Below are 72,089 nucleotides of genomic sequence, written 5' to 3' on the forward strand. Positions count from 1 at the left end.
TTTTGAATTTTTTTTTGTAAAACTTCAAATGGTATGCAAGATTGAACTTGCCTGGCAAATAGGGTGTTACCATAGTTCGGAGATTCTAACTGGCCAAGGATCTCAGGCTCTGAAAAAGCATCATTGTCCAACAAGGACAATGTTTAAGATCCAAATGATGCTATTGTATGAGATACCCTAATTTTAGTGTGTTGAACCCTTCCCCTTTAGTAATTTTTTTTTAAGGTTTAAGTTTTAATATTTTTGAATGCTTGTTTTTTGACTAAGTGGTATTTTCTTTTTCGATAGAAGGCTTCTCCTTTTATTGTTAATAATTATGGAGTGGTGAAATTATTTTCTTGGAATGATAACATTCAAATTCTTAAGCTTTTAAGATATATTAAATCATATTAGGATTATTTATTGGGATTTTGCATTCAAGATTTCTTTAATTTGACTTTAGTATTTTCATATATCTATAATTGTTTATTTAGTGTTGTTTGAATAACACTCAAGTTTGCTTTTGGATTTTTACTTGAATTTGAGCTTGGATTTGAAATATGGACATCATTTATTTAGGTATTTAAATACCCTAAAAATTCTTCAAATAAAATTATTTCAAATGGTCAAACAAATTTCATATTTGGATTATTCACATTTTTATCTTTCTTGTATTATTTTTATTTTATTTTTTTGACTAGTTTGGTTTCCCTTTTATTTTTAGGGTTTTTAAAAGAATTAAGAAAAAGACTAAAATGCCCATGACAAAATAGAAGATTGAACTAGTTCGGTTTGACAAGGCTGACCACATCGTCACTCTCATCACCCTCTCCCCTCGCTCGCTAGTGGTCCTCTCTCTTGCGACAGTGGTCACTTAATTACGGCATCGCCGTCTTGCCACGATCGTTTATGGACACCGCTGCCGCAGCGCGTGCGTTGAAATACTCTCCACACTCCTCTCTCCCACCTAGTCCAATTCGATTCGCCTCGCGCTCTCGTAATCGATCACTCGCAACTGATGCATGTAAAATGAATACTTTGTAGTTTATTGTTATATATTCCAACATATTTCCATGTTATAAGATGTTACACATTGATTTATGGGTATTTTCCACTTATCCCCTTTCATTGGTTTATAACTCCGCAAAACAAGAAACCGTTGTTTTGTGTATTTTGAAGTTTTAGAGATCTTACGGAAATCTAACGGAGGGAGGGTTTTTCTGGAGTCAATATTTTCCCAGAGACACAATATGAGAAGAAGAATACATGCCGGAGGCAGCCCACGAGGCCTAAACGAGCACAGGTGGCACGTGGCCCACCCTAGGTCGCGCCACCATATCTCATTCCCTCCCCTCCTAGAGCCTTCGCAGTCGCCCGTTTTGATCTCAAACTGAAGGGCCTAACCTAAAAACCACTATATATAGACCCCCCCCCCCGAGGCGTTCTCGGAGGAGGCGGTGCGAAAACCCAAATACCACGAAACTAAAGCTGAACCTGAGAGTATGAGGGGGAAACCCTGTCGGAGCCATCCCCGGTTCCATCTCCACCATCTCCAACATCATCAACACCGCCACCATGATGGAGAGGGAGTAGTCCACCTCTGGACTATGGGTTTGTGTCAGTAGCTTGATCTCTATCTCATGTACTATGTTGTTTAGATGCCATATGAGCTGCCTATCATGATTATGGCCATATTTGTAATTCCTGGGTGGTGGATCTTATTTTATTAGATGATCTATGAGATCTGAATCTTTATTGTGTTCTTGATGTATTAATAGATGCATGTTGTTACCCCATTCTTTATTACTTTTTCTGCTCAAACTTATATGTAAGAGTGGGGGATGGTGTGTATTAGATGGAGTAACATGGTGGTAGTAATGAGTTGTGACAGCAAGCCTCATATCTACTATGGTCTTTACCAATTCTTTTGTTACCTCACTAGATAAAATGAATGCATGTGCTATATAATTCTTAGTAACAACTAAGAAGCCTTGTTTAATCTATGGATCATGTGCTTGATCTATTGTGATATGTTTAATTCAAGGTAGGATATTTGATGTTCAAACATCATATCAAAATATCTAAAGTTATGCTCTGTTTAATTCTTAAATCTAGATTGCTTGGAGTGTATCCCTTTCTAGTGGAGTATAAGTAAGATGTGTAGTATCATCTTTATGTTAGGATGTGATGCCCACATAAATGCTAATCAAGGCACATAATAAATCTAATCAATATTTAGTTATCTATCGTGTTCTTAATGCCACCACACCTTTATGAGTAGACAAGTGAACCCATGAACCTCAATCCACATTTTATCATCAGAAACAAATTTTACTTGCTTTTACATTTTTAGCATTATTTAGTTTCGAAATACAAAAATATCTTCAATTCTTGAAACAAAACCGCCCAAACATCTTTATTTACTTGTTTTAGTTTTGCATTTTAGTTTTAATTATCTCTAGTATTTTATTTATTGTTATTTTACTTTACTAATATCGAATCCTTGTGCTTGACAACCACAACGTGGACTTGGGGGCACAGGACAAAGACTTTCCTTTGCAGGTTGCTAGACGAAGTTGGAAGAAGCTTCGCCTTTGTTCCCCGAGAGTTCGATATAAACCCCGAGTTACCCTTGTGGGAAAATTTCTCTTGCTACATCACTATCCACCTGGAGTCCCAATGAATTGACACACTTGTTGTAGTGTCATCAGCAACCCTACACGATTCTAGGGTTAGGTCACAATTGATGTGTTGTCAAGCTTGGTGGCCTCCTTGGGCTTCCTATCAGCATCATACATCTTCATAGTGCTCCTTGTGCCGCCCCAGCTTCGTCTTCTCCGTGTATAATGGTCGTGGTCTGGGATCTATCTCCCCAACAGCGTGCTAGGCTACAGTGAGTTTTTTCTAAACATCCTCTCTCTATATATTGCTCTCTCTCTATCGATACTTTCCTACCCTACTGTGCTGGCTATACTATCGATCATGTCCTAGTTGGATTCTAGGGTTTTAAGTTGTTCTTGTGCATGTTCTAGTGTTCTTATACGTTTATCGTAGTTAACTAATTGCCTAAACTAGTTCTACAAATCAATTGATTACTATTTACAACTGCCGACTGAATTTTCTTTAGTTTTGCATGTCAAACACTAATAAAAATTCTTTAATTTACTATTGAATTGTTTTAGATGTTTCCTTAGGTGTTCTAATTATTCATTTGCTTTTAGTTATGTTTAGAATTCAGTCGGTTTGTTTTCTTCCTAGTTTGTTTGCTTGTTAATTATAATTTAATTTTGATAGTTAACATTGTCTTTTCAGGTTCTTATATGTTGTTAATGGTTTAGCAGTATCGTAGTAGCTTAGGGTGAGCTAGTAGTGCATGATTTGCTTGTTCATTTAGTTTTTGTAGTCACTTAGTGAATGAATCTGGAATTAGGGTTCCTCAGTTCCTGTAGTTTCTTAATTGTGCATGATAGTGTTCCATTCTTCTCTCTAGGTTATAGCAATGCTTAGCTACATTTAGGTAGCTTCTAATCCAGCATTAGCTACTAATTTTGGCTGGTTGTGCCTATTGCCCGACCTCACTAGAGTATTATTCCTAGGTGCCTCTTAAGTCTTAGGTGAGAGTGTCATGATCACTCTAATGAGTTCCCAGAGGTGTTGGTGCTTGCAGTGCAGCAAGAACAACATGTGTGCAAGTCCTACTGATGCATCTACAACACATTTATCCGATCAAATCCTATCCCACTCTATTGCCTCGGGTTTATTTTTATGGCCCTAGAGTTGAACCTTTGCAAACTATGCACTGCTTATTCCTAGCTGTTGATGAACATCTTGCTTATCTCCTTGTCCTTGCCCTTCTCCTCCAGCTTCTTCCTTGCCTCCCTCTCATGTCTCTCTCTAAATGTGAGTGTGTGTGTTTCTAGTCTAGGACTAGGATAGTTGTGAGCCTGATGGGTATGAGATGCTGGATATTTATAGGCTAGCCTAAGTCTTGTGGTGCTGACACATGTTCCATGCATTTAGGTGACTAAGGTTCTTCTACTGTTCTCTGCCGCCTCTCTATGCTATTTCTATGTGCTAAAGGGAATTTATTCGGTGGTTGATTGAATCAAAGATTTGGTTCTATGTGACTTGCCAATTTAGGAATGTAATTTTACTAACTTGTTTCTTGTCATGATGCTCAATTTGGATAGTGATAAGTGGCATTTTCATTTATACTTGTTCCTGTCAATTTCTAGAACTAATTATTCTTTGGTTTATTACTTTATTTGTTTGATGTTCTTGTGTTATAGAGACATGTTCTATCTAAAGTTTGATTAGATAGCTTAATGAATCAATAATTATTCATTGGATTTATATTTGATTTGGTTTTTCCATGGATCCAAACTAGTGGGTACTAGACTTTAGTGTTATAATGGCTTTGCTTGGATAACTTGGTGACTAAAAAAATATCTAGTTACTTTTCTCCTATGGATGTTTGCTCCGGGGTTTACTGTTGCCGGTTGCTACTATACTACCTCTTGTCTACCATGGCTACTTCCTAGCATTGGCTTCTGTCATGGTTACTAGCACTTGCTATTGGCTGTCGTTCTAGTTGGTCTGTTGCTAATGGTCAATGGCTTAATATTCCATTCCACTCAATTTCTAGATTGTATTTATTTGCTTAATACCATCGCTAATGTTTCGGGAATTCTTTCTTACGACACTCACTTGGATCCTAGATCAAATGGATTCACCCTATGGTGAATCCAACATTTTAATCATCATAGATGTTTTCTTAAGTTTGCGAAGGTCAAGGGAAGGATTAAACTGTTGATCAAGAGCATGAAATGATGATGATGATGTTGATCAAAAGAATGTGGTGTTCAACAAGACAATAACGTGGATATAATGTAGATAGTAGTGTACATAGGTTAGCCTAGTTAGGTTTTAGCTTGGGGCTTTCATTTATTTTTCTTACTATCTATTTAGGGTTTTCTCTGGAGTTCCATTTATGGATGATTCAAGTTTGTAATTGACTTTGTAACGATTGTAGATTGATAGAGATTAAATTCTTAAGATTTTTATCTTATGTTTGAATTTTCTTGATTTTTATTTAGTTAGTTATGAATATTTGAATCTGGTTCTTATTATTTAAATTCAAATATGGAATTTTTAATATATGTTATTATTTTATATGCTGATATGAGATGAATTTGAGATTGGAAATGTATATATTGTTAAATATATATGTTTTAGGAATATTTTAATCAAATAGTTAGTTTTTTTATTCAAATTATTTGAGTTCAAGTTTGACTTGGTCAAACCTCAATTTTAAATTCAAATCTTTTGGAAGTGTGTTCAATTGGTTTCAAGTTATAATCACACAATGCTATTTACTAACTACAAACACGTTTAGGTGCTTAAGTTTTAGTTTACTCCACATTTTAGAATGTTCAAAGGTCATCCCGAAAGTTGAATTACAAATCCCAGTGTTTGTCTTAGGTCAACTTGACACTAGAGTTCAAATTTGATCACTTTGGTTCTTCAAGATAAATTTTCAAAATTCTCCCGTATTTTAGAGATGCATGCTATGCAAATGCACATATTCGATATCTACCCTTTCGAGGTCATATTCTTCGGGGTACTAGAAAAATACTTTGATGGTGGATCTTTTGTTATGAGATGAATAATGAGGTGCAATTGATATATGTTCTTGATATATTGATATATGCATATGTTACCCTATTCATGTATGTTTTGTTCTGATCAAAGTAGTATGCAAGACCCCGTGAGGGGGATGTGTGTGTTAGGTGGATTAGCTTGGTAGTATGCATGCGGAAGTGACACAAATTCATGTGCTACCATGTTTTTTTTACTTTTCCATTGGCTACCTCACTAGGGAAATGATTACATATGCTACTCCGTATTATTCATCTAGTGACATTCTGCTCAAGATGATAGTTTTGTTAATCAACTTCATGTCATAGTTCTTCGGGCGATATTCTGTTTATTGTTAATCTTGGTTTGAGAAGTCTTTCCCCGTCATGGAAGTATTAATGAGATTTATTGCATCATCACTATCATGTGAATTGATGCCCATATGGATTCTTGTTGCTTGTTATTTAGTGCTTTATCCATGCCACCATGTTTATGCGAGGGAGATCAAATGAAACCATGAACCCCGGTCCATTTTATATACTATAATAAAGACATTGTAATTTACTTTGCTTGCATTTTATTTTCAGGACTTCATAATTTCGCAATAAAAAAATACTTTGCATACTTTACATGCTTTATTTACTTTCTTATGAAATGCTTGGTTGAGTTGGGGACAAAAAACTATGTTCTTTAAGTTTCCAAGTTGTTTGAAGATGATAGAAGATAAAATAGCTTTTTCCCCGAGAGTTCGATACAAACCCCCGATTCATCCTTGTGGGAAAAAACAAACACTTGTTGCATGACTATGCACTTGGAGTCCAAACAAATTGGTAAACACGTGTAGTTTTGTTGCCATCACCATCCCTTTCTTTTTTTAGAAAGCCATCACCATCTCTAAGGACCCATTTGGAACACAAGAACTCAAAACATCGGAACAAGAAAATACATTAATTGAGTATTGTGGATTCCTACATAAACCAAAACCAGAGGAAAACTTCAAAATATTGTTTGGATGTCATGTTGGAAAAGCAGTGAAATTAGAGACACAAGAAGATCAAAACATGAGGTGAGACTTCATGCTAGGTTTCCTCCAAAATTCTTATGGAATTTCCCACCCCATATGAATTTAAAAGGAATCCTTGGATCCTATTCCTTCATTCCAAGTTACGACATAGGAATTTTTATATAGGAAATCAATCTTTCAAATTTCCTATGGTTTGCCTATGTTTCAAACGGGACCTAAGAAGGTAGCATGTCTTCCGTATTTAACATAGATAACCAAATACCAATGCTAAGGGAATCTCTAGCGGTCCGACCCATTTCAGACACCAAATGTGTTCGTTTTAGTTTTTTGGGCTGGCATGCGAGCAGGTCCGCTGCATCAGTCCTCCCGTGGTCCGTTTGGGACGGGGGAAAATCTAGCGGCTAGAACCATTTGGTCAAGGATGGCCATGTTGCCTTTTCCATTTCACCCAGTTGGCACATATGAAAGTAAAACAATAGTACTGTTTACAACCAAATTGATTTAAATAGTTGACAACCAAAAAAGTATCATAGTTCAGTTCACAAGCAAATTAAAACAAATAAATGATAGGAGATGACTATTGGTTTCCTACGTGACCCCACATATGCACAATCAACTGCGCTTGAAGTTGATTGCGAGTGTCTCGATCTGGATGTCATGATGCATAAGGAGGAACTCTGCAAACGCTGCTAGTCCATGCTCCAGGTCAACCAATTCCCCTAAAAGTGCCACCCTTGGGAGAAGAGGATATTATCAAGCTCATCGTCAACAGTCATGATGTGCATGATCACACAAGAAGTCATCACCTCCCACATGGTCTCAACACTCCATGTTTAAGCAGGGTGCCACACAATAGCCCGCAGAGATTGGTGAACACCAAATGCCCGCATTGGTCTTGCACTCGTCAGTGGCCCCTCACGTCATCGAGAATTTGCATGAACAACTTTCCTGATATCCGGAAACGGTGCCAGAATATGTGCTTCGGGAAGAATGGATTGGTACAGTAGAAGTAGTTTTTGAAGAGACGGTTATGGCTAGCTTTTGCGTTTGATATTGCCCATTGGTGGCCTCATCGAGCCACTAAACTACGACATCTGCCTCTCGTTGTGCTCATGGATGAGGGATGCCACATGCACCATCAGTTCGGTATCACCGTCAGAGTCATCACCGGACGAGGTATCGATGACATTATTGTAGAAAAACTCGATAGAGCTACTGTCCATCTACGTACAACATAAAACTATGGCCATATAATTGTCACTATGTCAATGTCTATGCCGACGAAATGGGTGATAGACCGAATTGGTACCTCAAATTCGCACGCGCAAGTGGATGAACATGTCTTAGGTGACGCGGTTGCTAGGCGGCTCCGAGCGGACGAACGACGAACTAGATGTGTCGTGGATGAGGCAACCGCGCACATCAACGCCGGGAACAGGCCTAGCCACCTGCGAGCAGCAACACAAGCGTGCGGCACTGGCGAAGGCAACAAACAAGCATGCAGCGGTGCGGTGGTGTTGCGACACACATGAAGTGGACGATTTGGGTGGACTAAAGAGACACGTGTGCACGCACGCTATGCACACGTGTCGCCATTTCCACCCCAAATTTAGACCGAGAATGAGTTGCCGCAGACATGTCTAGAATTGAGCGGGACTGATTCACCATCTGCGTAGCATCAAATAGGATCACGTCATTCACATACGCACGAGGCTGGTCGCGTGGCCATCTAATCCAACCTTGAACCACCAATCAGCGCGTACCATGAAAAGGAGAGCAGCCACAAATCCCTACGCATGTCATTGGAGGAATGTGAACTTTAAAATCGGAACACAGAGGCGCACACTCCTCAGCAGGACTGGACCATCAGCTTCTCCTGCGTACTTTGTGAAATTTGGTTCCCGCCTAGAGAGTTCAGAGGCGAGGAAGAAGAAGAAGAAGAAGGAGGATCCCTACATAAATCAGCATAACTTTGTGGACCTGGGAGCGAGATGGCAGCCGACAGGGGATCATCGGATACCGTCTTTGGGAATCGCCCGAGACGAATAGAAAAACCCGCGGTTTCCACGCCTGGGATTCCCACCCACCGTGCGCCGCCGCGAATTTCCGGATAGCCGCTGCTGCTGCGCGCGGCTCCCTGCCTCCTGCCCCTCCTGCGTGTCCTGTACTACCTTGACGAGCCGCTCCAGCATCGGATGCCGCCGCCCGTGCGCCATAGATTTATTCGGCGCTCGTCATGTCGTGATCGATCCCGCGGCGCCGACGTGTCCCGTGCAGGTGAAGCGCCTACCGGCAGCGGCTGCAGAAGGCACATCGCCGAGAGAATCCGACTCTGCCCTACTTCCAGCAAAAGGATTTGTTTTAAAAATGTGCTGCTGGCTGACAATCACTGGTCTTCCTGGTCCGCAGTACCTGCGCGGGTAAAAGAAAGACAGAACCTGGCAGTAATAAAATTTGGAAATAGCGATCCTGATAGAACCTGCGCGGGTACCATTGCTCCTGCTGTTTTAAAAAAATCGAAAATCATAAATATTTGTTTCAAAAAAATCTGAAAATAAATCTGGACATAATAAATAACCTAACCTACAAGCATGTAAAATTTTAATATGAAATTCTTTATATTGTAGACTACACAAAAAAGACAAAATCTGTTGAAAATTGGAGATTTGAAATATGTATACCTAGATCCACACGTTTGTTATTTTGTGTAACCCAGAATTTTTTGTATTTTAAATTGAAATTTTGCACGTTTATGAAAGAATTCATTGGCTACACCATGATTTTTTTCTAGTTTTTCTGAAATACATAAATATGATTTTTATTTATTTTTAAATAGCAGGAGCACATGAGCACCAAATCTCTGTCCAACACACATGGGCTACCAAAATTAGTAGCGATTGGTGATCTCTCTAAAACAGAACATGGAGATAGAGTTCGAATCTGGTCAAGTTTAAAGAACTCTCAGTTTGCTCGACTTGCTGAAACTAGACTCATTTTTCTTAACGAATTGAGCTGAGCAACAATTTTTTGCTTGAGTTGGGCCACAATTTTTGATCATTAACCTTAACGAGCTAAAAATTGAGACGACTTTGTTGGTGAGATACTCGTTAAGATTGGTAATAATGTGCTAGCCGAGTATATTGTTGTGTTCCGATGCTATACTCATGACCTATTTAAGGTGAAGACCATCAAAAGAGACCAAAGGACTAAAGAAGTGGCCGAAGTCAAGTCACCGAACGATATTAGTTAATGAATATGTATGTACTGAATACTTTGCAAGTATGTATTGCCTATTTGCATGCATTTATTTATTACGCTACTTCTTAGGCTTAGCCAACGTTTTCTTAACGAGCAGGGCACGAGCACTCACAATTAGTTAACAAAACAAGCCAAACAATTATTTCAGCTCATTATTCTTAACGAGCTTAATTATTTGAGTCTTAATGATCACGAGCTTTAACAATCTGAGCGGCTCGTTAGTCCACCCCTACTCTAGAACAGAAGATTGGGACAGTATAAATCCCTTCTGTGGCAACGTCCGTACTCGAATATCATGCCCATGAACTGTGATTCACCGAAAGAAAGTTCACTTTGAATCTTGGGTGCATATGCTCCTACCATGAGAAAATTATATATTTAAATGTTAGAAGGATTTAAAAATTGTGTGCACATCTCGATGTTTTGAGTGCGCACGAGCTAAAGTTTCACGGAAATCCGATTTTTTTGTTTTTTATATAAAAATAAAAGATATATCGTGAAAAGCTTCTTGTTGGCACTAAATTTTGTTTTTTTATGCATGACATAAATAATATTTCATGAATCTGTGAGCAAATAGAAGGTCGAAATATACATGTAAATTTTTTAATCAGATTTTTTGACAATTTTAAACATATGTAAAAATCAGGAGCATGTGCTGCTTGGTTCTTTGCTTCTTTCTCTTTTCTTTTCGCTTATATTGACAAGTTTGTCGTGTGGCCGTACGAGTCGCGAGGGAACCACAGTGATTGGCCACACGTGAACCGGGCCCGCCGGCCGGGTGCTTATCGCTAGGGATTAACACTAGCTAGCAGTGCTTTCGTTCCTTTTAATCTCTAGGGGAGTACTACCCCCGTTTTATCCCCAGGCTCTGCGGATATTCTAGCTCTGGGGTACTCCAAGCTAGTTCGACAACATTTCTGCGAGGTAGTGATTTGAACTTGAGAGTGTGAAATGGGGGATCTAGGGCAAACCAAATGCGGTTTTCGCACCGGCAGTTAATGCTCACAGCTTAAGTAAGCTGGCCGCGTTTGAAAACGAAGAAGATGAGCGCACGTGGACGCGGTTAATTCATTTGCGTTACGCCGCATAGGTTTCAGCGCCGGCCAATCAATCTCTCGCCAGGCACGACTGACCCATGCACGAGCGCACGCCTCGCGTCTGATCTCCGTCGGACCGTCCGTGTGTGGACCACGACGGCGCCACGCCACGCGACCAGCGCCGGCGGCGGCCTCGTCGGCCGCGCGTCAGGTTTCTCTCCACCGGTCCCGGCCAGGCTCCAGAGCTCGATCGATCCCTGTCCCTGCTTTTCCGAGGAGCATTTTTTTGAGGAAGTGTCGACGGATCACACGGCTTTCGCCGTAGCTCTGACATTTTGCTCTCGGGATGAGTAGGGCGTCTCCAACGCGGCAATGGGACGCTGTGGACAGAAACCGTGGCACAACGCGGCCATCTAAATTTTGGTCTGTCAATTCTTTTTTTTTTGTCTGTTTCGATCTAAAGCCAGTTTATAAAATAAATAAATGACAAGTAATTAACCATTTATTCTGCATATCATCGAGATGCTGCTTGGATACACTTATCTGCCTTTCCATTAATATGTTCCGGCTGCAGTATTAAACATAAACTTATACATAGCATTAAGATCATTATACAATAAATAGAGAAGTAAGCATTCTTCCATCCTATGGTTGGGGCAGGTCATTATGGATTCCATCGTCCTTTCCCATGCAACATTAGATATTAGTAGATCGAAATTGCATAGTCTTAGTTAGAGGGAAAATTTTAGTCATAAAAATATTAGTGCATTCCTCCCATGAAATAATAGTGCTGCTAGTCATAACTAGCAACCAATCTTTTGTCTTTCCTCTATGCAACTTGATCGTATTGGGTCAACATGTTTCATGCAGATCATATCGCATATCTCAGTAAATATGTTTAAGTGCAAATATGAATCCTCAGCAATTGAGCCTCTAAATTAGCTTTGTTGATATAAATCCGGAAAGTTAGTATTAATTTCATAATTCTTTGTTGTAACATCGGGCCAAGTGATAGGTTCACGCATAAAATCATCATTGGGGGCAGCATTATCCACAATCTTATTTTGTGCCATAGTGCTAATTTTTATGTGCTTTGGTATAACCTAAATGGAAAAAACAAGTAACTAATTTTTTATGTGTTTTCAATAGATAAAAAATCAAACTAACAACAATAAATAAACTAAAACAAAATTGAAATAAATAACAAGGTCTCTAGTAACTTTACCAGGATAGTGAAATTGCTTCTCCACCAACGGCGTCAGAAAAAGTGTTGATACCTTCGATCCGGATTACTGATGCAGTATAATAGTTTTTTTCCCTAAAAGCCCTAGGTTTACCGAACCTTGGAAAACACTTGTAGATGGTTAAGGAACCTCCACAAGACTTGCTAATTGATTTTATCTTATGTTTACCAGACCTTGCTAGTGTACTTTGTATCTAGAGTTATGACGATGGATGGAGATAGGCTAGGGTTAAAGTTTCACTGGCAGCTATGCATACCTATGAGATAAATATTAAGTTAAGCACATTCATGAATATTATAGCTCATGCGAGCCACAAGCATAGCATATAGTCTCTTGGTCCAACCGTTATACCACGAAGCATCGGGCTATCATGATTATTAAGTAAAATACATGGCAACGTGTTAGGATTAGTGATGTTGATGTTACTCCCAAATGGATTAATAAACATTATTTACTCCCCTTGGTGTCACTGGATTTCGCACGTAGACATTGTTTACCATACATCTCACTTCGAACCTTAATCAATCCTTGGGGACTTGGATACCTGACAAGTCCTCGAATTGAGGTAAGAGACAATGAAAAAATACAAATCTTATACTAAAATCACCACACAATAATCACATGTATTATATGCACATAATCATTGCAAGACTAATCCTCAACCCGCAACCTGTGAGGACTATACTCATAATAATAAGATCAATGAAAGAAAACATTGTAGAATTACTTAGATTGATACCAAATATTTTTACAAGGTCACCAATCGCGAGGAGATCCCAATGAGAAGCTATGGTTATGGCGATGAGATGGAGATGGAGATGGGGATGATGAACAATGGTGGAGGTGAATCGGTGGATCGTCCTCAGTGTGTTTCTGATGCAAACTGAGAATGGTGGATCTGTGCGGAGGCTGGAGCCTCAAAATATATAGGTACCTTCACGAAAGTTGCTTGGTTTGACTTGAGTCCATCTGCAGCAAGGTTCCTGTTTTCTTCCCCCCTGGCCGGCCGTGGTGGCGAGGAGGTGCCGGAGGAGAGGGAGCCGATTTTGGATCTCGGAGTGGAGGCCAGCCTCTCTTGCTGTTGCTGCTCCAATTCGAGTGGCCCCTGCTTGCCGTCTGTCTTGAGCTGCCATGGTGGTGGTGAGGACGTCGATGGTTCAGCGGTTGCTCAGTTGGATCTGCCGCAGCTCTTGCCTGCAGGGTGCTATGGATCGTGGATCCTTCGAGCGGAACACATAGCGTCCAGGTTTGACGCTGTGATCTTTGGCCGATGCGGTGGCCCAATCTCAACCTCCAACATGGAGGCCTCTCTCTCTTCTGCGGCGGAGGCTCGACGGTGTCTGGCGACCAAGTGGTTTCGTCCCCGGTGGCTTGACGACGGCCGTTGGCAGAAGATCTGCGCCGGAAGGGAGCTTTCGAGCTTCTTGCTCCAGTTCTTCGGCGGTGACGCCCGGAGAACGCCGGCGGTTGGTGGCGGAGGCACCCTGGTCCCTGATTGCTTTCTTGTTCATCTTTGCAGGGTGTTTTTTGTAAAGTGCGAGCCCCTTTTTTCAATTTCTAGGTTCTTTGGGCGAGTGATGTATAAGGGGCTTTCTGTAAAATCCTGTACCTGCCACATTTAATGGATGTTTCTCTAAAAAAAAAAAAAAAAAAAAAAAAAACCTAGCGAAGTCGGTACCGGGTGGTACGGGCTGGAGGTATAGACGCACCCGCCCGTACCAGTGCTTGTTAATACCACTTGAATAAGCTCTTTGACCCAAGTTGACTTGTGAGTATTGGCAACTTGTGATCATTTCCCTTTTGATCCAGATTTGGTCATAAAAACATGATTTCCTCTATCACACAAGAATTTGCACATCTTTAAAAAATTAGTCATTAATAGAAAGGCTAGAGAGACTTTCCATCAATTGCTTGACTTAATATACGATTTAATCATTGATGAAGATGGTTGTTTTCACAACCATCAGTACATTTTTAGGTTCTGCCTATATTAAAATACATTTAAATTTTGCTGTAATCCATATGGTTTGGTTTAAACGGCTTATTAGGTGTACCAACGGGATGATTGGGAGATGGGGGTGTGGGGGTGGGGGTGGGGGATGGGGTGGGGGGGGGGTGGTATGAGGCACATGCAGCAACCAAATTTGTTGGCATGACATATGCAGTGGCCTAACTAATGTGACCGATTAATCAGGTGAATGTTTTCAAATTGGGTGTTCTTAAAAGTTACCCTTTTAACCAGAATCGAAGGGAGTACTAAGTATTGTGTTAGAGTTGTATATAACATTAATGTCACACTATTTTGATTTTTTACATTACCTTTTGAGAATTTTCCCTACCTCGGGTTCATTATGTTCTTCGTCACTCGACAAGGCTGATTTCACCCCATTGCATATGTCCTTGACGGATGTGAATTTGTATTTTTAAGAAGGTAAGATGGATATTAAGCAAACCCAGTCGCTACCCCTTATTAAAGAGATTATATCACAAAATTTTAAATCCTATTTTGATCCGTTAGAGGGAATGATGAATTTTCATGTGTATAACGGCAACCATGGTCCTAGGTATGTAAAACTTTTAGTCCATGAGGGCAGCTCTGGCGGCCCGACCCATTTCGACACCAATTATGTATGTTCTGGTTCGTTTGGGTTGGGCGCCAAACACAAAAGCAACCCTGATCTTTCCTTTGTTTGTTTGGGTTGGGCAAACCTAGCGGGCTGACACATTTTGGTTCGAGCTGGCCCTTTTGATCCACCCATTTAATCAAATATGCCAATATGAATTAAAGAGGCCAGAGAAGCTGAATAGTGCTAATAAAATAGCACTAATTAGTTTATCATATTGTTCACAAACAATAGTAATGAATCAAAGTGCAAAAGGACATAAGTTTTATGCGAAATAGAGAAACTATGATGATAGGTATGTGCGATCATCCATCACGTTAGAAGATGATGGCTTGCTTCTTGTCGAACCAAACCATTTGTTCCGACTCCATTATGCTTAATTCGGCGAACATGATCTGATTCTTCCCCATAAGCAATTTGGTCCAGGTCTCAACCAAGCCCCTTTTTTCTAGCTCCATGATGCTCAAACCGACGAACATGATTATGTTCTCGTCTGTGAGCAAAATTTGGCCTCGGCCTAGGCCTCAATGACCTTTGTCCTTACATTGCTGTCTTTAATTTCAAAAATCATTTTTGTGAGGTACGGCGTCGCTTCCCATCCTCTTAGCAAATTTCTCCTCATTCTCGACCATCAACCCCCACATTTTAGTGAATGCAAGTGCAAAAATACCACTCTTGAGATCGCCGGTTTCCACGCATGGAATTCCCACAGCCGCCGCGAATTTCCTGATGGGCGAAGGCCGCCGCTGCTGCGCGCCTGCGTCCTTGTCCTGTGCGTGGCCGAGCCGCTCCAGCATCGGATGCCGCCGCCCGTGCGCCTAGATTTATTCGACACAAACTCACCCTCGTCCTGTCGTGATCGATCCCGCGACGACGACGTGTCCCGCGCAGGCAGCGCCTACCGGCAGCGGCGACAGGCGCGGCAGGCACATCGCCGAGGGAATCCGACTCTGCCCTCCTTCCAGCAAAAGAGTTTGTTTAAAAAATGTGCTGCTGCCTGACAAAGTGACAATCACTTGTCTTCGTGGTCTGTACTGCCTGTGCAGGTAAAAGAAAGACAAAATCTGAGAGGCGCCTCTGGCTTTGGTAGTAGTAATAATTTTGGAGGTCTCTGTAGATTATTATGGGTTTCTTCACGCTAATCTTCTTTGTTTTACTCTACAAGAGAACATTGGATACTCATATTAAGGTTCGCCGATTGGTCACTGCAGCAGAGAACATGGGCTTCTTCTTCCTAAGATATGCTGACTCTTGAAGAACATGGGAGCTACAAGTAGTTCATTTTTCCGTTCTTTCAAAATTCAAAAACGGTATTTTGAAGTTTTGATTCTTATTTGAAAACAAATCCGGCCATATGCAGGTAATGTTTTGTTCTACCAACGGGAAGTTTTCAAATCAAAATATGCTATGTTCAGGCTACATGTAGCTCGGACTATGTTTGTGGTTTTCGGGTTTCTTATGTAGTTAGAGCATCTCCACCGGTGATCCCTAAATAGTAGCCGATATCACACATGCCGACTACGTTTGGAGGTCGCTGGCTATTTTATTGGCTTGGGATAACGTGGATTTCGTATGGGGGTCGTCGGTGTGAGCACTTTCTCTCACTAGGACCCCCAAATCGACGTGGAAGTGGAGTGTGTTTGGTGTCGGCGATCTCGATAGCCTCCCTTTCCATAGAGGTTGGTTGGGGCTCGCCGACTATTCTATTGGACTCGGGATGACGTGGATTTTGTATGGGGGTCGCCGGTGTGAGCACTTTCTCTCACTAGGACCCCCAAATCCCCGCCGGCTATGATTTGGAGCTTCCTGGTGGAGATGCTCTTAAGATTTGGCGACTGGTGAGCACCTTGGGAATGGCAACGCATGTAGTTCCAGTCTGTGAACTATTTTTGCGCTTTGCTCCGGACAAGGCGTTGTTGTGTTTTTTTAAAAATGATTTTTAAACACACTTCAAAATATTTAAAAAATCTGACAAAAAACGTCTTGTGTACATCTTGATGGTTCTATTTGCTCGCAAAGTCGTTTCACGAAAAATCGATATTTCCATTTAGTGTGCTAAAAAGACAAAATTCTAAAAAATATAAATCACTTCATGAGAAATTTCTTTATCTTTCTCATGCGGGACGCAAAAAATGCTGGTTTTCTGCGGTACTTGGCCTGAGCTCATGTGATATCGAGATGTAAGAGCATGTCTAACAGGCCCCTTATAACCCGCCCACCCCGTAAAATTCCGGCGAGATACGGGGCAGGCGCGGTTTGGGCCGTCTAGCAGGCCCCGTATTCGGGCCGGCCCGTTTCGGCGGAATACAGGGCCCAGGAAATCGGCCCCGCCGCCCCCTACTTATACTGGGCGCAGGTGCGAGTGAGGGGTTAACCCCTCACTCGCAACCCTAGCTCCACCGTGCGCTGCCGTCTCCTCCATCCTGCTCCAGCGAGCAATTCCTCGCTCCCCCGCGCCGCATTCCACCCCATCTCCGGCATGGACTCCCGCCGCCGCAGTACCGCCTCCCCGGCGAGCGGATCGAAGCGATCCCGCTCGCCGGTCAACGTGGAGGACGCCTGGTGATACGTCTCAAACGTATCTATAATTTCTTATGTTCCATGATACTTTATTGATGATACTCACATGTTTTATACACATTATATGTCATTATTATGCATTTTCCGGCACTAACCTATTGACGAGATGCCGAAGAGCCAGTTGTTGTTTTCTGCTGTTTTTGGTTTCAGAAATCCTAGTAAGGAAATATTCTCGGATTGGACGAAATCAACGCCCAGGGTCCTATTTTTCCACGAAGCTTCCAGAAGTCCGAAGAGGAAACGAAGTGGGGCCACGAGGTGGCGACAAACCAGGGCGGCGCGGCCCAGGTCCTGGCCGCACCGGCCTGTTGTGTGGGCCCCTCGTGACTCCCCTTGATCTGCCCTTCCGCCTACTTAAAGCCTTCGTCGCGAAACCCCCAGTACCGAGAGCCACGATACGGAAAACCTTCCAGAGACGCCGCCGCTGCCAATCCCATCTCGGGGGATTCAGGAGATCGCCTCCAGCACCCTGCCGGAGAGGGGAATCATCTCCCGGAGGTCTCTTCATCGCCATGATCGCCTCCGGATCGATGTGTGAGTAGTCCACCCCTGGACTATGGGTCCATAGCAGTAGCTAGATGGTTGTCTTCTCCTCATTGTGCTATCATGTTAGATCTTGTGAGCTGCCTATCATGATCAAGATCATCTATTTGTAATGCTACATGTTGTGTTTGTTGGGATCCGATGAATATTGAATACTATGTCAAGTTGATTATCAATCTATCATATATGTTGTTTATGTTCTTGCATGCTCTCCGTTGCTAGTAGAGGCTTTGGCCAAGTTGATACTTGTGACTCCAAGAGGGAGTATTTATGCTCGATAGTGGGTTCATGCCTCCATTAAATCTGGGACAGTGACAGAAAGTTCTAAGGTTGTGGATGTGTTGTTGCCACTAGGGATAAAACATCGATGCTTTGTCTAAGAATATTTGTGTTGATTACATTACGCACCATACTGTAATATCCCAGGTATTGGGGTTACAAAAATAGAGGAAACAGATGTGTGCATTGCATTCATGCATAGAAAATCTGGGTAATTTTCGCGCTTTAAAGTAAAACAGTCACAGTAACTGAAGTTTCACTTGACCTTGGTGGAATTGAAGTAGCTCATCAAGTCAAGCGCTATAAACCTCAATGTGACTTTGCTAAAACCTTGTTTTGGGAAAAGATGATTTGATCTAAGGGGTTAGATCAAATGGAACTAAAATTAACACAACAACACTTTACTCAATGATCAATTGCTTGATCTCATAAAAGATCATAACATGGTATTCCTTGCCATAACATAAGAACATCTATTCAATTGGAAATCAAGTAACCATAAATGGAGAAACCATTCTTCACTTATCTTTTCCATGTCTTTAACAAATAAATATTCCTACCATGAACCTCATGGTATTTCTTGAATTAAACTCTTGAACTTAACCCCAACAAAGGCTTATCATTAAACCCTAGAGATGGGAGAGGTATATAACCAACAAAGAGATAAGAAGCAAACTCTAAATTATTAACACTTAAAAGTTAAGCAACTACTTTGAGGTACAATTGAATTCACTTTAAAACTAAATACCAAATATAGCAAAACCCAAGGACCTAAGTGCATAAAAGCCACACATTCTTATTGCAATCATAACTTATCAAATATGTGGAATATTACAAAACTAAATTCGTTTACATTACGAATTATAGTTCCAACTATTTGAATAAAATAAGATATGAGTACTTTGAAACTCATATGATCATGCCTTGGTGAAATCAAACATCATCATTCAAAATTGGGGTATACTTCTTATTCTTGACATTTTGACCCCAATTATAATATAAATACAATCACATATGATATAGTGACTCACCCATAAGCATGAGATCATTCACAAGATATTTAGTAGCAAAAGCCACTTGGCTATCCAAAAATAAATCACATGAGAGGATAATACCCATGCCACATAGGATGAAAATATCTACATAACTTGAATCCTAAGCTATGCCACCTCATGCTCAAAGGATTGCTATGGATGAGAGCATGACAACCAAGCACCTTACTCATCAAATTAAAACAAGAGTCATCCACTTATGTGTCAAGCTATTAGAGCATGCCTAAGCCTATAAAAGGAACCCTCTACCTCATTCATTCCATCATCTTGCACCATGATGCAAGAAAAACCAACACATTGAGCCACCCCATAAAATAGTTAGGATCAAGATGAAGCAGCTAGGAGGTGGAGGCATGCCACAAGATGCAGGTTTATCAGAATTCCTGAAGAACAAGCTACAGAAGAGAGCAAGGTAGAATTCTTAGGCAAACCACATATTTAGTCAATCACATCATCATTCCTTGAGTAGAACCATAGATTATAATCTAAGACCTTGTGAAGTGAGAGGGGTAATTGGTATAACCATATCCAAATACTTCTAGCAATAACTTAGGAAGCCAAATCTTGATCATTATAAATTGTGTAGGGATCATAAACCCTAGCACATGCAATATGGTGTCATTCCATATCTACAACCTAGAATTATATCTCAAACCTAGTTGTGAATCACTTGGGTGATTACAATTATAAAACCAGACCATAATTGAGATTAAAAGCAAGTACCATTAGGTGAATATCATTAGAACCCTAGAAATTGCTCATTACCTAAATTCTGTGCTTCACTAATTAAACCTAAGAAACATCTAGTGCTTGAACTCACAATTAAATCCATGTGTGGTGATCAACCACTTATCTCTGTAAATAAAGCCCAACCTTGAGGAGAGTAATGCCTACTCTAGGATTTTAGGTTATATTTAAAATATAGTACTAATGCTAACCTTGAAATTAGGTTATCATTAAACATCACAAGACCCTAATAAATAAGTGTTCACATAAATTCATGTGTAAGTGACCAACATTCTCTAATGTGAGATCAAGTCCTTAGAGATATTTTAGCACATGAAATCATGCCATTTAGTCACTTACTTAATAGAACTCCACAAACAAGCATTACTTGGTGACTTGTTTCTTACAAAGTAATACCCAATAAAACCCTACATATCATCAAATAAGAACAATATCATTTGGAAACTACTTTGAGTCCTTCCAAGATGATATTCAAATTCATGTCATGTGGGTACTTAATTCAAAGCCCAATAGTAATTAATCAACCAATGTTCTAGGAACCATATTAAATTTGCAAATACACCACTCAAGAGTTTGTAGTACCTTGTACTAAGCTTTGTATGATTCAAATAAGCAAGACCTGCAAAATAGAAAGGAATTCAAATTTGAATTTAAAATAGAATTACAAAATAGAAAAAGAAAACAGATAAAAGCAAAAGAGGGAAAGAAACATTACCTGGTCGAGCAGCCCACCAGCACAGCCCAACTACAGGCCCAACATCACCAGCCCAGCAGAAGCCCACCAGGCCAACCCAACCCAAACCACATACCGTTTCACCTCGCTTTAAAAAGCATGCGAGAAGACGTGGTCTTCGTCTTCCTCGCATGGACGCCACAGGACGCCGTGGTCGACTTCGCTGGCCACGTCCCCGTCGCCGATAAGCCTCAGCCGGATGCAAGCCTCGTCCCAGAACCCTAGCGCATGGCCGTGGAGTCCGCAGCCAGTCGGACCATCTAGATTCGGGCACCGAAAATCCTAACTGCATCTCCAACGTATCCTGGCCACTCGTCGCCGACGACTCGTCGTTGTTCCAGACCACCTCGAGGCGTATAACAGCACCAGAATGACCGCCGTGCCATCCTTGTTCACCTCCGCCCAACCATTCTCTCTCAATCCCTCTCCAACTCACACCATTCTCATGTACTGGCCGCCGGAGTCGGAGAAGAAGCCGACGATAGGAGCCGCCCCTGACTTCGGCAAGTGGTCCAGGAGATGCGCCTCGACGCGTAGAGCCTCCGTGCAGAAGCACGCATCCAGGGGAGCTACGAATCGATCCAATTTGAAGTTTTTCCCCCACAGTAGTTCGTCGGAAACGGTGGCTGTGTGGTCTTCTCCGTCAGTAATCCTCTTCGTCGAGCCTTCTGTCAGCCTCAAGGTGAGCGTGCGATCATTTAGAGCTTAATTTCGCGTCCTATAGACCCCTGTAGCCCATATTCGATCGATGGCCGGAGCCCGCCGCCGCAGGTGGTGATCTCCGGCGATGTTCCGGTGACCCTCTGTGAAAAGTAAGACCACCATCGTAACCAGTGAATCGAGGGGGTCCGAATAGTACTAGTCGCGCATGTTGGGGTGCCGTAAATCGGCGGCGCCGCCGTGCGCTGACTCGCCGGCGTTTAACCGCCGGTGGAGTCAAACACCCTGGTCAAACTTGACCAGTCACCGCTTGCGTGGCAGCCTGCGTGGCACTGGCCCCACTGGTCAGTGTCTAGCGCTAGGGTCTGCCACGGTACAAAACGTTTCGTTAAATATTTTAAATTGCAGAAATTTGCTGAATCTTTGCAAGAATTTATAAAATTCATTTTAACTCAGAAAAATACAAATGAGATATCAAAATGTTCCTAAAAATAAAATCTATCCAATAAAAATATAATATGAAATTTGTATTTTTAATAAAAATTCAATTATTTAATGCTTGTTAATTAAGCCTTTTCCTTTAATTCTAAATGCAATTAAAATTCAGAAATTAAGCAAACTTCCTAAAATAAATAAAAACCAGTAAGTAAACAAGGAAAACATTAAAATTAATTTTACTTTACTAATAACTTGATAAATCCTTATTAGCAGGATTTAAATCCAATTAATTATTTACCCTGATTACTAATTCTTCAAAAATAGTAAAATGCCAAATCCAAACTTTTGTTTATTTGAAAGTGATTAATAACTTCAACCTTATCATAAAGCTATTAACTCAAGAACTTTAGGGTATTCAGAAAACCCTAGTTCCATAAGAAAGAAAACTAGAACCTCATCATTTCATGTGTGATCCTAAAACCCTAATGCCATTTAGACCTTAGCTCCATTACTTCATATGAACCCTAAATTGTTTCTAAAACCTAAACCCTAGGTTAGAACATGTGATCATGTTGCTCTATTATCATAGAGCCATGATTAGCAACTAAAGACATATCTATTTCCACATAAAAGGTAGAACCCTATCACTAGCAAATTAGTATTCCATGTATGCATACCGTCAAACCAAGTTGATCAAGTAGGATCAACCAAGTCTAAACCCTAGTTCCTATCCTTAGAGATATCAACCTTATTTATCCATGCTTAGCATCACACCATTGTGATGATCCCTAATGGCAAACATGCCAATATTGTGCATCCTATTCCTTACACACTAAATCCTATTAAGGTTAAGAGAATCATCAAACATCCTATTTAGGAAACAACCATTCTTTACTTAGGGACTTAAATAGCAAACCTAGACAACCTCAACCCTAATTGAAAGACTTCTTATTACTTAAGAAGTATGTTCTTCAAAAGTTATTCTTTTGAAGAAAATAAGGAATCATCATCAATCCTGCCTAATAGGATCTATAGCCAATAACCATCTATTACCAACAAGGTATAACCCACCTTATAGCACCATGTGTAACTAATTGCTTAAGATGCTTAGGCTTAGCTCAACCTTACAAGTTCTAGCTATTGATGAATCCAACTATGTTGTGATCCATCTAAAACTTACTCCAGAAACTAATGAAACCATAGTAAACCATAGAACTCCACAACCCTAATTATCATACTTAATAAAGAACATGTTCTTCAAAAGTTATTCTTTTGAAGTATATGATAATTAATCATTAACCATGCCATGTAGTGCTAAAACCAACCACTATTCATTACATGTTAGGATTACACCAAATCTTATTGTTGTGTGCTATTAATACTATGGTTATGATATATTGCAGCACATGTTTATGATATTAAGCAACCAATCCTTAATAAGAACCTTGTTTGTGAATCACTCTAAAAGTGCAACACACCCTGAACCAATCATTGCAACTCACTGATCCTAAATCATCAGGGTTAGGTCACGCTTAGAGCGATTGCATCTCATACTTATGCATTATTGCATCCTTGCCAATCTTTTAAACATCGTCCTTACCGGACAATGATGCTATTTCAGAATTTGGAGTTATCGCGTATCGAAGACCTTGTCTGCATTATCTTGCAGTCAAGAAAGGCAAGTTCATCGCTTGCTCATGTCATTTGAGTATCTTTATCAAATTACTTGCAAAGTACTATGATTATCACTATTGCATAAAAACCAAAACCACTATTTTCATAACTATGAATATGACTATGTGGTGGGCAATGGAACCATGGATTGTGTTGATATGGTGGAGGTTCCATTGCAAGGGTTTATATCCATCTAGGATTAAACAACAAATGTCGTCCAGTGATTCTTGTGCCGTAATACCCGTGTTAACCATAAGATCCGGAGTGGGACGGAGTAGTCAAAAGTGTTTCCACCTCTCGTTCATCAACGGATGCGCTTTACCGTAGACACTTGTATGTCGGGGCAGCGGTTGGCTGGGGAAGCCTTAAGTCCCCACGGCATAGTCCGTAGACACTTGTCGCTCGAAGAACAAGCGGTTGGCTGGGGAAGCCTTAAGTCCCCACGGTATTGCGGTCTATGATGGGTTGCAGCTACCGGCGAAGGAGTTTGGTTAACGAGTCCCAAACTGTTGTCGTGGTCGGGGTCCACCCGTGAGTGGGAATAATGGGACCGGCGAGGACCCAGGGTCGGGGTATGCAACAAAGGGTGGGTGTTCGAGGTAGCGGAGGAACATGATTGGCTAGACCTTATACCGGGCCTCACACCAAAGGAAGTGTGGACGGGGAAATTGCCCGGTTGGCACCAAGGTTAAGATCTCTTATGGGTAAAGCAACACACCTCTGCAGAGTGTAATGAATCGTGACATGTCACTCCCTATTCCGGGATATGGAACTGCGAACGCTGCCGGAAAGGAACTCCATGAAGTTCTAGTCAACCGGTGAAGGCTGACGGACATAGTTCTTCTGAATAAAAGCAACCTTTTGAACAAATGGTTATGAAAACCTGCATTGGTATTAGACTTTCTGGTCTAATGTCGTAGCTAGTGCATTAAACACCTCTTTCCTATAATGAACTTGCTGAGTACGCTCGTACTCATCCCACTCTTAAATCCCCTGCTTAGATATGGAGGCATCGAAGGAGGATCTACAGTGCAACTCGAAGACCGAGGAGTCAACAACTACTTCAAGGGACAGGAACCTGTCAGGAGAGTCAAACACCACATCCAACAAGGATAAAACCTAGCTTAGCAATAGAAAGGAACTAGTTTCCCAAACCTAGCTCCTATTTAGCTAGAATCTATTCATAGCCTCTAGAGTTAGTTAAATACTCTACAAATAGAGTTCGTGATAAGACTAGAATACGAGTCGTTCTTCTGGAGTTTATTTGCAGTTTTACCTCATTGTAAAGTAGGAGGCTGTGATGATCTTATGTAACAGAGTCAATGTTGTAATTCTATAGACATACCTTGGACCCGCATATGTTTCTGTTGTACCACTCTGAGCGATATAATACTAGTGGAACAGTGTTTCATTGGTGTTATATCAGACTTGCATACTACACCATGCAGTGGTATGCCGTGTCACCACAGTTGGTATCAGAGCAAATGCTTTGACCCTAGGATTAAAACCCTTTAAAGGAGACCTATAGGATTGGTAGTGTCTATAGGAAGTTGTCTTAGTTAAACCAAATAGTTCTTATGACTTGAGATGGATATTCACTTGAGAATAATCCTGACACACTTGAGTCAACATTTCTTACCTATCTTTACTAAGTAAAGTTAGCTAATCCCAAACATATAGTACACCATTAAGTCCTTAAAACAATAGATGAGTAGACCACAATTGGTATACAATACATGGTAGTCCAAAGAGAGGATACAACCATAAGGAAGATATCCTATTGGAAGATGTATACCAACACTTGTTATAGTTAAGTAAGAGTTATCCAGACCTGTAATAGGAGTGATATCAAGTAATGAAGATATGTGTATAAGAAAAATATCCTATTAGAAGGTGTAAACCAATACAATTAATGGGTAAGTAAATTATCCAAACTTATAAAATAACTGATAGTAAGGGATAGATATGAGATATATGAGGTAGTATAAACCATGATGAGTCAATCATAGGAGAAAAGGAAGAGTGATAGGAATAACATATGTCTATTTCCATGGTAGAGATAGTAATCATATAAGATTCACTTGAGAATCATTATGTGATGGAATAGAACATCATAAATAATTAGAAGGAGTATAACAAGTCAGATGTTCAACAATAATGCAAGAATTATGTTCCAAAACCATGGGAAGTGTGCCAAGCACATCATGACCATATGTTTATGGTAGTAACACTTGGAAGTATTGGAGCTATATTCCAATAGTTATGTGTTTAGAATAGCCATTTTAGAATTTAGTGATACCATGTGAGGTAGTCCTCAACAAAATAGAAGTTAAGTTAGTACTTCCAAAGAAAATTAAGTTAACCTTAACTATCCCAAACCACTTTGTTTCAAGTTTATCTCATTGCAAATGTGCAATTAAGAAAATGTTGAGACAAATAGTAGAATCCTATATGTTCGTGCTAAGTATCACGATATAAACATGTATTATGTGATGTTATATACTACACATCTCATCCTGATGTTTAGAGATGTCATACTCAACTATTATATTCAGGCTTATGATGGTGTGTACTATAAACACAAAGCTGAATCTTCTTGGATTTTATTGGATTTTCATTGTTTGACTAGATCCATACATGAAGTTTGACGTTGATATGCAAATGCATGTTGCAATATCAAGTCCTTACTTGATGCTATAGATCTAGAGGGTAATGGTATTCGTGTGAGGAAGTGACGAATTCTGAAGATTCTGAAGACAAGATGAAGGTTCATCAGATAAAGGAAACAAAGTTGTGGGAAGAAACCACAATACTCTGAAGGAAGTGCCAATAAAAATTCATGCTTTACCTCAACAGAGGAGTACTTTAGTACATAAGAAGCATGAAGGTGAGAAATCTGGTGATTATGGTGAAGCTCAAGCAGATCCATAATTAATATAGAAGAGGGAATGCATGGGAAATCACTTTGGATACTATATTCATAGTGGTCTTCTTGCAAAATAAACCCTGAAGAAAGGAAGATGACATATGAAACCATAGCAGATATAAGAAGACCACAGTTGGTATCAGAAGACCACAGTTGTGGTATAGGATGAATACTGCGAGATAAAGTAGTAGATGTCTCGTCCAATTGATCAGAACCTATATTAGAATCCATTTTTTAGATAACAAATAGCCACAATTGGTATCAAGTAGTCCATCATTGGATTATTTGTACCAAGAAGTTGGGAACAAATAAAAGTTTTGTCAGCCAAATAACAATGACCTATAAACATTTAGTCGAAGGATTCACGTCGGATATCCACAATTTGAGTGGATATACCACAAACATTCTTCGTGAGACCTTAGAAGAAGTACAAACCATAAGTAGACCTAGACCAATATTCTAACCATAAGTCCAATGGTTGGAGGAAAAAGAGTTGAAGACCATAAGAAAACTCTAAGGGGTAGAGTAAAGATCGAGTTGGATGTACAATAACTCAATGTTTTGAGCTACATAGATGAAGAAGGTCTGAACTGAGAGGAAGTTCGATCTTATTCTCATAAGATTGTTGTACATTACTTTCAGAATGATGTCAGACCAGAAGCCGAGGTTTATACCTCGAGGAAGTAAGAAATGGACTATAACTTGAGAAAGTGAGTAGTATTTACTCAAAAGTACGAAAGCTCAAGTAAGTCAAGCATAAAGAAGTTGGACGAAGAAAATACCGTTGACCAAATACATCTCAAGAAAGCCAAAGACCGAAGGAGATTGACCATACCAAAACTAAATACTAATTGAAAGATTCCTTTCATGGAACCTAAAGAACCAAAATAGTTATAGGTATCAACCATAATCTATGATTGGATGGACTAAGTGAGTCTAATCCATTCTTTGGGAAATAAACCGTCAAGACCATTTCCATGGTAAGTACCTTACCAAGTACCATTATTGCAGCTTTGGTAGTAAGGAAAAAACAAAGACCTATTTACCAATTAGGAATATGTTAGCAAATAAGTCTCCAGTTAAGACTAGCAACACCAGAAGAAGTCCCAATCATTGAATCTTCAATGAGAAAGGAAACAAGATTATGATACTGAAAGAAATCATGGAATTGAAGTAAGAAGCCATAGTTCAGAGACAGACACTAAAGGATTCCACGAATAATCTGGACAAGGGATATAATCAATGATATCAAGTAAGATCAATACGGAGTTCGAGAAAAGTTTAAGTCTGCATAAGTCAGAACCACACTCCGAAAACGTGAGAGAGATCAAACTTCGAGGACGAAGTTTAGTTTAAGGGGTAGAGACTGTAATATCCCAGGTATTGGGGTTACAAAAATAGAGGAAACATATGTGTGCATTGCATTCATGCATAGAAAATCTGGGTAATTTTCGCGCTTTAAAGTAAAACAGTCACAGTAACTGAAGTTTCACTTGACCTTGGTGGAATTGAAGTAGCTCATCAAGTCAAGCGCTATAAACCTCAATGTGACTTTGCTAAAACCTTGTTTTGGGAAAAGATGATTTGATCTAAGGGGTTAGATCAAATGGAACTAAAATTAACACAACAACACTTTACTCAATGATCAATTGCTTGATCTCATAAAAGATCATAACATGGTATTCCTTGCCATAACATAAGAACATCTATTCAATTGGAAATCAAGTAACCATAAATGTAGAAACCATTCTTCACTTATCTTTTCCATGTCTTTAACAAATAAATATTCCTACCATGAACCTCATGGTATTTCTTGAATTAAACTCTTGAACTTAACCCCAACAAAGGCTTATCATTAAACCCTAGAGATGGGAGAGGTATATAACCAACAAAGAGATAAGAAGCAAACTCTAAATTATTAACACTTAAAAGTTAAGCAACTACCTTGAGGTACAATTGAATTCACTTTAAAACTAAATACCAAATATAGCAAAACCCAAGGACCTAAGTGCATAAAAGCCACACATTCTTATTGCAATCATAACTTATTAAATATGTGGAATATTACAAAACTAAATTCGTTTACATTACGAATTATAGTTCCAACTATTTGAATAAAATAAGATATGAGTACTTTGAAACTCATATGATCATGCCTTGGTGAAATCAAACATCATCATTCAAAATTGGGGTATACTTCTTATTCTTGACATTTTGACCCCAATTATAATATAAATACAATCACATATGATATAGTGACTCACCCATAAGCATGAGATCATTCACAAGATATTTAGTAGCAAAAGCCACTTGAATATCCAAAAATAAATCACATGAGAGGATAATACCCATGCCACATAGGATGAAAATATCTACATAACTTGAATCCTAAGCTATGCCACCTCATGCTCAAAGGATTGCTATGGATGAGAGCATGACAACCAAGCACCTTACTCATCAAATTAAAACAAGAGTCATCCACTTATGTGTCAAGCTATTAGAGCATGCCTAAGCCTATAAAAGGAACCCTCTACCTCATTCATTCCATCATCTTGCACCATGATGCAAGAAAAACCAACACATTGAGCCACCCCATAAAATAGTTAGGATCAAGATGAAGCAGCTAGGAGGTGGAGGCATGCCACAAGATGCAGGTTTATCAGAATTCCTGAAGAACAAGCTACAGAAGAGAGCAAGGTAGAATTCTTAGGCAAACCACATATTTAGTCAATCACATCATCATTCCTTGAGTAGAACCATAGATTATAATCTAAGACCTTGTGAAGTGAGAGGGGTAATTGGTATAACCATATCCAAATACTTCTAGCAATAACTTAGGAAGCCAAATCTTGATCATTATAAATTGTGTAGGGATCATAAACCCTAGCACATGCAATATGGTGTCATTCCATATCTACAACCTAGAATTATATCTCAAACCTAGTTGTGAATCACTTGGGTGATTACAATTATAAAACCAGACCATAATTGAGATTAAAAGCAAGTACCATTAGGTGAATATCATTAGAACCCTAGAAATTGCTCATTACCTAAATTCTGTGCTTCACTAATTAAACCTAAGAAACATCTAGTGCTTGAACTCACAATTAAATCCATGTGTGGTGATCAACCACTTATCTCTGTAAATAAAGCCCAACCTTGAGGAGAGTAATGCCTACTCTAGGATTTTAGGTTATATTTAAAATATAGTACTAATGCTAACCTTGAAATTAGGTTATCATTAAACATCACAAGACCCTAATAAATAAGTGTTCACATAAATTCATGTGTAAGTGACCAACATTCTCTGATGTGAGATCAAGTCCTTAGAGATATTTTAGCACATGAAATCATGCCATTTAGTCACTTACTTAATAGAACTCCACAAACAAGCATTACTTGGTGACTTGTTTCTTACAAAGTAATACCCAATAAAACCCTACATATCATCAAATAAGAACAATATCATTTGGAAACTACTTTGAGTCCTTCCAAGATGATATTCAAATTCATGTCATGTGGGTACTTAATTCAAAGCCCAATAGTAATTAATCAACCAATGTTCTAGGAACCATATTAAATTTGCAAATACACCACTCAAGAGTTTGTAGTACCTTGTACTAAGCTTTGTATGATTCAAATAAGCAAGACCTGCAAAATAGAAAGGAATTCAAATTTGAATTTAAAACAGAATTACAAAACAGAAAAAGAAAACAGATAAAAGCAAAAGAGGGAAAGAAACATTACCTGGTCGAGCAGCCCACCAGCACAGCCCAACTACAGGCCCAACATCACCAGCCCAGCAGAAGCCCACCAGGCCAACCCAACCCAAACCACATACCGTTTCACCTCGCTTTAAAAATCATGCGAGAAGACGTGGTCTTCGTCTTCCTCGCATGGACGCCACGGGACGCCGTGGTCGACTTCGCTGGCCACGTCCCCGTCGCCGATAAGCCTCAGCCGGATGCAAGCCTCGTCCCAGAACCCTAGCGCATGGCCGTGGAGTCCGCAGCCAGTCGGACCATCTAGATTCGGGCACCGAAAATCCTAACCGCATCTCCAACGTATCCTGGCCACTCGTCGCCGACGACTCGTCGTTTTTCCAGACCACCTCGAGGCGTATAACAGCACCAGAATGACCGCCGTGCCATCCTTGTTCACCTCCGCCCAACCATTCTCTCTCAATCCCTCTCCAACTCACACCATTCTCATGTACTGGCCGCCGGAGTCGGAGAAGAAGCCGACGATAGGAGCCGCCCCTGACTTCGGCAAGTGGTCCAGGAGATGCGCCTCGACGCGTAGAGCCTCCGTGCAGAAGCACGCATCCAGGGGAGCTACAAATCGATCCAATTTGAAGTTTTTCCCCCACAGTAGTTCGTCGGAAACGGCGGCTGTGTGGTCTTCTCCGTCAGTAATCCTCTTCATCGAGCCTTCTGTCAGCCTCAAGGTGAGCGTGCGATCATTTAGAGCTTAATTTCGCGTCCTATAGACCCCTGTAGCCCATATTCGATCGATGGCCGGAGCCCGCCGCCGCAGGTGGTGATCTCCGGCGATGTTCCGGTGACCCTCTGTGAAAAGTAAGACCACCACCGTAACCAGTGAATCGAGGGGGTCCGAATAGTACTAGTCGCGCATGCTGGGGTGCCGTAAATCGGCGGCACCGCCGTGCGCTGACTCGCCGGCGTTTAACCGCCGGTGGAGTCAAACACCCTGGTCAAACTTGACCAGTCACCGCTTGCGTGGCAGCCTGCGTGGCACTGGCCCCACTGGTCAGTGTCTGGCGCTAGGGTCTGCCACGGTACAAAACGTTTCGTTAAATCTCTACTATCTAAAAAGGAGGAACTTGTTCTGTTTCCTCCGGTCGCAACTTTCGTCAAGCATATTTTTAATAAGACTATTTTGCCCTCCCACCAAATCATATACATTTTTTTCCTAAGACTCCACGATTTCATCAATGCACCAAATCACATATAAAAGGAAAAATCATGTACTGTACTACAATAGGAAAACTGGATGATATATTTTCAGGAGACTCCATGATTTTAGGGCTGCGTTTCGTCCAACTTTTCGTCGTTGTCCCTCTAACCATATACTTTCTCCTCCGCGTCCAGCCTCTCCTCGTGTTGCCCATAAACGACGCCCCTCACACTGCATCCGATGCCCCTTCCACATCCTCCAGCGCCTCCTCACGCCAGTCGCCGCCGCCTCCACTGCACGGATCTGGTATACACCGTATTGATCCGCCTGTCATCGCCTCCCCTTCCATTGTCCCGTCCTCTACCGCACGTCTCAGGAAGTCAGGGGCATGGAGGCCCGATGTGCTCCCCAGAACACGAACAAGAACAACATCGCGGAGGTGCGACTCGAGGCATGGAGGCCTGGATATGAGCATAGGTACACGAGGTCATGGCATGGACGCCCCAATCCGAATTCCCCTCTTAATATTCCGGGGGACTCTGCAGCGGCGGATGCCAGCCAGAGGAAGCTTTTGCGGCGCCCCCGCCGCCCAGGCTGCCGCGGTGGCGTCGCCGATATCCGCGGCCGGCGAGATCCCAGGCAGTCGCACCTGCCGGATCACAGTGGGCGTAGGTGACTGGGGTTCACGGACAGGTTGGGCGCGGTATCTCCGATGCGGAAGACGTGGTGGTCCATAGGCCGAGACTGGTGCTCACACCCCCGTCGTTGGAGGAGGCCAAGGAGGCCACAACTGAGCTCAAGGACGCTACTAACAGGTGATCTAAATTTGAATTACCTATGTCGTTTTCGTTGAATAAACCCAGCTGCTGTCTTAGTTTCAGTTATCAGTTTCGTCAGGTTTCAGGTTTAGACTTGGTCGTTTAAGCTAGCGTTTAGCTCCGATCGTTTTGGCAACGGTTTGGAGCGAGTCTCACGCGGCCCTCGATCTGTTCTTGGGATGGCACAAACGTAGAGATCCTGGTCACGTTTTTCCTTTTGTAAGCTGAATAAAAGGAAGAAGAAAGGAGTAGAAAAGCTGCGGCAGTTTGAGCAGCACAAAACCCTAGCCTCTGTTCATCGTCTATCACTATCCCTCTCATTCTGATCTTAGCCTCCAGGCGACAATTGGTATCAGAGCCGTGTAGAAAATGGTAGGGACTCCACCACCACCTGCGAAGGAGAAGCCAGGAGACGTCAAGACCCCATCTGCATCACCGTCTGCGTCCAAGTCACCAGCGGGAGGCGCGCGGGGCGTGCGCTCCCCAAGCCATGGCCGTAGCAGGACGAGGTGATACGCGGGTGGTGAGATCGTGGTTCAGCAGCAGGTAGTGTGGGAGATCAGCAGTGGCGGTGGCGGAGGCCTCGTTTTCCCGATGCTCCAACGCAGGAGTACGTCTATTGGGCCATGGTCATGGAGGTAAATCTCCATGCTGCATCCCTGTGGGACGAGGTCGAGGACGATGGTGTGTCCCGTCGCGAGGACAAGCAGGCCCTGGCGACGCTGCTCCGCTCTACCCCGCCCATGATGCATCTGATGCTGATCGGCAAGGGGTCGGCGAAGGCTGCATGGGCGGCCATCAAGCTGCAGAACCAGGGGAGTGATCGTGTGCGCGATACGCGTGTGCGACGGCTCCGCACCGAGTTCGAGACGATCGCCTTCAAGGACGGCGAGCGCATCGACGAGTTTGGGATGAGAATCTCGAACCTCGCCTCGACCTTGCGCTCCTTCGGCGACGTCGGGAACGACGAGAAGATTGTAAAAAAATTTCTTTTAGTTGTGCCAACTCGCTTTGTACAGATAGCACTCTCCATTGAGATCCTACTCGATCCGGCCACCATGACTGCCGAGGAAGTGGTCGGGCACCTGCGTCCGGTGGAGGAGCGCGTGGACGGCGATCATGGCCTGGCGGGAGGACAAATTCTCTTCACTGAGTAACAGTGGGAGGAAAGGAAGAAGTTGGGCCTCAGCGGAGGCTCTGGCAGTAGTGGAAACGGCGGAGGCCATCACCGCACGGACACAAGCTCCAGGCGCAAGGGCGGCCAGGCTCAGCAGAAGCCAGCGACACCACCCGCCGCTGGAGACAACGCCGACCGCGACCTATGCAGATACTACAAGAAGAAGGGCCACTGGGCCCGTGATTGTCGCAAGAAGAAACACGACGATGCGCAGCGCGGCATGGCGAACCTCGCCGTCGAGGATGACGCCGATCCCACCATGAGGATGGCACACGTCATCGAGGTGACAGAACCTGGAGTGGAGCTCCACACCGCGGCGGCCGAAACAGGCGAATTCCCTGCCGCAGGCGACACCCCGATCCGCTCCGGTTCACACTTCCTCTGCAACGAGGAGAGGGCCAAGCTCAAGCCCATGCACGCCGGGGATGTCCAGGATCTGGCATGGTACCTGGACTCTGGCGCCATGAACTACATGACGGGAGACAAGGGCGCCTACGCTAAGCTACACGAAAAGTTCTCCGTCATGGTGAGATTTGGAGATGGCTCGGTGGTCACGATCTGCGGACGAGGCACCCTCCTGTTCACCATCGATCAGTTCTTCCAAAAGAGAACACATTAATTGACAAATAATCTTTTGGAACCATCAGTAATTTACCTCAATCCTGATAACATGTGTTATCCTGTTATTTTGCAGTCTTGCAGAAAAGTCAAGTGTGTATACCTCTTCATTTTTATTAAAGTCCAACTTCGTATGTTCTCTATCTTTCTGTAAATGGAAATTGCATCTCTACTAGAAAGCCACCATCTACCTATTTGAATTTTTTGCCATGTGTCTATAAAATTAATGTTGTAGCTATCCAAATTATGGAAGGAAGAAGCTAATCCTTCTAATATTGTCAGGATTAAATATGTGAAATGCAGGAACAAAATGATCGTTATGTTTCTTGGAGTTGGCGATCTGATGTTTATTTCTTCGTGATATTCCAATTTGAATTACCGACGGTAGTTGGTCAAGGATTGATACTTGGTAGACCATTCAGTTTGTGTATCAATCAAGGACCCTACACTTGAAAATGTTGAGTTAGCATTGACTTCAGGAACCATTGCACAGTTGGTAATGTATGCTCTCTCTCCTTGCATCTGATGTGAAATACATTCTCGTGATCATTCTCGATCGAAAATTTGGACCGTGACCAACATGACATTTTCTCTCTGGTATGATGCCTTCAGAAATGTTATGTTTAGATTACTGTCTTTGCGAGGTAGTGTCTTTACCATTTTTATTGAAATGATGTGCCACAGGGATGCTCATACAAGGGAGCTTCTGAAAGTATTCCGAATGGATGGCCAGGTTGAGTCAGCTCAGCTAGAGACACCGCTCATGCCAGAGCAAACCCATGGAATAAGTAGAGGTCCAAGTTAAACCATCTAAGAAGGATAAGTCCCATGGTGGTCCTTTGGACTTCTTCCATAAATCTAGGAATGCCTTAAGCAGCTGATGCGGTGCGTCGGGTCGCAATAAAGGGGACATGACGAATTGCATGGAAAGAACAAGTGCCACCAAGTTTTTTGCATGCATCAAGGAGATTTGAGGTCTGTTTAATCCTTGATTGGATGACTTTATTGTGATGATGGCGTCCTCACACCCAACCAAATGAAGATATTTGCATGGATAAGCTAAAAGCATGTGCCCGAAGATAATGAAAAATTTATATGTTAGATTTTTATCTGTGTTTGTCTGATGATTAGAAATTCAAAGAATGCATATCTTGATTAGTCAAAAAATAACAGTTTTTTCGCTTTATCACTGAATGCACACTTTCTTGCATTCTTTATGGACACATGTGCATATACAGATGAGTCGATGATTAGAGTTGAGCCACAGTGTGGATAAAGGTGATTCCATTGAAGTTTTTTTCTTGCATTCTTTATGGACACATGTGCACATACGGATGAGTTGATGATTAGAGTCGAACCATAGTGTGGATACAGGTGATTCCATTGAAGTTCTTTGCCAGAAGAAATATGTGCTGTAAGAAAATGTGTATCCAGTATGTCGTGAGGATGAGATGTAATATAAAACTGCACATATTCTATTAAATATACATATAACACTACAAGAAAAGTTCTGATAGACAACGTCTCAAAATCGTCCGCTAAGGGGTATTTTTCGTCGCCTATGGGCCTAACCCGACGATATGGGTTCTGTTGTGGAAACTGCGTCAGACAAAGTCCTACGACGATTTTTTCGGTCCGTCGCGCTTGGTCTCCATTCCGCAAATGAAAATCGGACCGTTGCACAATTGTTTCCGGAGCCCGTTGACTGCCGACGTCATGCAACCGACACGTGGCGTACGCCGTTAATCGGCGATTAACGGCGTTAACCGCCGAAACCCCGTGGTAGATGGTAGGCCCACACGAGGCTCCGCCACGTCTTAAGCGGCCGGCCCATTAAGTTTGCGGGCCGGGCCAGCTGACTTAGTTTGACCGGTCAACTATATAGCTGGGCTGGTCCATTAGTTACGTGGGCCGGGCCTAACCTCTAAGGTTGACTGGTCAAAACTTTAATGGGCCGGCCCACTAAGCATGTGGGCCGGGCCGAATGCACTCGATTGACCGGTCAACAGGCAAAAGGGCCGGCCCACAAGACATGTGGGACCCACTTTCCTGGTATCGGGCCGGCCCATTTACAAAGTGGGGTCCACATTAAAGCAACTGGGCCGGCCCAAGAAGTTATTGGGCCGGCCCAATTAGCATGTGGGTCCCACTTTCCTCGCTATCTGCCGGCGCATTTAGTGCGTGGGGTCCACATTTGATCAAATGGGCTGGCCCAACAAGCCGATGGGCCGGGCCAAAAGCAGGTGGGTCCCACTTTCTGTTAAAGGGCCGACCCATTTAGTATGTGGGGTCCACCATATAGCAAGTGGGCCGGCCCAACAAGATAGTGGGCGGGCCAAAAACACAGTGGGTCCCACTTTCCAGCTTAAAGGGTCGCCCATTTAGTATGTGGGGTCCACCATATAGCAAGTGGGCGGCCCAAGAAGATAGTGGTAGGGCCAAAACACCGTGGGTCCCACTTTCTGTTAAAGGTAGGCCCATTTAGTATGTGGGGTCCACCGTATAGCAAGTGGGTCGGCCAAAAACACAGTGGGTCCCACTTTCTGTTAAAGGGCCGGCCCATTTAGTATATGGGGTCCACCATATAGCAAGTGGGCCGGCCCAACACGCTAGTGGTCGGCCAAAAACACAGGTGGGTCCCACTTTCGTCTTAAAGGGCCGGCCCGTTTAGTATGTGGGGACCACCACAAAAGCAATTGGGCTGGCCCAACTAGTTAGTGGGCTGGCCCAGTAGTGGGTGGGGTCCACCTTAAAGCAAGTGGGCCGGCCCAATAAAAGTGTGGGGTCCACAGTAAATCAAGTGGGCTGGCCCAATAAGTAAGTGGGCCACCCCGTTTAGTTGCCGTTTATATGCCGGCGTAAAAGGCGCTTTAGGATTTTGCGTCGCACGTATGTGATTTCGCTTAATTGGGCCGTTTAAGGGATTGGAATTCGTGATTTAGATATCGAGAATATTTACGCGACATTGATTTCGTCGGATAGCCTCACTTACCACAAGCACCAAAGAAAAAATGCGCGAAAGAACTATAAAAACTAACTAAATATTACATCAGCTGCAAGGCTTTGAAAAAATATTACAGAACCCAGAGAAATTGAATGGTAATTAAACATAGCAATACAATGAAGCGATCCGGCAATCTTTTAAGTTGTCCATGCAGCACCTATATCTAAAACAAAGACATTACAAGTTAAGACAGCAACAATGGAAACGCAAAGACACTGCAATATTGTTTGCCAAAGAATTTGGAACTCATCATTTCGTCGTTATAACAAGATCATTGTAATGCGCACAATAAGCAAACAAAGAGTGCATGCCGCATACCAACAGCCAATATAACAGAGCATGTTAGAATGAAACAAAGAAACTTACTACTGTCGAGTCCCATGCAAACCAACATGTTCAGGGAGTACAAAATTGGCATGAACAACATAGTAGCAGGCTATAAATTTTGTAACAACGACTGAGCAAGATGAAGTTATGATGGCTACATCTACAGAGCAGGGAATGTAAACCAAAAATAGAAGTTACGATGGCAAAAGCTAAAGAGGAGGGAATGTGAACCAACATGTGCCAAGTGCAATTACTTCATTTTGGCCGTGAACTAAATAATACTCCTGAACTTATAGTGAAGGGGATGCAAATCAAGATGTTTCGGGATATAAACTTGTAATGAGCAACACATAGAGGATAGTTAATGCTGGAGCTTAGGATGGACCAGATACGAGAATATAGTGGGATCACCCGTGAACTTGTATAAGAGGGAATGCAAACCAATATGTTCAGCTTTCCATATGTGAGCGTCATGCCAAGTCAGAGAAACAAGTCAATAATGCAGCTTTTGAAGAACAAGATGGCACGCAAAATTATTATCTAGTAGTATGACAAGTTTATTTATACTACAGGCTAGATAGCAGAGTGATAGCATGCCAAACTAAGTCCTTACTTTGTTAGCTTACAGTGAACTAGATACAAAACAATGGCATCACCTGTAGTACAGGGAATGCAAGCCAACATGTTCATGGAGTAAAAAATTGGCACAAACAACATAGTAGCAGGCCATAATTTTTGTAACAACGACTGAGCAAGATAAAGTTATGATGGCTAGATCTACAGAGCAGGGAATGTAAACCAAATATAAAAGTTACGATGCCAAAAGCTATAGAGCAGGGAATGCGAACCAACATGTGCAATTACTTAAAATTGGCCATGAACTAAATAATAGCAGGATGTTACTATAATACCTATAATTTTTGTAACAACGACTGAGCAAGATAGAAGTTATGATGGCTACATCTACAGAGCAGGGAATGCAAACCAAAATGTTCAATCGCTTAAAGTTAGCAATGAAGTAGAAAATAGCAACGTGTTACGGTCATAGCTAGGAATGAACTAAAAGAGCTTCAGACAAACAAGCATCTCGAACCCGAACATGGCGCTAAAACAAGGGACTTACATTAGGAGAAGCACTCGTGGGAGTCACAAAGCAGATCTTCACGGGGTTGATAGATCCGGTGATGAAGTACGCTACATGTGCTACTTGGGGTTGGAGAGACGGCCATTACACTTCATGATTACTCATCTCATCTGCAAAACGTAACGGCGCGTCGTTAGCACAAACAGGTTCCCCCAAGATTAAACAAGAACTTGCAGGCAAGCAATAGAAAAGCGACAGTAGAAGAGTTTAGATCATGCAAGGCGCCGGTGAAGCAGATCCGGTTCATGCACAGCGGTGTCGATGAGCAAGATACGATGCGGTGGACGACGGATCCGGCGAAGCGACTCCGGTGGGGTGGACGATACCGCAGCTGAAGCGACTGCGGTAGACTGCTGGATGAGCATATGGTTTCGAGGTTCGGCGGGGATGATCCGGTCCGGTTGATGACGGCGTCGATGAAGCGGCTCCGGCAGGCAGCCGGATGACGAGGATCGCGAGGGCTCGGGTAGGCTAGGGAAGTCCGGCGGGGATGTTCCGGTGCGGTGGTCGTGGAGGTGGGAGAGAGGGACTTGGGAAGTTCCGGTGGGTGGTCTGAAGGAAATGTATTTTTTTTGGGAGGGTTTAGGGCTAGGGAGGTGGTGATCCAAAAAATGACGGGCAGACCCCCACCAACCGACTTTGCTGCCATCTCCACAGGGTAGAATGGGAATTTGGAAGCGTGTGAAATTTTTGTATTTTGTGGGCGGGAAGTTTTGCCGCTATGAGATTTTGAATTTGGCCACCGTCCAAGTATAATGATAAAAAATTGTGAGACCGTACTAGTACCTCTGTTCAAGGCCGAGTGCAAAATCAAATCATCATCACGTTGAAAATTTGTTACAAACTTACCATGATCATGATCTACCTCTGAAAATGGGCACATCCACTAAAACTTGCAAAGTATAATGATACAAATTTGTGAGACCGTACTAGTACTTATGTTCAAGGTCGAGTGCAACATCAAATCATCATTACATTGAAAATTGTGTTACCATGATCATGATATTTCTCTGAATTTGGCGCATCCGCTAAATCTCGCAAAGGATAATGATAAAAAATGTGAGATTGTACTAGTTCTTATGTTCAAGGCCGAGTACAAGATCAAATCATCATCACGTTGAAATTTGTTACAATGATCATGACATATCTCTAAAATTGGTGCATCCGCTAAATCTTGCATGTGGCGCATCTCGGTGCGGAGCAACAGGTCGGTGCTATCAAGATTGAGGCGTCGGTAGCGTCATCGGGCTCTCCTCTCTTGATAGATCTTCTACATGGCGCGGCGCACCACCCGCCGATAAGCAGTCACATGTGAGACCGAGGTGGAGACATCCCCGGCATCCTCGAGGCGCGGCCGCCCTTCTACGAGCCAGCGTCGACTCAAGGTATGAATCCATGTGGTGCCTTAGATTTATTGTTCTTCTCTTATGATTATTTTGAGCCGAACATGTGTGCTCTTTCTCTGAATATATTGCTTGAAAAGCTTACCAAGTTACTTAAATTCACTTCGTTCTTAATCTTGCGAGCTAATATTGTTATTTTAATGAACGGTGGTGCGCGCAAGCAGAATTATTTGTGGGTGTGTTGAGCTGTTAGGCATAAGTCGAAATCCTCATCTAAACGAGGCCTCAGCTTAACACATAAAAAAGGTGTTCAATCTCGCCCACAATACCCTCTTCTTTCCTCTCCCTTTATTGGAACTTGTTTTGCAGACAAGGAAAGTGGCACGTGTAATGTGAGTAAAACCCTCTTAGCCAAAATCATCTACGAGCAAGATTTTCTATATTGTAGATGCCCCAATTGACTCTCATCCCCAAAGTAGTTTTTATGTCAAGATAGACTTCTTTCTTGGATGTATACTATCGTACATGGCATGCATTTGCCTAATGAGCAGCATTGTATTGCTATTCTAGCCAACCTGATCGATATGTCAAGCTTCATGCATGAGATGCCATGTTTAATTTACTCCCTCGCTCTGATCCATATTTCTTGATGTGAAATGAATGTGAATCGGAGGGAGTACTTTTCTTAGATAGTACTATATCATTTCAAAAAAAAAGTACTACTACATCACAAATGCATCAAAAGAGTACTACATCACAAGACCACCACGGTTGTACTAGTAGAGTTTAATGCTGAACTTCCAAAGGGATTAAGATTACACATATGAACTTTAAACATGACCAGGAGCATGAGGGCCAGCAGCGGGCGTTGACGTGGAGCAAGCTAGGCAAGACGTAATTACGGAGGAAGAGGCCATATGATGCGTGCTTGGCCTTGGTTGCAGGGCGGTGTTTCCCCCTATGTACTTAGGCCTACACCCATCGCATGTTGGATCAGCCGTGGATGTCCTTCTAGAGAAATTTGCCACATAATGGGCAAAATAGCTCCCCGCGCATGCAGAAACGAATTTCACCACCCTTCAGCCGCTTGAGAACATAGCGGCTTTTCCGGTCCCTGCGCACCTTGTTGTTGTCCATGTCATCAGAATACTCCTATGAATTATTAAGTACTACATAATCAGGTTTTTTTATGACAGATCGAATAAATACTCCACTAACATAATCAAACCTTAGAAACCCTAAAATTAAATGTGTAGAACAAGTAAATGGCAGAAGAAATCGTAATAAATCATGAGAAACCCGATGAACAACCATGAACATAAGCCACAACAATTGCAAGTCCACTAAGTATGAACACATAAATTGATTATATGACTACATGGCAGATTAGTCGAAATTAAACTAGAATCTGATCTTACGAATCGTAGAATCAATTACATCTACAAGAACAAGGTAGGATATCAAATCAATCAAGAACCAGGCTCGTGCAAACCATGTGAACAGCAATATGACACAAAGAGGGTTGGGACAGTTTCGGTAAAAGAGAAGTACCTCCTCGTCATCACCCTCAACATCCTCCTGGAACTGAACGTTTGGGCCGAAATCGTCGAAGGGGTCGAGGTTCGCGTCCAAAGATCGGGCCTAGGAAGACCTCGCCGTGGTGGCCTCGCAACGCCGTGCACATCTTCGGCGGGATAAACAACATTGGTATCCACCTTACGCTCGATAGCCAGACGCCCGTTTCGACCGAGGTCGAAGAACCAGACAAGCAGAGGAGACGAGCGGCATGGGTGCCCGGTGAAGCCTCACCCGTCGTGACGGCCAGACGCCCATTTCGACCGAGGTCGAAGAATCCGACAAGCAGAGGAGACGAGCGGCCTGGGTGCCCGGTGAAGCCTCACCCACCGCGACGGCCACTACCGTAGAGGCATCCTCTGCGTGGGCGGTCGCCTATTGCTCCGCCTCGTATGCAATACCTATCTTCATCTTTGCTGCGGTTGGAAACGGGAAAGTCGATGCCTCAGAGGTGCGGTGAGTGGATGGGGGTTTTCACGGTGTGGGGAGGCAAGTTGGGGGAGTGGAGAGGACGAGCTCGCGAGAGATGATGAGGCCGATTATGTTATAGCCTCGACTCTCTCGTATCCAGAGTGGACGCGTGAAGTCATGCATGTACTCGACTTTCCACTTTCTGGGAGACGTGTACGAAACTTTTTTTTGGGACCATTTAACTTCATGTGGGACTCATGTATACCAATACTTCCAAACGTCATAAGTAATTCAAAATCATTCAGAATAATATGAGACCTTAACATTTTATTTTTTGTGTCAGATATTGTCTATGAAAAATAACATCCTTCAAAAAATAAATCCCCTATGCCAATCCGATCATGCCCGTCTACTCCAACTAGCTTCCTCGAGTAATTTGTCACCTTACATTCTTAAAATGAACCAAAATTTGGCACAGGGGTGCATCATCACATGGAAAATGATGTTACCATTCTGTCTTCCCATTTTTTTTTGAATTTTTCAAAATTGTCATGCCCTAACGGAAAAATGTACTCCTTCTAAGAAGCATGTATCAGAATGGCATTACCAAAACCTAGGGGTGGGGTGGGGGAGGGGGCACAGGGTGGTGTGATGATACATCACATTTGGACCACACAACACCATTTGGACCAACCAAAAAAAAACCACCCTACACAAACCCTGGTCAAAACTAGTTTGACCAATATTACAAAAGTTGTACGGAGTACATAATTCAGAAACCGTCAGAAATATACGAAGCATTCAGGAGTCCCCAAAGTCAGTGACTTTGAGTCACTTACAACTGTGGTCCACATATCAATCACCCAAAGTCATGGCAAAGTCAGCTTGGCAAAGTCACCGACAGACAAAGCAAGCAGTGAAGAGACAACTCCGTAGCACTGAAAAGACATCTCACAGAAAAGGCTAGTACTACCTTTTCTTCCCGGATAAGCAAAAATAGCTGATCGGTGCATCGACAAAATGCACCAGGTCCGCAATGTACTCCAGCTATATAAGTGAAGCATGCCTACCACTGAAGAGGAAATTCAAGATTCCACCAGATCCCCATATCACTCTTTTGCATAAAACACGGACATATCTTTTGCACAATTCACCACTTGTTGGTCTAATCTATCGCAGCTTCCATCAGTTGGTCATCCAATTAACGATTTAACGGATTAGAAAAATAAGCGGTGGAATTAGAAGTACTAGTAGCGAAATGTGCAAAATATACCGTCCTTCCCGAGGGGGTTTGTCCAGAAGAGGGCCGGATGACAATGTCCCGGGTGCATCCAAACGAGAGGGGTAGTTTCTAATACATGTAAGAAATTATTTTACAAAAAGGTACATATTAAGTAGTACAACTATTAGTACAGTACTACTATTTCGAGGGAAAATGCCATGTCGTGCGACCTCTAATCAATGAGTAGAAGTTGTAGGTGCGCATAACATGCATTGCTGAAAGCTGGTTCCGCTGGAATTTGAGCTCAGCCGGGGCGGATTCTGCGAAGTTCGCCCGACGTCACTCATGTATCCCACCAAACTGCTCACTTCTTTCAATGTCTCTTCTCTTTCACTGCAGCTCTCCAATATCAGGTGCATCAACTTATCTTGTGCCTTCTGCCTCTCGAGAAGGGCAAGGATGGCGATGTCAACATATTCAAGGTTCAACTTTTGGAGCTGTACTTTATCCTGAAGAAGTATTTTGTACTATATATCAGACTTGTCTCTTTCGAGGCACACAGTCTTGAGTATGCTTTGGCTTTCTCCGCTGATGCAATGTTCCTCTCTTTCTGCTTAATCAGCTCGTTCTTCAACATATTGCGCTCATTGCGAAGGCTGCAAATGAGCTCCACAAGAGTTTTCGAATTCTTCTTCTTGGCAGCCAAATCGTCTCGGAGGCGATCACACTCTAAGCTGAGCTCCTCGTTTTTTTCCATCAAGATGGCGACAGTGGTGTCGATAGTCGGCGCCGCTTCCTTCAGGGCGAAATCATCGGTAGCAAGTAAGCGCAAAGGAAGAAGAAGAAGAAGAAGAAGAAGAAGAAGAAGAAGAAGAAGATAACTACACAGTGCTTGGTGCTACCTCATTTCGCCGGGGTAGGGCCCGGTTGAAATCATCGGACGACGATGATTCCTTGGTCGTGGAAGTTGGTGCAGTACGGGCGTCGTTGGAACTTCCAACCCTTTAAGATGTATAACCATAGAGACTCTTAAAGAGCTTGAGCCCGGGCAAGAAGAAACGAAAGTACATGGCGAAGGAAACTAACCCGGTGAGCACAGCACGGACGCGTTTCGGCGACGGCGGCAGCGGCGGCGACGGCGAGCCCACTTGGTTTCTGGAACCGTCTCTCGAAATTTCGAGCCGGCGTTTTTTATCCGCGTACTTGACCGCCGGTGACCTGAAGTTTGAACACATTAATTGCTGGAGGAGAGAGCGACGAAAGAAACGAAAGTACATGGCGAAGGAAACTAACCCGGTGAGCACAGCACGGACACGTTTCGGCGGCGCCGGCGGCGACGGCGAGCCCACTTGGTTTCTGGAAGCGTCTCTCGAAATTTCGAGCCGGTGTTTTTTCTCCGCGTACTTGACCGCCGACGACCTGAATTTTGAAGACATTGCTGGAGGAGAGAGCGACGAACAAATGTTTGTTAGGTGGAGAGAGGAAGAAAGTGAATGGAACGAGAGAGTTTAGCGTTTTGCCCTTATAGTCATAGTCGCTAACCGTGACGCGGGAAGGTTGGTCGTCGGCGTTTAATGGTCTCCCGCGTGGAAACCGAGGCGGCCACGAGGCAGCGGCTGGCCACGCGGCGTCCAGTCGCCTACGCCGCCGTAAATGAGGGTAGTTGCCACCAGGTGACATGCACCTTTTGCATGTCACCGTGTGACATGCGGCCTAAATTCAAATTTAAAACATTGCGAAAAAAATCATGCATCCGGTGACAAGCCCATGGCATGCCACCGATGAAGAGTTCCGTGCCATGCACTCTGGCACTCTGCGCCATCTTGGATCAGAAAATGAGCGAAGAACGAGGACGAGGCACTAGTTCAAATTTAGGATGAAGTTTAAGTTTTATTTTGGTTTAAATTAGATTAGAGGCAGTAGTACTCTTACTTTATTACTCGTACTTGTGTTAATGTAGTAGTATTATTATGGTGGTGTACTTGCGTTCATGTACTTGTTTCAGCTGTTTTGGTGAAGGAGACATGCATCACCTTTTTTGGTGATGTATCTAGTCGTCATGTAGCCCTTGTCAAATTCCTCTGATATACTGATGGGAGGGCTTGTTCACCCCATACTGATGGGAGCCCTTGTCAAATCGTAATCATAGCCAAAAGGCGCATTTTTCCCGATATTACTCGATGCTTAAGGCGCGGGTGGTTGTGGTTCAGTTATCTCCCTAATTTGTACCTGCTTTCCCGTTTCCACTAGTCGAAAGTCGAAACCTGGCCACATTAACCCAAGATCCTGAAGCCGCCGCCTCAACCCTAGCCGCCTCCAGTTCTTCCTCCTTCATAGATTGGTTCCCCCTCCTCCGGTTGGCTTCACGGCGTCGGGAGGAGTGGGGAACCCGATCTATGCGTGGAGTTTCGAATAAAAGTATTGTTTTCATTAGATTATATTAGATTATGTTAGGATTTTGGTAGCCGCCTTCTTGTTGGTTTCCCCTCAATGGAGATGGCATCGTCTGCAATAAGTGATCTTCGGCCTTTCGTTCGGCGATGAGATCTTCTTCCCGGCGTCAATGGTGGTCTTGAACGATCACAATTTTCTAGGTATGGGCCTTTGGATCTTGCTTCGCCAGATCGATTTTGGATCTTTTGTCTTTGTTGCCGTGGGGAGGATTATCCTCGCAGTTTTTGTCCCGGCTGCTACGTCCTCGACAATGGTGATTCGTACTCTCGGCTCTCCATCGACGATGACAAAGCTAGTCGGTTATTATTCCCTGATATACTGGTGTTGGTACTCTTGCCGATGTTGTATGACTGCTTTAATGGTTGCGTGCGTGCACGCAGCTTTGGCATTGCGGCTCAAAAAATCATGGGAGAACTTTCATCGGTATCTACAGGTCTATGGTTAGTTATCTATTTTTGGCTGCCTTCAGAAAAGTACAAGATTGTGTTCTGGAAGAAGAAAAAAATTGAAGACCTCAAAGATTTGTTACTATCTTTTAGACTTTATTTTGTAATCGTTGGAGTCAGTTCATGTATCTCTACCATGTACTATTTGTTGCTATGAATATATGTGGTATTGATTGTCAAAAAAAAAAACCAAGATCCTGAAAAACTGTTGGTCTATCCCGAGAAACAAGGAGGTTTAAGGAAACGAGGAGTCCAGCGCATGCGGAAGGAGCTTTAATCGTGCGAGCATGCAGGGGCAAAATGAGGAAACTAGCGATTACTTTCTCTCCTGCCAGTCTTATACCTTAATAAATGGGAAAACTGAGCATGTTGTAGCTAATCCTTTTATTAATTATAAGCAACTATATTAGTCAATAAGATTGCCTTATGTTTTTCCTCAGTTTTCGCCAAGCCCTTATTTGTAACCCGCAGAAGGAGCTCAGACGGGAGGATTCCAGTTTAGTTGACCGTTCCGTGCTGACGTGTGGGGCTAGTAGAAAGGGACCGCGTGGGACAGACGAGACCGCGTTTGGTTGTACGTGAGCAGTGAGCTGGGTTCTGTCTCTCTCGGCGCGAATTGGCATTTTTAAGAGCACCTTTTCCCCCTCTGTCTCTTTGTCTTTATTAACCAAATTAGTATCAAATCTAGAGAAGCTTGCATTTCTGTCTTTCTTCAATTATTTGTGCCTTTTGGCCCTCGTTGTTTGCCCAATATGGCAGCAAATCTAGTACTCCCTCTGGTCCATATGTATGTAGTTAAATCTGGAAGCAAATTTCCAGGGTAATGTACGCCAAATTCACAGTCATAGTAAATCTAGAAAACATAGTAGGGCCAACAAAATATAGTAGAATAGGAATCCCTCCCTAGATAATAAGCCGCATACACAGCAGCCAACATAGTAACAGGTTCGAGGTTCTTCACAACACCATCATACTAACAACATAACAACAAGGGATCCCTAGCTAACAACAAAATAGAAGCTGCTTTGCAGCAAAGACACGTCCAGGACTCCGCCTACCCCATCTGCCTCTGCCTCCACTTGTTGCTCCCCTTGGGAGCCTTGGGCTTGAGTGGAGGCATGCGCCCGGCGGAGATCTCCACCCGCTGGACGCTGCGGAGGTGCATGCCGAGCGCCTTGTGCTTGGCGCGGAAGGAGTAGGGGTTCACCGACGCGCCGACCTTGGGGAAGATGTTGCCGATGTTCTCGGCATGCGTGAGGAGGCAGTTGAAGTCAGTGCCGCCGAGTCTCCTAGTGCGTAAGGGGCACCTGTAGACACCCTTGGCGACGTCGAGGTAGGAGACGCATCGGCCGACCCGCAGCCTCCGCAAAGACTGGCGAGTCTTGGTGTGATGGTCCTCGCTGCCGCTGCCGACGTCGCTGCCGTACACCTGATCCATATCAAACTGGAACTTGAGTGAAGGAGTTGCAACGATGTCTAACGTGCATGATAACAAAGTAAGGAAAACAGAGCCAGCCTCGGTTAGAGTGGAGACGATTATATGTCTGAGGGATGGTGTTAGCGAACCAAAGCTCATGCACAACAGATTTGTACACAGCAATGGTTCGCTGAACCCACTCTGTAAAAATTTGTGCCCAACGATTCATCATAGGCAAAGAAACAGATTCCAGATCTGAATTTGAACAGATTCCAGATTATTTGCAAAATTAAACGGTTTTTATCTTTTGACTCGTGCATAAAATAACTGATTGAGATCCCATGATTACTTGCATAAATTAACTGATTGAGATCTCATTATTACTTGCATAAATTAACCGAACGGCCGAACTCCAAATCTTCGACGAAATCAAGAAGGGGTCAAAGCAAAATGGAATAAAATCGGCGCAAATATTAACCCAATACTCATCCATCTACAGATCGGCACTAATAGTTACTAGGAAACCAGCAAAAATAGGGTTCAAAGAGGAATGGGGAACAAAAAAAGGGAGCAAACCATAGTTACCTCGTTCCATGGGTCGTCCATGCAGGTGTCGTAGGGGTTCGGAGGCAGGATGTACGGCACCTCCTCATAGGGGTCCCATCCCGGCGGGATCCGACCGCGACCGGCGGCGGCGACATCCGTTGAGGGGACGGCATCGAAAAGGGAGGCGTCGCGCTTGGAGCCGACGGCGTCATGGACGATGGGATTCGCATTCTCCTTGCACATCATCTCGCCGGCAGAGAGGGAGAGGGTTTTTCTCTTTGGAGAAGATGATGATGGGACGTGAGAGGAGGCGTTGCATGAGCTAGTGAGAGAGACAGAGAGAGTGCGAGGAGGCGTCTATAAAGGCGAGGGGTGGTTAATGCGACCCGCATCCTACGCGTCCACCATTTAACGTCTGCACGTCTTGGGCTTCTGCAACGCGACACGCGTCCACGATTGCACGTCTTCGACTTCTGCACCGCGACTCGCGTCAGTACCCATCAACAATTGCACGTCTTCCACTTCTGCACCGCAACACGCGTACTCGAGTCTAACCCTGGAAATTTAGATATACTCTCGAGTCTTATACTGTAGCATTTTTTGTGTGCTCAGTTTTCCCCTTGAGTACTAATACTGGCTAGTGCAATATACTCAGTTTTACCTCAAGTGCCTGGTCAATAGAGAGTCAACAAATGGGATTAACTAGTTAAATGAGTCAACAAATGGGATTATCAGTTTGTTTTCACGTGTTAAACTTGTCTAAATATTGGTCAAACCTAGGATTTGACCAAGATTCAAATGGGCAGAAAATAAAAAAAAAACAGAAAAATGAAAAACCAAAGCACATAGTCTTCTTATGTCATATAGTAAGCATTAAAGGTGATAAACAAGGTCTAGACATATTCAAACCATACAAATCATGTATCTACCCCCTAACCCCTAAACTCTGTCTTATGAAGTCAAGCATGAAGAGAAGTGGTTTTGGGTTTCAAACATGGAAATTTCAAAAACCTCCCAAAAACTTCATTTTAGAGTGACTAAGAATGATACATGCTTCCCTTTTCATTTTCATGTTTTAAACTTGTTTAAATCTTGGTCAAACCTAGGATTTGACCAAGATTCAAATGGGCATCAAAATTTAAAAAAATCAGAAAAATGAAAAACCAAAGCACATAGTTTTCTTATGCCATATAGTAAGCATTCAAGTTGATAAACAAGGTCTATACATATTTAAACCAGACAAATCATGTATCTATACCCCTAAACCTTAAACTCTGTCTTATGAAGTCTAGCATGAAGAGAAGTCGTTTTGGGTTTCAAACATGGAAATTTCAAGAACATCCCAAAAGCTTCATTTTAGTGTGACTAAGAAGGATCAAGGCTTAGCTTTTCATTTTCATGTTTTAAACTTGTTTAAATCCTGGTCAAATATAGGTTTGACCAAGATTCAAATGGGCATAAAATAAAAATATAGAAAAATGAAAAACCAAAGCACATAGTCTTCTTATGTCATATAGTAAGCATTAAAGTTGATAAACAAGGTCTAGTCTTATTCAAACTAGACAAATCATGTATCTACCCGCTAACCCCTAAACTCTGTCTTATGAAGTCTAGCATGAAGAGAAGTCGTTTTGGGTTCAAACATGGAAATTTCAAGAACATCCCAAAAGCTTCATTTTAGTGTGACTAAAAAGGATCAAGGCTTACCTTTTCATTTTCATGTTTTAAACTTGTTTAAATCCTGGTTAAATCTAGGATTTGACCAAGATTCAAATGGGCATAAAATAGAAAAATAGAAAAATAAAAAACCAAAGCACATAGTCTTCTTATGTCATATAGTAAGCATTAAAGTTGATAAACAAGGTCTAGACTTATTCAAACTAGACAAATCATGTATCTATCCGCAAACCCCTAAACTCTATCTTATGAAGTCAAGCATGAAGAGAAGTGCATGGTTTTGGGTTTCAAACATGGAAATTTCAAAAAACTCCCAAAAAATTCATTTTAGAGTGACTAAGAAGGATACATGCTTCCCTTTTCATTTTCATGTTATATACTTGTTTAAATCTTGGTCAAACCTAGGATTTTACCAAGATTCAAATGTGCATCAAAATTCCAAAAAAATCAGAAAAATGAAAAAACAAAGCACGTAGTTTTCTTATGTCATATAGTAAGCATTAAAGTTGATAAACAAGGTCTAGACATATTCAAACAAGAAAAATCATGTGTCTACCCCCAACCCTAAACTCTTACTTATGTAGTCAAGCATGAAGAGAAGTGCTTTTGGGTTTCAAACATGGAAATTTCAAAAACCACCCAAAAGCTTTATTTTAGAGTGACTAAGAAGGATCCATGCTTATCTTTTCATTTTCATATTTTAAACTTGTTTAAATCATTGTCAAACCTAGGATTTGACCAAGATTCAAATGGGCATAAAATTAAAAAAATCAGAAAAATGAAAAACTAAAGCACATAGTCTTCTTATGTCATATATATAGTAAGCATTTAAAAGATGATAAATAAGGTCTAGACAATTCAAATAATACAAATCATGTATCTACCTAACCCTAAACTCTATCTTATGAAGTCAAGCATGAAGAGAAGTGGTTTTTGGTTTCAAACACGAAAATTTCAAAAACCTCCCAAAAGCTTCATTTTAATTAGACTAACTTATTAATTATGAAGGATCCAGGATTGATTACCTTTTCATTGTCATGTTTTAAACTTGTTTAAATCTTGGTCAAACCTGGGATTTGACCAAGATTCGAATGGGCATAAAAATTAAGAAAAAAATCGTAAGAATGAAAAACCAAAGCACATAGCCTTCTTATGTCATATAGTAAGCATTCAAATTGATAAACAAGGTCTAGACATGTTCAAACCAGAAAAATCATGTATCTACCCCGAACCCTAAACTATGTCTTATGAAGTCAAGCATGCATGAAGAGAAGTGGTTTTGGGTTTCAAACATGAAAATTTCAAAAACCTCCCAAAAGCTTCATTTTAGAGCGACTAATAAGGATCGATGCTTACCTTTTCATTTTCATGTTTTTACTTATTTGAATCTTGGTCAAATCCTAGGTTTGACCAAGATTTAAACAAGTTTAAAACATGAAAATGAAATGGGAAGAGTGTATCCATCATAGTCGATCTAAAATGAAGCTTTTGGGATGTTCTTGAAATTTCCATGTTTGAAACCCAAAACCACTTAAGACAGAGTTTTTGGTTAGGTGTAGATACATGATTTTTCTTGTTTGAATATGTCTAGACCTTGTTTATCAACTTGAATGCTTATGACATAAGAAGGCTATATATGTGCTTTGGTTTTCCATTTTTTTTCATTTTTATGCCCATTTAAATATTGGACAAATCCTAGGTTTGACCAAGGTTTAATCAAGTTTAAAACATGACAATGAAAAGGTAAGCATGAATCCTTTCTTAGTCACTCTAAAATGAAGGTACTTGAAATTTTTATGTTTGAAACACAAAACCCCAGTTCTCTTCATATGTTTGACTTCATAAGAGAGAGTTTAGGGTTAGGGGTAGATATGATACATGATATTTCTGGTTTGAATATGTCTAGACCTTGTTTATCAACTTGAATGCTTACTATATGACATAAGAAGGCTATATATGTGCTTTGGTTTTTCATTTTTTTTATTTTTTTTGAATTTTTACGCCCGTTTGAATCTTGGTCAAATCCTAGGTTTGACCAAGGTTAAAACAAGTTTAAAACATGGCAATGAAAAGGTAAGCATTGATCCTTCTTAGTCACTCTAAAATGAAGCTTTTGGGAGGTTTGTGAAATTTCCATGTTTGAAACCCAAAATCACTTCTCCTCATACTTAACTTCATAAGACAGAGTTTGGGGTTAGGGGGTAGATACATGTTTTGTGTGGTTTGAATATGTCTAGACCTTGTTTATCAACTTGAATGCTTACTATATGACATAAGAATACTATGTGCTTTGGTTTTTCATTTTTCTGATTTTTTAATTATTAAACCCATTTGAATCTTGGTCAAATCCTAGGTTTGAGCAAGATTTAAACAAGTTTAATACATGAAAATGGAAAGCTAAGCATGAATCATTCTTAGTCACTCTAAAAATCTTTCGGTCTGCAGAAGAGTCGAATCTGCAATCAGTAGTGACAACAGCGACCCACCTTAGGGATGGATAATAAGACTTGGGCAATATAAACGTTGATACTTACTTTGTGATACTAAAATATATGTATCTAGACATATTTTAGTTGTAGATACATCCATTTTAACATCAAGTAATATGGATCGGAGGACTAGCTAAAGAACAATGAGAGGCAGTGTTTCTCTCCCCCAGCCTACTTGGCGGAGTGGCCCTCCATCAGGACGTACAGGTGGTGATTCCGCTTCTCTCGTTGGAATTCCTTATCCCCCAGCCTACTCGGCGACGTGCGCTCCTCAGTGACCTGCGCGAGGGCGCCTCGGCGACCTACGCAAAGGTGGCTGGACTCGGAGCGCATCGACTTCCTTCTGCGGTGCCTGGATTGGATCGACCATCCCGCGCGTGTCCTCCACCATATTGTTTTTCTTCAAGATGCTGTCATCCATCATCTTCTTCACCGCATCATGTTGGGTGTTGAGGCTCCCGTTGAGAGCTTGAACGCACCTGTTTGATAGCTCGACGTTTTCTTCGCGAAGAAAGCCGCACTCGATCTTAAGCATCAAATTCTCGCCCTTGAGCTTCTTGATGACAGAGTTCGTTTCCTCACTTGATGGAACGCTCACATCATGCAGCTTGCCCCGGCCGGTGACCTCGTCCTTCAAAGTATCGACATCATCGCGAAAGTTGGAGGCGAGTTCCACGAGAGTTTTAAGCTCATCTCTGAAACACGCCGATGCTTCCTGCATGGCAATATCATCAGTACCGAAACAAAGTGACGAGAGGAAGACGAAAATGTCCAATCAGTGGTAACCTCTAAGCGCAGGAGACAGGGGTTGAAGTCATGAGAAGATGTCAGGGTGCGTCGTGGGGCACTGAGATATGTATAAAAAGGATTAATACGGAATAAAGAGTTGGGACCTCCGGGCCAGGAAGAATCAAGAAACATGGCGATGGAAACCAACCAGGAATCTTCGACCGCACGACTGACGCCGTTCCGAGACGAGCGCGAAGCAGGGCCTTCGTTTTCTGGCGGGCCCTTTCTCGCGGCCAGCATCTGGATAGACCGCCGGCGGGAACTCTCCGCGTCCTTGGTCAACACTAGATGGTGCTTCTTCAAGCGAGATGGTGGCCTTGACTTCGGAGGCATCGCTGGAAGTGGAAGGAGACTGGAAGTGAAGCAAGAAAGGGATGGAAGAAGTACTCCCCCCTATTAAAACCAGACAACCGTCTACTGCCCTCGCTTCGAGCAACCTGGTCCGCCCATCCTAAATCAACGGCCGAGAGGGGGCTCCCTTGCGAACTGAGATCCAGTGACTTTACCCAACAGAAGTTACCATGAACTTTACCTATACGAGCCATCAGGTTAAGATCCAACGAACATGGTCGATCTAAAATTTGAAATTAAAATTTATGTAGCTCAGAAAAAAAAGAAAAACTTTACATTAAGACGTATTCTCGGAAAGTTCCAGTCCATTTAAAATATTAGTTTAGTTTAAGTTCGAAATTTGGATCAACCGCGAGCGTTGGATCTTGATCGAATGGCTCACGTGTGTAAAGTCGCATGGTGACTTCTCTTAGTGAAGTCATCGGATCTCGACCCGCGAAGGGTCGTGGACGCGGGAGTAGAAGCAAATGAATCGAGAGCGGTCCGGAGTATCCCGTCCGTCCACCGTAAATCAACGGGACATAGCGGCTACCTTCTCTTCGAAGGCTCGCGCGCAACCCGAGGAATGGACATCTCGTCGGCTAGTATAGAATTTTATAGCACGCCATTAATCGAGCTAGCGATCTTTGTACATCGGAGTACAACTCTGATGGACGTCCAAAGCTCTGAATAGTCAGGGGAAACAATGAATGCGAGCCAGGGTAGTATAGTAGTAGTGAAGCAATGGGGATTATCTGGAGCAAGTACGGAGTACCGAGTACAGTACTACAAAAGTGCTGTTCGTTGTTTTCGCAGTTCATTTTAGCGTAACGTCCAGGTTGTTTTCGAACCAGCTGTTAGATTTTGGGTAATTATTGTTAAGTTGCTGCTTCTTAATTAAAATTTATCAAAGTCATGTACTAGACTAGATCGATTTGTGAGAACATCCCAAAAGCTTCATTCATTTTAGAATGACTAAGAAGGATCCATTCTTACCTTTTCTTTTCATGTTTTAAACTTGTTTAAACCTTGGTCAAACCTAGGATTTGACCAAGATTTAAATGGGCATAAAAATTCAGAAAAAATCAAAAAATGAAAAACCAAAGCACATATATAGCCTTCTTATGTCATATAGTAAGCACTGGAGTTGATAAAAACTCTGTCTTATGAAGTCAAACATATGAAGAGAACTGGTTTTGGGTTTCAAACATGGAAATTTCACAAACCTCCCAAAAGCTTCATTCTACAGTGACTAAGAAGGATCCAGGCTTACCTTTTTCATTTTCAATTTCTTAACTTGTTTAAATCTTGGTCAAACCTAGGATTTGACCAAGATTCAAATGGGTATAACAATTCAAAAAAAAACGGAAAAAAACCAAAGAACATAGTCTTTTGATGTCATATAGTAAGCATTCAAGTTGATAAACAAGGTCTAGACATATTCAAACCAAACAAATCATGTATCTACCCCCTAACCCTAAACTCTGCCTTATGAAGTCAAGCATGAAGAGAAGTGATTTTGGGTTTCAAACATGGAAATTTCAAAAACCTCCCAAAAGCTTCATTTTAGAGTGACTAAGAAGGATCCATGCTTACCTTTTCATTGCCATGTTTTAAACTTGTTTTAAACTTGTTTTAACCTTGGTCAAACCTAGGATTTGACCAAGATTCAAATGGGAGTAAAAATTCAGAAAAATTCAAAAAAAAATGAAAAACCAAAGCACATATATAGCCTTCTTATGTCATATAGTAAGCATTCAAGTTGATAAACAAGGTCTAGACATATTCAAAGCAGAAATATCATGTATCATATCTACCCCTAACCCTAAACTCTGTCTTATGAAGTCAAACATATGAAGAGAACTGGGGTTTTGGGTTTCAAACATAAAATTTTCAAGTACCTTCATTTTAGAGTGAGTAAGGAAGGATTCATGCTTACCGTTTCATTTTCATGTTTTAAACTTGTTTAAACCTAGGATTTGACCAAGATTTAAATAGGCATAAAAAAATCGAAAGAAATCAAAAAATGAAAAACCAAAGCACATATATATAGCCTTCTTATATCATATAGTAAAAAATTCAAGTTGATAAACAAGGTCTAGACATATTCAAACAAGAAAAATCATGTATCTACACCTAACCATAAACTCTGTCTTAAGTGGTTTTGGGTTTCAAACATGGAAATTTCACAAACCTCCCAAAAGCTTCATTTTACAGTGACTAAGGAGGATCCATGCTTACCTTTTGGATTAAACGTTTGAAACCAAAAACCACTTCTCTTCATGCATGCTTGACTTCATAAGACAGAGTTTAGCTAGGGTTAGGGGTAGATACATGATTTCCTGGTTTGAATATGTCTAGACCTTGTTTATCAACTTAATTGATTGCTTACTATATGACATAAGAAGACTACGTGCCTTGGTTTTCATTTTTTTTTGTTTTTTTTTGAATTTTATGCTCATATATTTGAATCTTGGTCAAATCTTAGGTTTGACCAAGATTTAATCAAGTTTAAAACATGAAAATGAAAAGGGAAGCATGTATCCTTCTTAGTCACTCTAAAATGAAGCTTTTGGGATGTTCTTGAAATTTCCATGTTTGAAACCCAAAACGACTTCTCTTCATGCTAGACTTCATAAGATCAACAGGGGGTAGATACATGATTTGTCTGGTTTGGATATACTTAGACCTCGTTTAACTTGAATGCATACGATATGACATAAGAAGACTACGTGCTTTTGTTTTTCATTATTCTGATTTTTTTGAATTTTGTGCCCACCCATTTGTATCTTGGTCAAATCCTAGGCTTGATAATGATTTAAACAAGATTAAAATATGAAAATGCAAAGGTAAACATGGATCCTTCTTAGTCACTCTAAAATGAAGCTTTTGGGAGCAAAACCACTTCTCTTCATATGCTTGACTTCATAAGACGGAGTTTAGGGGTTAGGGTGTATAGATACATGATTTGTCTAGTTTGAATATGTCTAGACCTTGTTTATCAACTTAATTGGCTTACTATATGACATAAGAAAACTATTTGCTTTGGTTTTTCTTTTTCCTGATTTTTTTCAATTTTGATGCCCATTTGAATCTTGTCAAATCCTAGGTTTGACCGAGATAATTTAAACAAGCTTAAAACATGAATATGAAAAGGGAAGCATGTATCCTTCTTTGTCACTCTAAAATGAAGTTTTTGGGAGGTTTTTCAAATTTCCATGTTTGAAACCCAAAACCACTTCTCTTCATATGCTTGACTTCATAAGACAGAGTTAAGGGGTTAGGGGGTATAGATACATGATTTGTCTAGTTTGAATATGTCTAGACCTTGTTTATCAACTTTAATGCATACTATATCACATAAGAAAACTATTTGCTTTGGTTTTCTTTTTTCTGACTTTTTTTTTCAATTTTGATGCCCATTTGAATCTTTTTTTTTGAAGGGTCAACAGTGGGGCAAAAAAACCCCACTGCAATTTTTATTAATAGATCAAAAAAGGTTACAGATGTACAAGTTGTACAAAGGAAAGAAAAAGAAAGAAAGAAAGAAAGAAAGAAAGAAAGAAAACAAGAAAAGAAAGGAAAGAAAGAAAAGAGAGCTCTAAAAGTTCATGAAGCTATGAAGCCAAGTCTTGAAAGGATTCTCCCATTTTTTCTTCATTCTGTAAGAAAGCAAGTAGATCTCTTGTTTGAAAATTGCCTTCCAGGCTTGTAAAGTTGGTGTTTGTCCCTCAAAAATTTTCCTGTTTCTGACTATCCAAATGGACCATGAGGCTATAATAATGATTTCCACTGCAAAAGGTACATTCAGCTTGTCCTTGATATCATATAGAGCTTCCATGATAGCTTGTTGGTTTGAAATATGAGGGCAGATAAAAGACCAGCATTGCTGTGCAAATGGGCAACTCCAGAAGAGATGAGCTAAAGTTTCTTCTTGACTACATTGTAGTGTTGCACAATTGTAAGATTGTAAGTTGCAGTTTTTCCTCCGGAGAAGATTCCTTGTGTTTAATCTGTCATGTAAGAGCAGCCAGAAAAAGAATTTGTGTTTTGGCTGACAGGAAGATTCCCATAACCATGTGAAAAATATGGGCGTATGCTGAGTGCCAATAAGAACCTTGTATGCTTGCCCAGTAGAGAACTTGTTTGAACCCCAAATATAGCTCCACGAATCTGGCTGAAGCGTATTTAACTGGATAGAATCACATAATATTTCCAACTGTTCAAACTCAGCAAATGCTTGCTGGGAAAGGGGTAAATGAAACATGTCCTGGAGAAATTCCATTTGCATCACTTTGTTTACAGAGATATCAGTTTTCTTAGCAAATGAGAGGAGATGAGGGAATTTCTGGTGGAGGCAATAATCTCCCCACAAATCTGTCCAAAATAATGCAGTTTTTCCATTGCTCAAGTTACATCTTGCTAGAGCTTTATAGGTATCAAAGAGCTTCAAATGTGATTTCCACCAGAATGATCCTTCAATTTTAATTCCTGGTGGATTGTCTTCATCATAATATGTATCTCTTATGAGGTTCACCCATGGAATGTCAAGATTATTGAAGAATTTATCCAAGTTCTTGAGCAGCAAAGTCTTATTCTGGATATCTAGGTTAAGAACTCCCAAACCTCCTTGTTCTTTTGGTCTGCAGATTTTTTTCCAAGAGACAAGAGCATTCCCTTTTGCTTGTACATCATTGTTTCTCTTTCCCCAAAGACAGTGTCTCATGTATTTAATAACCTGCTCCTTGATTGTCACTGGTACATCCAGGCAGCACATAAAGAAGATTGGGAGAGAAGCTAGTACTGATTTCACCATTTGTAACTTTCCTCCATAGTTGAGGAAGTCAGCAATTCCACCAAGTCTTGTTTGAACTCTTTGGACCATGGGAAGGAAGTACTCCAGAGATGGTTTTGTGATGCCAAGTGGAAGCCCTAAGTAAGTGAAAGGAAGTGATCCAATTTTGCAATTTAAAGTGGCTGCAAAGTGTGCCAGCCTTTCTGCAGTCATATTAATTGGCATCATATTTGACTTCAAATAGTTCACTTTGAGACCAGTAGAAGCAGCAAAAGAATGTAGCAGAGCTTTAAGGCAAAGTAATTGATTTGCATCTGCTTTCATAACAAGAAGGGTATCATCTGCATATTGGATCACAGGGAAATCTGGACATGATGCACAGGGAATGGGTCCTGTAATGAGATTCATCTCCATAGCTTTGTTCAATACTGATTGTAGGAAATCTGCTGCTAACACAAAAATCAAAGGTGATAGAGGGTCACCTTGTCTCACTCCTCTCTTGCAGTAATTTTTTTTCCCAGGGACCCCATTCAGCATGACTGCAGATGTCCCAGAGCTGAGGATCAAAGATATCCATTGTAGCCATTTGTCACCAAAACCTTTTGCTTTGAGGATGTGAAGAATTGTTGAGTGTTCAATCTTGTCAAAAGCTTTTTCAAAATCCAGCTTCAAGATTAGAATTTCTTCTTTTGATTTGTGGCATTGATAAAGATATTCAAAAGCCCAACCAAGACAGTCTTGTATTGACCTTTTCTTGAGGAATCCATATTGATTTTTGTGAACCAGGGAGAGAATAATATCTTGTAATCTATTAGCCAACAGCTTGGTGATGATCTTAAGGACACAGTTCAGCAATGATATGGGTCTAAAATCACCAGGAGTCAAAGGATTCTCTGTTTTTGGAATTAGAGTAATATAAGAGGAGTTGATACTTTCCAAAGAAATGTTTCCAGCATGGAAATCACTAATCAGTTTTTTGATATCAGGGGCAATAATTGACCAACAACACTTGACAAACTCATTATTGAAACCATCAGGTCCAGGTGATTTATCATTTGGCAAATTTTTGACAACATCTTCTATTTCCTTATCTGAAAAAGGAGCTTGTAGAATATTATTCATTTCTTCAGTGACATTTGATTCCAGAATACCCTCAAGATTGAACTGCATATCAGGGTTATCAGAATTACCCATCCTTTCCTTGAAAGCTTGCCATAAAATAGCAGCCTTCCCTTCATGATCATGAATTTCTGCTTGGTCAGAATTCTGAAGCATAGATATGTAATTGTGTCTGTAGTTTATAGTGGCTTTTGAGTGGAAGAACCTAGTGTTTGCATCCCCCAGTTTGACCCACTTAATTTTTCCTCTTTGTTGCCAGTAAGATTTTTGATTTTGCAACAGGGTGAGAAGGTGTGCTTTGAGGATATCTCTAAGATCCCATTCAAGCACTGTCAAGGTTCTGTATTCCTCCATAGTTTCCACCAGAGATATCACTTCATTTACTTTGTTGATCAATTTCTTTAAAAGGGACGATTTTTTGCCCACAGTTTCAAGCCTCTTCTCAGGTTTTTGAACTTTGCATTGATGTTTTTAGCACTGTCCTTGTAGTTCACTGGAATGTTCCAAGCAGCCTGAACAATTTGCTTAAATTCACTATGTTGCATCCAATGATTCTCAATTCTAAACACTTTGGCCTTGGGAATTTTTGTATTAAACACCACAACACATGGAACATGATCTGAGGTGGGTTTCACAAGAGGATAAGCAAAAGTTGCAGGGTATGAAATGGTCCAAGAGGCAGAAGTGAAAAACCAGTCTAGCTTTTCAAGCAAAGGATCTTTCTGCATGTTACTCCAAGTAAATTTTCTTCCTTTTAGAGGCAGTTCCACAATGCCAAGGTTACTAATTGCCTCATTAAAAAGCAGCATGTCATTTAAATCTCCTCCAGGTTTGTTTCTATCTGATGGACTTCTAATGAAATTGAAATCTCCCATAATAATCCAATCAGAGTCTTGAGGCATGTCAATATTAGCAAACCAATCAATAAAGGCAGCTTTTTTGTCAGCTTGACATGGTCCATATATATTAGTTAAAATCCAGGATTCATTGGATAGATTACATTGAAAATTCACAGAGAGAGAAAATTCATTATGAAAAGCCATTTCCCCTTTGAAAAGAGAGCCATTCCAAATAATAATCAGGCCACCAGAAGCCCCCAATGAAGGCACAAATTCAAACCTTGTGAATTTCTTTGGGCAAATTTTTTTAATGTATGCTAGATCAAAGGACTCTCTTTTTGTTTCTTGGAGGCAAATGATATCACAACCTGATTCCTCAATTTTGTTGGATAAAGCTATCCATTTTTTCTCTGAATTGATGCCTCTTAAATTCCAGTTTATAATTTTCCATGATTTGTAATTATCCATAGAAACCAAGGGATAAATTTATCAGCTGCCCAAAGTAAAGGGGTACTCTAGGCATCAGGAAGATTAACACAAATGTCATGACTCCAATAGTAGCATGGAGATTCATAAGGTTCACAGAGTACAAAAGCCACATGGCAAGATCATAACTTAACAACTCTTGGAACAACACTGGAATGAAGCAAGCCCCAAAGGAACCAAAATTACATATATAAATATGCATTAAGAACTACTTGGAGGATTTTTTCTTGGCCTGCTGTGCAAGGTCAGTAGCCTTCTGTTGCCCCTTCTCATTGTCACTTGGGGGGAGAGCCTTGCTCTTCTTTCTTCCAATCACTCCATGTGGTGCAGCTGCCTTGCACTCCTCTGAGGTGTTCTTGCCTTTCTTCAGAATTCTTTTCTCCACAACATCTTCAGACACCTTACAAAAAGACATGGCTAAATTCTTAACCACTTTAGAGTTGATAATGGGAGGAGCAGCATTGCAAGTGAGACAATGTTTGTCAGAGCAATTGTCATGGTTTTTATAACCATCATTTATCAGAACAAGTCTGGGACTCCTTCTTACCTCAGACTCCACTAGAGGAATCTTATTATCTCTTCTTTTCCTTTTAGGGGTGATATGTGTATCCTCAGCAAGAGCAGGTGGCTCCTCCACCAATTCAGTGAGTGAGAAGCAAGTAGGAGCTTTTGAGGTAACACATTTATCAGGAATAGCAAATTTGACAGATGTTTCCTTCTGCATAGGCTCCTTCATGATATCCCAGAGCTGTGATGATAGAAATCCTTTAGCCCAATCAAATTTTTCAGGGGTAACAAGCATAAGAGTTATGAAATTGAACCAGCTAACAGGGATGTCTACCAGTGCTGAGCAATCATTATTTGCAGAATTAGGAGACTTTGGGGCAAAGTATTTTTCCCATAAAGCCATGCCTTCAGCAGATATCTTTTTTGACAGATCATGCTCTTCAGGAACTGGGGAGAAAAAGGTCTTCACTCTTCCCAAGGTTAACTGTAAATGGGCTTCATTTGGAGAGGCCATATTGACATCAGCAGGGAGAAAAAACCCATCATCAGTAGAAGACAAGTCCTGTGCAGATAGAGCAAGAGAAGAAGGTCCAGCTGCAAACTCATCTGGAACATTGGCCAAAGGATCTTCTTGAGCAGAATAAGCTTGAAGGATATTTAATAAGCCTTCACCCAAGGACAAGGAAGGCTGTTCCATTTGCAGTTCAGATTCAGTAGCTTGAGCAATAGCACCACCACACTGTCCAACAGCATCAAGAGAACCAAAAGAAGCAGAGCTCTCAGAGCTAGAGGATGAAACATTAACCAAGCTGCCTGTGTCAGGTAAAGGGGGTCCAAGCTGCTAATCTTCCAAAATCATTTCTTCCTGCTGAGCAGGTTGCTGCTGTTCAATCTCCATAGGTTGAGGTTGTTCTTGTTGAGCCCCCATAGCCCAGTGACCCCACCCCTCATTATCAACTTGATCATCTTGTCCAGCTGGAATCACAGGAGCAGGAATAAATTGTGGAACAGGTAGAGCATGTCCAGGTAGAGGGTGTGGGTCCACTCCATCATCTGGCAAAGGATCTTCATCTGCTGGTCCACCACCAAGAAGGTTATCAAGCAGAACATCAACAAGAAAAGTCCAGGATTGAGCCTCTGGTCTGGAACTCTCAGTCATCCTAATGCTCTTGGGAATATCCATAAGGTCAGTGACCCTAACTTTAACAAGAATTCTGCCTTTTCTGTTTGGATCCTTTTCCCATAGCAACACAGACCCAATATCAGCAAAGCATGCATTGAGGTCATCAGTATTCATATGATCTAGAGGTGGGCCAACAAGAAGTAACCAGACATCCCTATTGAAAGTGACCCCTCTCCAATTTGCTCCCTCATCATGCTTAACAAATGAAATATTGACATCCCCAAATGGATTAGGGCTAGAAGCAATGAGCCTGTCCCTATCACTGACGTTTCTGAACTGCACATATGCAGCCCCAAAGGGGCAAGAATGGAGGCTAACAAAACCCACTCGAGCAACTTCTGTAAAATATTCTTCAAGAACATCTCTAACATTCTGAAAAGGGACCAAACCTTCAGGGAACGGCGCAATGGTGGCGATTGCATATTGTTCATGCTCCTTGGGGTGCTGTGGAACCACCACGCGCTTGACGCCCACCCTCCCCGCGATGTTTTGAATCTGGTAACCTTGGGGCACAAAAGGCCGCGGATCAATGGGAATGTTGGCCATGGTCGGAGGATGGACCTCCAACTGCTCTGCAACTGCTAGCAATGGCGATGGCGGTTTCGGAGATGCTGGGAGCAATGCCCATTTGAATCTTGTCAAATCCTAGGTTTGACCAAGATAATTTAAACAAGCTTAAAACATGAATATGAAAAGGGGAGCATGTATCCTTCTTAGTCACTCTAAAATGTAGTTTTTGGGAGGTTTTTGAAATTTCCATGTTTGAAACCCAAAACCACTTCTCTTCACATGCTTGACTTCATAAGACAGAGTTTAGGGGTTAGGGGTATAGATACATGATTTGTCTGGTTTAATATGTCTAGACCTTGTTTATCAACTTTAATGCTTACTATATGACATAAGAAGACTATGTGATTTGATTTTTCATTTTTCTGTTTTTTATTTTTCTGCCCATTTGAATCTTGGTCAAATCCTAGGTTTGACCAAGATTGAGACAAGTTTAACACGTAAATGAGTTAACTTGGATTTCCTACCCTTGAATCCATAGGAAACTTTGTTCTAATGCACTATTATAATCAATCGAGTTTTTACACCAACAGGTCTGTCACTTACGTGTGGTGCCCATACTTGAGGTCCCACACTTCAGTGAGCACAAGTCACGTGCAATAGGTACGCAAACTCCCAGCCATCTTCTTTGTCAAGAGAAGACGCATCAGGATGCGTATTGGAAGTCTGTGGGTCCTTCTGGATCCTTCCGTTGTCCCTCTCACAAAAAAAACAAATCTCTCTCATTCTCGGCCTCGCTCGACTCGCTCGCTCGCTCGCTCGCACCTCCTGCTCACTGACAAACCCTGCACAAAAGTCAGCATCATCACCCGAAAAAGGGGAGACACCATAATGCTCTCCCTTCTTCTCTCCTTCCGAGTGATCCCTCTTCCTCCGAGTTTCACTCGACGGGCAAACACCCATGTGCTGCATAGTGGAGTAATAAAAAGGTAGTACTCGTAGAAAAATCGATATACGAATCTGTAATTAAATAGGTTAAACTAGGGTTTTGCCCAGTTCTACAGATCAAGGGTTCAAAAAAATCCAACTACGGGGTTCGAACAACACGATTCTAATCCAAGAATTTTTTCGACCTAGGTCACCCAAATGGCCTCAAACTATAGGGTTAGCATCTAGTGCAGTATGTGTGAAAATGTATGCACTATGTGTGCTATAACTTGTATGTCTTTCATATTTGAACCAAATTTGAATAAGTTTGAAATATTTGAAAAGGGGCTTTTGGCTTAAACGTTTGAAACCAAAAACCACTTCTCTTCATGCATGCTTGACTTCATAAGACAGAGTTTAGCTAGGGTTAGGGGGTAGATGCATGATTTTCCTGGTTTGAATATGTCTAGACCTTGTTTATCAACTTAATTGAATGCTTACTATATGACATAAGAATACTATGTGACTTGTTTTTTATTTTTTGATTTTTTTAAAATTTTATGCCCATTTGAATCTTGGTCAAATCCTAGGTTTGAACATGGTTTAAACAAGTTTAAATCATGAATATGAAAAATTAAGCATCTATATATCCTTCTTACTCACTCCAAAATGTAGCTCTTGGGAGGGTTTTTCAAATTTCAATGTTTGAAACCAAAACCACTTCTCTTCATGCATGCTTGACTTCATAAGACAGAGTTTAGGGTTAGGGGTAGATATATACATGATTTTCTGGTTTGAATATGTCTAGGCCTTGTTTATCAACTTGAATGCTTACTATATATATATGACATAAGAATGTTATGTCCTTTGTTTTTTCATTCTTTTGATTTTTTATGAATTTCCATGCCCATTTGAATCTTTTGGTCAAATCCTAGAGGTTTGACCAAGATTGAAACAAGTTTAAAACATGAAAATGAAAAGGGAAGCTTGTATATCCTTCTTAGTCACTCTAAAATGAAGTTTTTGGGAGGTTTTTGAAATTTCCATGTTTGAAACCCAAAACCACTTCTCTTCATGCTAGACTTCATAAGACAATTTAATTAGGGTTAGGGGTAGATACATGATTTGTCTGGTTTGAATATGTCCAAACCTTGCTTGTTTATCAACTTTAATGCTTACTATATGACATAAGAATGCTTACCATATGTTTGAATTTTAAAAGCATATAGTCTTCTTATGTCATATAGTAAGCATTCAAAAGTTTTTCTTTGAGAGAGTAGCATGCATTCAAAAGTTGATAAATAAGATTTGTACATATTCAAACCAGACAAATCATGTATCTACACCCCTAACCCTAAACTCTGTCTTATGAAGTCAAGCATGAAGAGAAGTGCTTTTGTGTTTCAAACATGGAAATTTCACAAACCTCCCAAAAGCTTCATTTTACGGTGACTAATTAAGAAGGATCCAGGCTTACCTTTTCATTTTCATTTTTTAAACTGCTTGTTTAAATCTTGATCAAACCTAGGATTTGACCAAGATTCAAATGGGCATAAAAATCAGGAAAAAATGAAAAAATGAAAAAACAAAGCACATATATAGCCTTCTTATGTCATATATATAGTAAGCATTCAATTAAGTTGATAATTTTAAACAAGGTCTATACATATTCAAACCAGAAAAAAGCATGTATCTACCCATGCATATATATATAACCCTATACTTTTGTCTTATGAAGACGTCAAGGATGAAGAGAAGTGGATTTGGGTTTCAAACATGGAAATTTCAAAAACCTCCCAAAACATGTATATATCTACCCCTAAACCCTAATCTTTGTCTTATGAAGCCAAGCATATGAAGAGAAGTGATTTTGGGTTTCAAACATGGAAACTTCAAAAACCTCCCAAAAGCTTCATTTTAGAGAGACTAAGAATGATCCATGCTTACCTTTTCATTGCCATGTTTTAAACTTGTTTAAACCTTGGTCAAACCTAGGATTTGACCAAGATTCAAATGGGAGTAGAAATTCAGAAAAATTCAAAAAAAAATGAAAAACCAAAGCACATATATAGCCTTCTTATGTCATATAGTAAGCATTCAAGTTGATAAACAAGGTCTAGACATATTCAAAGCAGAAATATCATGTATCATATCTACCCCTAACCCTAAACTCTGTCTTATGAAGTCAAACATATGAAGAGAACTGGGGTTTTGGGTTTCAAACATAAAATTTTCAAGTACCTTCATTTTAAAGTGAGTAAGGAAGGATTCATGCTTACCGTTTCATTTTCATGTTTTAAACTTGTTTAAACCTAGGATTTGACCAAGATTTAAATAGGCATAAAAAATGCGAAAGAAATCAAAAAATGAAAAACCAAAGCACATATATATAGCCTTCTTATATCATATAGTAAAAAATTCAAGTTGATAAACAAGGTCTAGACATATTCAAACTAGAAAAATCATGTATCTACACCTAACCATAAACTCTGTCTTAAGTGGTTTTGGGTTTCAAACATGGAAATTTCACAAACCTCCCAAAAGCTTCATTTTACAGTGACTAAGGAGGATCCATGCTTACCTTTTGGCTTAAACGTTTGAAACCAAAAACCACTTCTCTTCATGCATGCTTGACTTCATAAGATAGAGTTTAGCTAGGGTACGTTAGGGGGTGTAGATACATGATTTTCCTGGTTTGAATATGTCTAGACCTTGTTTATCAACTTAATTGATTGCTTACTATATGACATAAGAAGACTACGTGCCTTGGTTTTCATTTTTTTTTTGAATTTTATGCTCATATATTTGAATCTTGGTCAAATCCTAGGTTTGACCAAGATTTAAACAAGTTTAAAACATGAAAATGAAAAGGGAAGCATGTATCCTTCTTAGTCACTCTAAAATGAAGCTTTTGGGATGTTCTTGAAATTTCCATGTTTGAAACCCAAAACGACTTCTCCTTCATGCTAGACTTCATAAGATCAACACGGGGTAGATACATGATTTGTCTGGTTTGGATATACCTAGACCTCGTTTAACTTGACTGCATACGATATGACATAAGAAGACGTACTATACGTGCTTTTGTTTTTCATTATTCTGATTTTTTTGAATTTTGTGCCCACCCATTTGTATCTTGGTCAAATCCTAGGCTTGATAATGATTTAAACAAGATTAAAATATGAAAATGCAAAGGTAAGCATGGATCCTTCTTAATTAGTCACTCTAAAATGAAGCTTTTGGGAGCAAAACCACTTCTCTTCATATGCTTGACTTCATAAGACGGAGTTTAGGGGTTAGGGGGTATAGATACATGATTTGTCTAGTTTGAATATGTCTAGACCTTGTTTATCAACTTAATTGGCTTACTATATGACATAAGAAAACTATTTGCTTTGGTTTTTCTTTTTCCTGATTTTTTTCAATTTTGATGCCCATTTGAATCTTTGTCAAATCCTTGGTTTGACCGAGATAATTTAAACAAGCTTAAAACATGAATATGAAAAGGGAAGCATGTATCCTTCTTTGTCACTCTAAAATGAAGTTTTTGGGAGGTGTTTCAAATTTCCATGTTTGAAACCCAAAACCACTTCTCTTCATATGCTTGACTTCATAAGACAGAGTTCAGGGGTTAGGGGGTATAGATACATGATTTGTCTAGTTTGAATATGTCTAGACCTTGTTTATCAACTTAATTGGCTTACTATATGACATAAGAAAACTATTTGCTTTGGTTTTTCTTTTTCCTGATTTTTTTCAATTTTGATGCCCATTTGAATCTTTGTCAAATCCTAGGTTTGACCGAGATAATTTAAACAAGCTTAAAACATGAATATGAAAAGGGAAGCATGTATCCTTCTTAGTCACTCTAAAATGTAGTTTTTGGGAGGTTTTTGAAATTTCCATGTTTGAAACCCAAAACCACATCTCTTCATGCTTGACTTAATTTATAAGACATAGTTTAGGGGTTAGGGGGTAGATACATGATTTGTATGGTTTGATATTTCTAGACCTTGTTTATCAACTTTAATGCTTACTATATGACATAAGATGACTATGTGATTTGGTTTTTCATTTTTCTGTTTTTTATTTTATTTTTCTGCCCATTTGAATCTTGGTCAAATCCTAGGTTTGACCAAGATTTAGACAAGTTTAACACGTGAAAACGAATAAGTAAGCCTGGATCCTTCTTAGTCACTCAAAAATGTACCAATCGATAGATGTGTTAACTTTGCTTCATGGAAATAATAATGTCATGTAAATGAGTTAACTTGGATTTCCTACCCTTGAATCCATAGGAAACTTTGTTCTAATGCACTATTATAATCAACCGAGTTTTTACACCAACAGGTCTGTCACTTACGTGTGGTGCCCACGCTTGAGGTCCCACACTTCAGTGAGCACAAGTCACGTGCAATAGGTACGCAAACTCCCAGCCATCTTCTTTGTCAAGAGAAGACGCATCAGGATGCGTATTGGAAGTCTGTGGGTCCTTCTGGATCCTTCGGTTGTCCCTCTCACAAAAAAAACAAATCTCTCTCATTCTCGGCCTCGCTCGACTCGCTCGCTCGCTCGCACCTCCTGCTCACTGACAAACCCTGCACAAAAGTCAACATCATCACCCGAAAAAGGGGAGACACCATAATGCTCTCCCTTCTTCTCTCCTTCCGAGTGATCCCTCTTCCTCCGAGTTTCACTCGACGGGCAAACACCCATGTGCTGCATAGTGGAGTAATAAAAAGGTAGTACTCGTAGAAAAATCGATATACGAATCTGTAATTAAATAGGTTAAACTAGGGTTTTGCCCAGTTCTACAGATCAAGGGTTCAAAAAAATCCAACTACGGGGTTCGAACAACACGATTCTAATCCAAGAATTTTTTCGACCTAGGTCACCCAAATGGCCTCAAACTATAGGGTTAGCATCTAGTGCAGTATGTGTGAAAATGTATGCACTATGTGTGCTATAACTTGTATGTCTTTCATATTTGAACCAAATTTGAATAAGTTTGAAATATTTGAAAAGGGGCTTTTGGCTTAAACGTTTGAAACCAAAAACCACTTCTCTTCATGCATGCTTGACTTCATAAGACAGAGTTTAGCTAGGGTTAGGGGGTAGATGCATGATTTTCCTGGTTTGAATATGTCTAGACCTTGTTTATCAACTTAATTGAATGCTTACTATATGACATAAGAATACTATGTGCCTTGTTTTTTATTTTTTTATTTTTTTAAAATTTTATGCCCATTTGAATCTTGGTCAAATCCTAGGTTTGAACATGGTTTAAACAAGTTTAAATCATGAATATGAAAAATTAAGCATCTATATATCCTTCTTAGTCACTCCAAAATGTAGCTCGATCTTGGGAGGGTTTTCGCAATTTCCATGTTTGAAACCAAAAACCACTTCTCTTCATGCATGCTTGACTTCATAAGACAGAATTTAGGGTTAGGGGTAGATATATACATTATTTTCTGGTTTGAATATGTCTAAACCTTGTTTATCAACTTGAATGCTTAATTACTATATATATATATGACATAAGAATGTTATGTCCTTTGGTTTTTCATTCTTTTGATTTTTTATGAATTTCTATGCCCATTTGAATCTTTTGGTCAAATCCTAGAGGTTTGACCAAGATTTAAACAAGTTTAAAACATGAAAATGAAAAGGGAAGCTTGTATATCCTTCTTAGTCACTCTAAAATGAAGTTTTTGGGAGGTTTTTGAAATTTCCATGTTTGAAACCCAAAACCACTTCTCTTCATGCTAGACTTCATAAGACAATTTAATTAGGGGTTAGGGGGTAGATACATGATTTGTCTGGTTTGAATATGTCCAAACCTTGCTTGTTTATCAACTTGAATGCTTACTATATGACATAAGAATGCTTACCATATGTTTGAATTTTAAAAGCATATATTCTTCTTATGTCATATATATAGTAAGCATTCAAAAGTTTTTCTTTGAGAGAGTAGCATGCATTCAAAAGTTGATAAATAAGATTTGGACATATTCAAACCAGAGAAATCATGTATCTACACCCCCTAACCCTAAACTCTGTCTTATGAAGTCAAGCATGAAGAGAAGTGCTTTTGGGTTTCAAACATGGAAATTTCACAAACCTCCCAAAAGCTTCATTTTACTGATGACTAATTAAGGAGGATCCATGCTTACCTTTTGGCTTAAACGTTTGAAACCAAAAACCACTTCTCTTCATGCATGCTTGACTTCATAAGACAGAGTTTAGCTAGGGCGTTAGGGGGTAGATACATGATTTTCCTGGTTTGAATATGTCTAGACCTGGTTTATCAACTTAATTAATTGATTGTTTACTATATGACATAAGAAGACTATGTGCCTTGGTTTTAAATTTTTCTGTTTTTTTTTAATTTTATGCCCATATATTTGAATCTTGGTCAAATCCTAGGTTTGACCAAGATTTAAACAAGTTTAAACATAAAAATGAAAAGGGAAGCATGTATCCTTCTTAGTCACTCTAAAATGAAGCTTTTGGGATGTTCTTGAAATTTCCATGTTTGAAACCAAAAACGACTTCTCTCTTCATGCGACTTCATAAGATCGACAGGGGGTAGATACATGATTTGTCTGGTTTGGATATACCTAGACCTCGTTTATCAACTTGAATTCATACGATATGACATATGAAGACTATGTGCTTTAATTTGTTTTTCATTTTTCTGATTTTTTTGAATTTTGTGCCCACCCATTTGTATATTGGTCAAATGCTAGGCTTGATAATGATTTAAACAAGTTTAAAATATGAAAATGCAAAGGTAAGCATGGATCCTTCTTAGAAACTCTAAAATGAAGTTTTTCGGAGGTTTTTGAAATTTCCATGTTTGCAACCCAAAACCACTTCCTCTTCACATGCTTGACTTCATAAGACAGAGTTTAGGGGTTAGGGGGTATAGATACATGATTTGTCTAGTTTGAATATGTCTAGACCTTGTTTATCAACTTTAATGCTTACTATATGACATAAGAAAACTATTTCCTTTGGTTTTTCTTTTTTTTTGATTTTTTCAATATTGATGCCCATTTGAATCTTGTCAAATCCTAGGTTTGACCAAGATAATTTAAACAAGCTTATAACATGAATATGAAAAGGGAAGCGTGTATCCTTCTTAGTCACACTAAAATGAAGTTTTTGGGAGGTTTTTGAAATTTCCATGTTTGAAACCCAAAACCACATCTCTTCATGCTTGACTTAATTTATAAGACATAGTTTAGGGGTTAGGGGGTAGATACATGATTTGTATGGTTTGATATTTCTAGACCTTGTTTATCAACTTTAATGCTTACTATATGACATAAGATGACTATGTGATTTGGTTTTTCATTTTTCTATTTTTTATTTTATTTTTCTGCCCATTTGAATCTTGGTCAAATCCTAGGTTTGACCAAGATTTAGACAAGTTTAACACGTGAAAACGAATAAGTAAGCATGGATCCTTCTTAGTCACTCAAAAATGTACCAATCGATAGATGTGTTAACTTTGCTTCATGGAAATAATAATGTCATGTAAATGAGTTAACTTGGATTTCCTACCCTTGAATCCATAGGAAACTTTGTTCTAATGCACTATAATAATCAATCGAGTTTTTACACCAACAGGTCTGTCACTTACGTGTGGTGCCCACGCTTGAGGTCCCACACTTCAGTGAGCACAAGTCACGTGCAATAGGTACGCAAACTCCCAGCCATCTTCTTTGTCAAGAGAAGACGCATCAGGATGCGTTTGGGACGTCGGTGGGGCCTTCGGGATCCTTCGGTTGTCCCTCTCACAAAAAAAACAAATCTCTCTCATTCTCGGCCTCGCTCGACTCGCTCGCTCGCTCGCTCGCACCTCCTGCTCACTGACAAACCCTGCACAAAAGTCAACATCATCACCCGAAAAAGGGGAGACACCATAATGCTCTCCCTTCTTCTCTCCTTCCGAGTGATCCCTCTTCCTCCGAGTTTCACTCGACGGGCAAACACCCATGTGCTGCATAGTGGAGTAATAAAAAGGTAGTACTCGTAGAAAAATCGATATACGAATCTGTAATTAAATAGGTTAAACTAGGGTTTTGCCCAGTTCTACAGATCAAGGGTTCAAAAAAATCCAACTACGGGGTTCGAACAACACGATTCTAATCCAAGAATTTTTTCGACCTAGGTCACCCAAATGGCCTCAAACTATAGGGTTAGCATCTAGTGCAGTATGTGTGAAAATGTATGCACTATGTGTGCTATAACTTGTATGTCTTTCATATTTGAACCAAATTTGAATAAGTTTGAAATATTTGAAAAGGGGCTTTTGGCTTAAACGTTTGAAACCAAAAACCACTTCTCTTCATGCATGCTTGACTTCATAAGACAGAGTTTAGCTAGGGTTAGGGGGTAGATGCATGATTTTCCTGGTTTGAATATGTCTAGACCTTGTTTATCAACTTAATTGAATGCTTACTATATGACATAAGAATACTATGTGACTTGTTTTTTATTTTTTGATTTTTTTTTAAAATTTTATGCCCATTTGAATCTTGGTCAAATCCTAGGTTTGAACATGGTTTAAACAAGT

The 72,089-nt window shown here is 40.9% G+C and overlaps 1 protein-coding gene and 1 long non-coding RNA gene across 2 annotated transcripts; both read left to right on the forward strand.

The window, feature by feature from the left end:
- The first annotated feature begins 32,051 nt into the window (after positions 1-32,051).
- Positions 32,052-35,149, forward strand: LOC127308273 (uncharacterized). Its single transcript, XR_007856385.1, has 2 exons — positions 32,052-32,167; positions 34,269-35,149. It is a non-coding gene; the product is annotated as an uncharacterized lncRNA (long non-coding RNA).
- On the forward strand, positions 32,797-35,149 carry LOC127308264 (uncharacterized). Its single transcript, XM_051339049.1, has 2 exons — positions 32,797-34,562; positions 34,650-35,149. Exon 1 carries the CDS (start codon positions 32,797-32,799, stop codon positions 33,325-33,327), a length of 531 nt encoding a protein of 176 aa, XP_051195009.1. The 3' UTR covers positions 33,328-34,562; positions 34,650-35,149.
- Positions 35,150-72,089: the final 36,940 nt, after the last annotated feature.

This window comes from Lolium perenne, chromosome 1 (assembly GCF_019359855.2).
Source record: "Lolium perenne isolate Kyuss_39 chromosome 1, Kyuss_2.0, whole genome shotgun sequence".
In the NCBI taxonomy this organism is placed as follows: domain Eukaryota; kingdom Viridiplantae; phylum Streptophyta; class Magnoliopsida; order Poales; family Poaceae; genus Lolium; species Lolium perenne.

Coding starts and splice junctions, on each gene's coding strand:
- LOC127308264 (XM_051339049.1), top strand. CDS start 32,797: ATGGTCATGGAGGTAAATCTCCATGCTGCATCCCTGTGGGACGAGGTC.